We start from the raw sequence: 72,089 nt of genomic DNA, 5'->3' as shown, positions 1-72,089 counted from the left end.
GTCTAAACTAAAATCTTCTACACTTCCTGGGTCTGAATCCCTCTATTCCCATCCTATTCATGTATTTGTCAAGATGCCCCTTAAATGTCACTATCGTCCCTGCTTCCACCACCTCCTCCGGCAGCAAGTTCTAGGCACCCACTACCCTCTGTGTAAAAAACTTGCTATGTGTGGAATGCATGTGTATAGGCGTGTGTTTGTGGAGGCATGGAGCGCTTGTGTGGAGGGTGTGTGTAGGATGTGTACTGTGCTTGTCTATGTGTGCTTTGGAGGCCAAAGTGAGTGTGTAGGGTGTGTGTGTATGGTATGTATGTATGTGGGGAGGATTTCTGGGATGAATATGTGTGGGTGCATCTGTATGACACATGTATGTGTGGCATACATTTGGAATGTATTTGTATGTGGGATGTGAGGAGTACACATATAGATGAATGTGTGGGTATGTGGGGTGTATGCATGGGATGTGGGTGTGCATATGTGGGTGTGCATGGGGTACATGAGTGGTTTGGATCTGTGTGGTATGCATATGTGGGTGTGGGGGTGTGCGCGTGGCCTGCATGTGCATGTGTGGGATGTGTGTGGGGGTGCAAGTGCAAGGTGCATGTATGGGGTGCAAGTATAAGGTGCAGGTGTAGGGTGTTTTTGTGAGTGTGTGCCTGCGGTGCATATGTTTGTGTTTATGTGCGTTTACCACAGCACTTTCTTTCCTTCGAAGACACTGGCCACAATCAAACAGAATAAATTCTAAGTGTAATTTGGGAGTGATTGGTGGAGCATTGCTCGATGGTGGCATTGGCGCGATAGTGACCCCTATCTATCAGTGCCGAAAGTGAGATTCTCGCCATTCTGGGATTGCTCGCTGTCTGATTCACCAGACCTGCGCCCCAGTTGCTTGCCGCTAACAAGAGGGAGCTGCTTTTAAACACCCCCTCACCACAATCAACACAGAAGAAAGAATAATGGAAGCACACAGACCACCCCTAGTTTCAGTGATACCGACGTGGACAGGCTATTGGATGCGGTGGATGCTTGATGGGCCATCCGGTTCCCTGAGGGGGTCGAAGGCCCAGCAGCATGACCAGCCAGGCTGTCTGGGAGGCAGTAGCAGCTGCAGTGAGGGCGGGCAGCTTGTACTGGAGAACCGCCATCCAGTGTTGGAAGAAAACCAATGACCTCCAACGAGCTGCAAGGCTAATTCACCACCTCGCTCCTGGCATCTGTTCCGCCTGCCACCCCTCAAATTTATCCACATTAACTCTGATCAACTTTTACAGATGCACCATAGAAAGCATCCTATCTGGCTGCATCACAACCTGGTATGGCAACTGCTTGGTCCAAGACTGCAAGAAACTTCAGAGAGTCGTGAACACCGCCCAGTCCATCACACGAACCTGCCTCCCATCCATTGATTCCATTTACACCTCCTGCTGCCTGGGGAAAGCAGGCAGCATAATCAAGGATCCCTCCCACCCGGCTTACTCACTCTTCCAACTTCTTCCATCGGGCAGGAAATACAAAAGTCTGAGAACACGCACGAGCAGACTCAAAAAGAGCTTCTTCCCCACTGACACCAGACTCCTAAATGACCCTCTTATGGACTGACCTCATTAACACTACACCCTGTATGCTTCATCCGATGCCAGTACTTTTGTAGTTACATTGTATACCTTGTGTTGCCCTATTATGTATTTTCTTTTATTCACTTTTCTTCCCATGTACTTAATGATCTGTTTGAGCTGCTCGCAGAAAAATACTTTTCACTGTACCTCGGTACACGTGACAATAAACAAATCCAATCCAATCTAATTTACAACCCCCACCACAAATCTCTGGCTGACACCTTGCACCCTCCACACACTAATCTTTGTCCTTCTTCCTCAGGACAACCTGGTGCCCACAAGCAATGCCCTTCACATGCCACCTTGATCTCAGTGACCGCATGTCCACCTGACTGGGGCCGAGTCATCCACGGTAGCCCAACCCCGACCCCCACCACCCAAGAAACCACCTTGGAGGAGAGCTCCGAAGAGATCCCCATCACAGCTTTGATCCACACCTTCCACCAGCGGAGACACAGACCTCGGTGGGCAACATCAGTGAACAAGGGGCTGGTTTAGCACAGGGCTAAATCACTGGCTTTGAAAGCAGATCAAGGCAGGCCAGCAGTTCAATTCCCGTACCAGCCTCCCTGAACAGGCGCCGGAATGTGGCGACTAGGGGCTTTTCACAGTAACTTCATTTGAAGCCTACTTGTGACAATACGCTATTTTCATTTCACAAGCTTCTGGGGCACAATCTGGTGAGTATTATACAGATGCTGATGCACATCACGTGGAGGCAGGAATTCCAGGGGAATCAGCAGTCGGAGGTCTGCAGGAGCCCAGGAGGTATCTGAGTCCCAGTCAGATGCCGAGCCTCTGGACCAGGTTATCCTGAAGCACATACAGTTGTCAGGGTGTGGTCGTGGAATTCAGAGGGGGTGTCAGTGACACGCCAATGAGTCCATAGCCGATTGGAGGGGTCCCAAAAGCCTATGGGTGCAGTTGATAGTACCGGCTCTATGTGGCACCAAGACCAACAATGCGGTGGTGACCGCAGTGGAGAGAGTGGTGCACAAGGTACACACCATAAGTGGTGGTGTCCAAGGCCTGTCTCAGTAAGTGATGACAGCATGTCCAGTCACTGAGAGACATGTCCCAAACCTGGGTGGGAATTGCCTAGGCATTGCAGAGCATGTCCCTATCACTGAGGAGCATCGCTGAGGATGTCGATACCATGGTGCAGATAATGGGAGCCTCCAGGACTGACTCCACCTCGAATATGCATCCTGTGGGCAGAATGCACAATGGGCAGTGTCGTAGTACAGTGGCTAGCACTGCTTCCTCACAGCTCCAGGGATCCAGGTTCAATTCCGGCCTCGGGAGACTGTCTGTATCACAGCGGGCGTACCTGCACTTTCTTCCCATGTCTGTGTGGGTTTCCTCCAGGTACTCTGATATCCTCCCACAATCCAAACATGGGCAGGTTAGGTGGATTGGCCATGATGAATTGCTCCTTAGCATCCAAAAGGTTAGCTGTTGTTACCGGGGTACAGGGATAGTGCGGAGCCGTGGATTTAAGTCGGGTGCTCCTTCCAAGGGCTGGTGCAGACTCAATGGGCTGAATGGCCTCCTTCTGCACTGTAGGGATTCTATGATTACACATGGAATCATTCCCATATAGATTCTATTATTACACCTGGACGTAGCACTGGGCCATTTAAGACCAAGTTTGAGGAGCACTGGGGGGCACTGAGGGGGTGTCTATCTGTAGCTCGGGGAAATGTCTATTGTGTGCACTACTGAAACATGTTGGGCGCGATTCTCCGCAAATGCGGTGAGTCGTAAAGGCTGCCGTGAAACTGGCCGTGTTTCACAGCAGCCTCCACGCCCCCTCCCAGGACCCGATTCTCCCCCCCGGCATCGCGGGCTTAGCAGCTGTCGCTAAGTCCGCGCGGCAAGCGTCACGCCGGCTGACGCGCACGATGACCTCAGCCGCGCATGCGCGGGTTGGACGGCTCCAACCCGCTCATGCGCGAATGACGTCATCACGCAGACACGTCAAACCTGCGCATGCGCGGGCCGTCATGCCCCTCAGCCGCCCCACGGACTGATCCTGCGGTCCGGCGGAAGAACAAATAGTGCGACAACGAATGAAAGGGCACCGTGAGACAATCGCCAGGCAGGAATGTTCCCTTCCAGTCGTGGAACACTTCAGCAGTCAAGGACATTCAGCCTCTGATCTCCGGGTAAGCGTTCTTCAAGGCAGCCTTCAGGAAACGCGACAACGCAGAATTGCCGAGCAAAAACTTATAGCTAAGTTCCGCACGTATGAGTGCGGCCTCAACCGGGATCTTGGATTCATATCGCATTACATCCACCCCCCACCATCTGGTCTGGACTTGCAAAATTCCACCAACTGATCTGGCTTGAGACAAATCACACCTGTGATTATCCCTCTCTCTGGATCTGTAATGATTTGATTACCTGCAAATGCTCGCATTCCAAGCATTGTCCGGCATCTCTGACTTTGTCTATATAAATGTTTCTGGATCATACCTCTCCATTCACCTGAGGAAGGAGCTGCGCTCCGAAAGCTTGTGTTTGAAACAAACCTGTTGGACTTGAACCTGGTGTTGTAAGACTTCTTACTGTGCTCACCCCAGTCCAACGCCGGAATCTCCACATCATGTTAGATCATGGTCACTGAATGAAGAATACTTTGCACGAGAGTTGAATGTGAAAATCTCTTGTTAATAAGATATATTATTAGTAAGCTCTACAGAATACTAAAAATACATCAGTTCAAATATAGTAACTTGTTGTACAATCACATTAGTTTGGATGAAAATATTACCAGTAAACACATTTCTATTTTAATTACCACGCTTAATATTCAGTTTAGCAACTTAGATTCATCAGTAACACTGTTATCTTGAAATTTATTTAAAGGAAGTACAATCCACCTATTCATAAGAGCTGTGAAATTGTAACCATATTCAGTGTAGTTAGTGCTCATCAACTATATTGTACGTTAGATGTAATTGAATATAATTATAACATTGCCAAATGACCAATTTAGGAACACATGGAATGAGTAATATGATTATCTATAGAGGCTCATTGATCAGTTGAAGAACTCACTCATTATTTTCTAATCAAATAATCCTTACCCATTTATTTAACCTTCTACTCTATATTTTTGCCTTTTTTAAAAATCGAGTGGTTTATCAATATTGCCAAGGTCAAAAAAAAACGCTGCGGCATTATATTGTCAGCAGCAGACAAGTCTGATATTTAATAATTCGAACATAGCAACATTTCCATAGCCACTGAAGGAAGCTGCTTGTGAAATAGTAATTTTTTAAAACAGCTTGGATATTGCTACCTTCAAAGACATCCGCTCTACAGCAATTGCCCAACAAGATGTGACGAATATTTCATCCCTGGACATTTATTCAGCTATTCTTTAGCAGAATCACCACATTTGATTTTCAGGGCAAAAATCCTGGCGTCTCCTTTACTACAGTTGTTGATTTTGGAAAGATAGACAAAAAAATGCTAGTAGCTGGTGATAGTGGTTGGCCAAAATAAAGGCATAAAGAAGGGCTGCTAAGGTTACAGAAACTTAAAAATGTATTCACCTTTGGACAAAGTTGCCTGTCAGAGAAAGATTTAAACCACTGTACAAGGAGGTCTCTGCTAAAACATCCACTGGTCCGTGACAGTCTAAAATAACTGCCATTGTTGCTGGTCCTGTATTAAATTTACTGATCTCACTGCATCTTTGTTAACACAAAACCCTGCACTGCTGTAGAACGAATTGCAAATCATGAAGCAGAAAACACTGGGAATACTCAGCAGGTAGGGAGAATCTGCAGAGAAAGAAAGAGTTAGCGGGCGCGATTTAATGGAAACGGTTTGAAGTGTGGCAATGAGCAGGAACAGCTGCGAGCTTCCCACCGTTCGGACAGGCGAGGCCGTCACCGTTATAAAACATTAATTGGTCCACTTAACAAGGCCCCAAGAGATTTGTGCTGCAAATAAATGTCCCGCTGGCTGATTCGCTGGGACCACGCTCGCCAGTCCCCTGCTAACAAGGGAGAGCAGCACTTAAACTGATCCTGCGCAGCCAACCCCAGTCAGCTTGCAGCCATGCCTCTGAGAAGGCCAGCCCTGCGATTCGTGGATACCGACCTGGGCAGATTGTTGGAGGCGGTTGAGGCCAGACGGGATTCTCTGTTCCCCTGAGGGTCAGTCACAGAGCAATTAGTGCCGCATGGGAAGAAGTAGCAGCGGCAGTCAGCTCGGGGACCGGCACCCAGTGGCAGAAGAAGATCAATAAGAATAAGAAGTGGTTAGCACAATTGCTTCACAGCTCGAGGATCCCAGGTTCGATTCCGGCTTGGGTCACTGTCTATGTGGAGTGTGCACATTCTCCCCGTGTCTGCGTGGGTTTCCTCCGGGTGCTCCGGTTTCCTCCCACAGTCCAAAGATGTGAAGGTTAGGTGGATTGGCGATGCTAAATTGCCCTTAGTGTCCAAAATTGTGTTGGGCAGGGTTACTGGGTTATGGGGATAGGGTGGAGGTGTGGGCTTGGGTTGGGTGCTCTTTCCAAGAACCGGTGCAGGCTCGATGGGCCGAATGGCCTCCTTCTGCAATGTAAATTCTATGAAAATCAATGCAATCCACCAGGCCGCATGGGTGGGTTGACACAGGACCCCCGATGAGCCTGGCATCGCCCCTGCCCAGCATGTTCCGTGCCACAGCCCACCCAGTGCCGCAGAGGGCACCCCACCCCATACCCTCAACCCCTATATTCCCCATCCCCCCACACTCCAAACTCTCCATCTCCTCATCACCCCAGAACCCCAATCCACCTCATCCCTCATACTCCCCACACAAGATACTGCCCAACCCCCTTCTCACCATCCCCTATCCCCCCAGTCTCCCATACTCCTTGTCCCCCCACACTGCCCAAACCCCCTTCTCCCCATCCCCCATTTGCCTTTCCACCCCTTCCCCCCCAATCTCCCATTCCCCGATACTCCCCATCAACCCCCGCATACCCCCAATCTCCCTCCCACCCAAATCCGCTCTCCCCACAGCCCCGACATGAACGACACAAGCGGCTCATGGTGCCTCATCTGTATCTTGGCAGGACAAGTTGCCCACAACAGATGGGAAAGAGCCCAGATGGGTGGCAGATATCGGAGTCCTCAACTCCTATGAGGAATGGGCACTGGAGGTCAGTGGCCAAGGACAAATCTGTCACCGATGTAGAGGTTGGCATGCAGCGCAGAGGTGAGGTTACAGCAGCCCCCAACCAGATGAACTGTCACACATAAGTTGTTAATGCCATGCAGACTAAACCATCTCTCCAACTGACCACATGTGCATTCTCCCACAGCATCCTCATCCAGCGGTACTGGCCCATCTGCGTAGTTCGCCCCCTCCCCACCTCACATGAGAACACCTGGGAGGGGAACTCTGAGGACACCACCGTATTCATGGCAGCTTTCCACCAGCGCAGAGACAGGAACACTCAGGCAAGACAGCAGTCGGAGGTCTGCTGGATCCCAAGGACTGGGCTGGGTCCCAGTCAGATGCTAAACCATGAGACCAGGTTTACCTGGAGCGGATGCGGTCGATAGGGTGCAGCCATAATATTCAGAGGGGAATGTCAGTGACATTTGAACAGGTTCATCGCTGAGTTCCAGAGGCCACGGGTGAAGGAGAAGGTGCTGGCAATGCTTCCACCCTATCCCCGTAACCCAATAATCCTGACCTTATTGGACACTAAGGCCAATCCACCCAACCTGCACGTCTTTGGACTGTGGGAGGAAACCGGAGCACTGGAGGAAACCCACGCAGACACGGGGAGAACGTGCAGACTCCGCACAGACAGTGACCCAAGCCGGGAATCGAACCTGGGACCCAGGCGCTATGAAGCCACAGCGTTAACCACTGTGCTACCATGCTGGCCATACACATTCTCCTTCAAATTTTTTGTAAAAATACTTTTATTCTCCTTTTTCACATTTTCTCCCAAATTTACACCCACCAACAATAAAGAATAATCAGTAACAAATATGTCAATCCCCATATCAATAACAACGATCCCATCCTCCCACCAAACCCCAAACATTAGCCTGCATGTTCGCATAAACAAATGACAAAAAGAAATCAGGAATGACCCATAGTTACCATTAACACACACAGTCCCCCTTCGCCCAACCCTCCCAACACCCCCACCAACTAATGTTCGATGTTATCCAGTTCTTGAAAGCGCATAATGATTAATGCCCATGAATTGTAGAACCCCTCCATCCTCCCCCTCAGTTCAAACTTAACCTTCTCAAGAGTCAAGAATTCCAACAGATCCCCCCCCCCCCTCCCATCCCCCATCCCCACACACACGCCAGGGCACAGTGTGGAGAGGTTGCCCTCCAACCCATCAGGATCCGCCTTCGGGCGATCAACAAGGCGAAGGCGACAACATCTGCCTCCGGATCCGTTTCCAACCCTGGCTGGTCCGACACCCTGAATATGGCGTCCCGGGGGCCCGGGTCCAGTTTCAAGTGCATCACTTTAGAGATTACCCTAAAAACCTCCTTCCAGTAATCCTCCAGCTTTGTACAGGGCCAAAACATATGAATGTGATGAGCACCCCCCCCCCCCCCCCCCACAACATTCACACACATCTTCTACTCCTTCAAAGAATTGGCTCATCCTCGCCCTCGTGAGGTGTGCTCTGTATACCACCTTCTGCTGTATCAGCCCCAACCTCGCGCGCAAGGTGGAGGCATTTACTCTCCGGAGCACCTCACACCAGAACCCCTCCTCTATATCCTCTCCCAACTCTTCCTCCCACTTTGCTTTGATCCCTTCCAGTGGTGCTTCTCCTCTTCCAAAATTGCTCTGTAAACCGCTGTCACTACCCCCTTCTCCAGTTCCCCCGTGGTCAACAGCTCCTCCAGCAATGTGGAGGCCGGCTCCACCGGGAAGCTCTGTATCTCCTTTCTGGTAAAACCTCAAACTTGCATGTATCTAAACATTTTCCCCTGCTGCAGCCCATACTTCACTTTCAGCTCCTTCAATCCTGCAAACCGACCCCAAAAAAACAAATCTTTTAGTGTCTTAATCCCCTTCCCCTCCCACTTCCGAAAATTTCCATCCCACTTCCCTGACTCAAATCTGTGGTTCCCCCGAATTGGCATTTCCCTTGACCCTGCCCCCAACCCGAAATGTTGGCGAAACTGCCTCCAAATTCTCAATGAAGCTATTATTCCCGGACTCCCTGAGTATTTCCCTGGGGCCATCGGGAACGGTGCTGTTGCTAATGCTTTCAATCCCAACCCCCTGCACAAACTCTGCTCCATTCTGACTGACTGGGAATCAACCGCTCTTACCCAGCTCCGCACCTTCTCCACATTCGCCTCCCAGTAATAATACATCAGGTTCAGAAGACCCAAACCCCCTGCTTGCCTTCCCCTCTGTAGCAGCACCTTTCTAACTCTGGCCACCTTCCCTCCCCATACGAATGAAGTAATCCTTCACTCAATCTCTCTGAAAAATGCCTTTGACAGGAAAATCGGCGGGTATTGGAAAATAAACAGAAATTGCGGCAACAGTTCATTTTTACCGCCTGTACCCGACCCGCCAGTGACAGAGACCATCCCACCTTGCCAGATCAGCTTTCACTCTCCCCACCAAACTAGAAATGTTGTACCTGCGGAGCACCCCCCTACACCCGGGCAACCTGCACCCCCAGGTATCTGAAGTGAGTCCCTGCCTTACGGAAATCAGCCCCCCACTCCTGCCCCCACCCCCGCCGAGACACCACAAAATACTCACTCTTATCTAGATTTAGTTTTTACCCCGAGAAAGACCCAAACACCCGAAGCAGCTCCAATATTCCTCCCATCGACACAATCGGTTCTGACACGTAAAACAGCAAGTCATCGGCATATAAGGACATGCTCTGTCCCCCCCCCTGCACTATTCCTTTCCATACCCCCGAACTTCTTAATCCGATGGCCAAAGGCTCAATCGTGAGTGCAAACAGTAGGGGGGACTTAGGGCATCCCTGCCTAGCCCCACAGAGAGAGCAAAGTATCTCGAGCTGATATTATTTGTGCGGACACTCGCTCTCAGCTATTTATATAATAGCTTTACCCAGTCCACAAATCTTGGTCCAATCCCAAACTGCTCCAGAACTGCCATCAAGTACCCCCATTGTACCCGGTCAAACGCCTTCTCAGCGTCCAATGCCACAACCACCTCTGTTTCCTTCCCCTCCTCCTGTGCCATAACCACATTCAATACCCTTCTAACGTTTGAAAAGAGCTGCTTCCCTCTCACGAACCCCGTCTGATCTTCAACTATCACCTTTGGGAGGTAGTCCTCCAGTCTACCCGCTAGTACCTTCGCCAATACTTTTGCGTCCACATTCGCGAATCCCACATCGTCCCAATTGGGACCGTATACACTTAACAGCGCCACTAACCTCCCCTCCAGCTCCCCTGTCACAATCGCATATCTACCCCCCTGATCTGCAACCACATTCTCCATCTGGTAACGTACTCTTCTGCTGACCATTACCATTAGCCCCCGGGTCTTCCATCAAATCCAGAGTGAAACACCTGACTAACCCAGCCCTTTTTAAGTCTCCCCTGGCCCTTCAACCTCAGGTGAGTCTCCTGCAGCATTGCTACATCTGCTTTCAAACTTTTAAGATGCGCAAGCACCCTTGACCTCTTGACTGGGCCTCCTAACCCCCTCATGTCTCACGTTCAACGTGACTATCCTAACTGGTGGTCTCTCATCGCCCCCCCCCCCCTTCTTATCCACCATCATCATATCACCGGGCCCTGCCCCATGAGCCTGACCCACCCCTATCCAATTTTAACATCGAACCCCTTCCCCCTCCCAGAATCCCCCCCTACATTTCCTCTCAAAACAACTTCTCCCAGCATCAATCCCTTCCCCCACATTGCTCGCCTTGTAGGCCCATGAAAACCTGCCAACCAGGCTCTATTGTCCACAGCCCCCCTCTCATCTCACCTCCGTTCACTAGCTGACTTTAGTTAGCTATCGCGGGTGGCTCCCCCCCCCCCCAAAGGTATACCGTCCCCTTCCACCCAGTCCCAGAGAAATAAAAACAACAATCCTGTGGTGATCCACTGTGTAATTGTGTGTGTGCCTAAATTAGAGGATGTACAGTAGTACTTATACTACAGGTTCGTCGGTAGCCCCTGCCGGCTAGATACGCCCACAAGGAGCCGTATAAGTATGCATGCCTTCTCCTGAGCAGCCATTCTACCAGCTGCAGTCGGAGGATAAGCATCTAACTGTAATAAAGCCTCTATTGTACCCATTCGAGCCTTTAGTACGATTGATAGCGCATCAATTTATTGCAGTTAGATTTTCCGCATCATGGACATCAGGATCAAATCAGATCGCTTGCAGCTGGATCTGCACTCGCCAAACATTAGAAAGGATTTTAATCACTGGCCGGCTTGCTTTGAGGCCTACATCAACTCAGCGACCCCCGAGCCGAAGGAAGCTCAGAAAATCCAGGGTCTCTACTCAAGGTTGAGCTCCAGCGTGTTCCCGCTGATACAGGATGCACCGAATTACGCAGGCGCCATGGAACTCCTTAAAGAAAACTATGTCCAGAAGACAAACACTCTATTTGGAAGGCATATACTCGCCACTCGCGGACAACTACCTGGTGAGTCGATTGAAGACTTCTGGCAGGCCCTTATCCATCTCATACGGGACTGCGGCTGCCAGGCTGTCACGGAAATGGAACATTCCAATCTCCTCATGCATGATGCATTCGCGACGGGAATTGAATCGGACCCCATCCGGCAACGACTGCTGGAAGGGGCCACGCTTGACCTAACGGAGATGAAAGCTTTAGCACTCTCCATGATGGTCGCTTCTCATAATGTCCAGTCCTACCCCGCTCGCCACACGGCCCACCCATCCTACCGCTCGTGGACCCCGCAACCGACCCCCCCGACTGGGGCCACTCCTGCGCAATATGCCTGCACTGCCCACCACACCGCACACTCTGGGGGTCCCCCCTGCTACTTCTGCGGCCAACAGCAGCACCCCTGCCAGCGCTGCTGCCACCTGCAAATCCTGCGGCAAGAAGGGCCACTTTGCAGCGGTGTGCCAGGCCCGCGCAGTTGCCGCTATCGCGCCCGATTTCGTTCCCTTCCCCCAGCCGATCGCACAATTGGCGCCGCCATCCTCTGCTCCCGGGGCCACGTGCGACCAATGGGTGCATCTTCTATCCCCAGGTCCACAAGCGGCCCGTGGGCGCCGCCATCTTGCACCGCCCCCACAATGTGCGCACCAGGGGTGCCGCCATCTTCCCTCCACCAGGTCCACGTGCGGCCAGTGGGAGCCGCCATCTTGCCCCGCGCCCACAACGTGCGCTGCATGGGCGCCGCCATCTTCCCTCCTACAGGTCCTTTAGACGTCGCCATCGCCGCCATTTTGTCTCCCCCTCGGGACTGGACCACTGGACCCGGGTTGCTGCCGCTCCTCATCGGACTCCTCGGACGACTACCAGCTGCTTGCCTTCATGACGCTGGACGAGACCGTCCTCACAACCTGGCCACCGCTTCGACGACGGTGCTAATCAACGGCCATGCGACCTCCTGCCTACTAGACTCCGGGAGCACCGATAGCTTCATCCACCTGGACACGGTAAGGCGCTGCTCCCTCGTGGTCCATCCCACCAACCAGCAGATCTCCCTGGCCTCTGGATCCCACTCTGTCCCGAACCGGGGTTTCTGTGTGGTCAACCTCACCATGCAAGGCGTTGAATTCAGCGGTTTCCGCCTGTACGTTCTCCCCAATCTCTGTGCTACACTTTTACTGGGCCTGGATTTCCAATGTAACCTCCAGAGTCTCACCTTCAGCGGGCCCCTATCCCCACTCACCATTTGCAGCCTCACGACCCTCAAGGTTGACCCTCCCTCCCTCTTTGCCAATCTGACTGGATTGCAAGCCCGTCGCCACCAGGAGCAGACGGTACAGCTCCCAGGACAAGGCCTTCATCAGGTCCGTGGTCCAGCGGCTGCTTCGGGAGGGTATTATCAAGGCCAGCAATAGCCCCTGGAGAGCCCAAGTGATAGTGGTTAAAACTGGGGAGAAACACAGGATGGTCGTGGACTACAGCCAGACCATCAATCGGTACACGCAGCTCGACGCGTACCCCCTCCCTCACATATCTGATATGGTCAATCAGATTGCGCAGTACCAGGTCTTCCCAACGATTGACCTTACATCTGCATACCATCAGCTCCCCATCCGTAAATCGGACCATCCCTACACTGTCTTCCAGGCGGACAGTCGCCTCTATCAATTTCTTAGGGTTCCCTTCGGCGTCACTAACGGGGTCTCAGTATTCCAAAGAGAAATGGACCGAATGGTTGACCGGTACGGACTGCGGGCCATATTTCCGTGCTTAAATAATGTCACCATCTGCGGCCATGACCAGTAGGACCACGACGTCAACCTTGCCAAATTTCTCCACACCGCCTCTCTCTTCAACCTCACTTACAGCAAGGAGAAGTGCGTGTTCAGCACTAACCGCTTGGCCATCCTCGGCTACGTAGTCCAAAACAGACTCCTGGGGTCCGATCCCGACCGCATGCGCCCCCTCATGGAGCTCCCCCTTCCCCACTGCCCCAAGGCCCTCAAACGCTGCCTGGGGTTCTTCTCCTACTACGCCCAGTGGGTCCCACAATACGCGGACAAGGCCTGCCCGCTGATACAGTCCACTCAATTTCTCCTCACGGCTGAGGCACATCATGCCTTCGCCCATATTAGAGCAGACATAGCCAAGGCCGGGATGCATGCAGTAGATGAGACACTGTTCTTTCAAGTAGAGAGCGACGCTTCAGATGTCGTCCTTGCCGCCACTCTAAACCAGGCAGGCAGACCCATGGCATTCTTTTCCCACACCCTCCATGCCTCCGAAATTCGACATTCGTCTGTTGAAAAGGAGGCCCAGGCAATCGTTGAAGCGGTGCGGCACTGGAGGCATTAACTGGCTGGCAGGAGATTCAGTCTCCTCACTGACCAACGGTCGGTAGCCTTCATGTTCAACAACACGCAGCGGGGTAAGATCAAAAATGATAAAATCTTGAGGTGGAGAATCGAGCTCTCCACCTATAATTATGAGATCTTGTATCGCCCCGGCAAGCTCAACGAGCCCCCAGACGCCCTCTCCCGAGGTAAATGTGCTAGCGCACAAGTAGACTAGCTCCGTGCCCTGCACGACAGTCTTTGCCATCCGGGGGTCACACGGTTGTACCACCACGTCAAAGCCCGCAATCTGCCCTACTCCGTCGAGGAAGTACGGACAGTCACCAGAGACTGCCAGGTCTGTGCGGAGTGCAAGCCGCGCTTCTACCGGCCAGACCGCGCGCGCCTGGTGAAAGCTTCGTGTCCCTTTGAATGCCTCAGTGCGGATTTCAAAGGGCCCCTCCCATCACCGACCACAACACATATATCCTTAGTGTGGTCGATGAATTCTCCAGGTTCCCATTCGCCATCCCATGCCCGGATATGATGTCTGCCACCGTCATCAAGGCCCTCGACTCCATATTCGCTCTGTTCGGTTTCCCCGACTACATCCACAGCGACAGGGGAGCCTCATTCATGAGCGATGAGCTGCGTCAGTTCCTGCTTAGCAGGGGTATCGCCTCCAGCAGGACGACCAGCTACAACCCCCAGTGAAACGGGCAGGTAGAGAGGGAGAACGGGACGGTATGGAGGGCCGTCCAGCTGGCCTTACGGTCCAGGAACCTCCCAGCACTCGCTGACAGCAGGTCCTCCCGGATGCACTGCACTCTATCCGGTCGCTACTGTGCACTGCCACAAATAACACACCCCATGAACGTGTCGTTACCTTCCCTAGGAAGTCCACATCCGGGGTGTCACTCCTGACTTGGCTCGCAGCTCCAGGACCGGTTCTCTGCGTAGGCATGTCCGACTCCACAAGGCGGACCCTTTGGTGGACAGGGTACGCCTGCTCCACGCCAACCTCCAGTATGCCTATGTGGAGTTCCCCGACGGCCGCCAGGATACGGTCTCGCTCGGGGACCTGGCTCCCCACCCACGTGCCACTCGCGCTCCCAGCACCAGCCTCTCCAGGTCCATCCCTCCTTCCCCTGCCCACGCTAGAGGACGAGGAAGATTTCGGCACGCTCCCGGAGTCATCCAGCTACTGGCCAGCACCAACACCGCCAGCAACACCGCCAGCACTGACGCCGTCGACGCCGACACCGCCTGTACAGACCTCGCCACCACTGTTACGTCGCTCCCAGCGAACCGTCAGACCACCGGACAGACTTGACCTCTGACGGACACCGGGTCACAAGATGGGCACATATTTTTTTTCCCTCCCCTCTGTAAATAATTCACAATTCTGTATATAGTTCCACGCCACCCCTGCCGGACTCATTTTTAACAGGGGGTGAATGTGGTGATCCACTGTGTAATTGTGTGTGTGCCTATATTAGGGGATGTACAGTGGTACCTATACTACAGGTTTGCCGGTAGACCCTGCCGGCTAGCTCCGCCCACAAGGAGCCGTATAAATACGCATGACTTCTCCTGGGCAGCCATTCTACCAGCTGCAGTCGGGAGATAAACATCCAACTGCAATAAAGCCTCAATTGTACCCATTCGAGTCTTTAGTACGATTGATAGCGCATCAAATCCAACCCATACAATTCACTAAAATAAGATAGAACCGTCGCAACACAGAATGCCATTCAACCCAACCAATAATTTGAACTCTGTAACAATGTGAAGTGAAGTAAATTAAAATACACATCAATGAAAAGAAATTTATAGCATTTATACATTTTGCAGCTCCCCAATCACAGTCCACAGTCTCACTTCCAGCTCCACTCCTCACGTCTGTCCCAAGCCTTCTGCCCTCACGAGCGACTCAGCCACCTCCACTGTCTCGAAATAAAAGTCTTTGGCATTATACGTCACCCTCAGCTTCGCTGGGTAAACCATACCAAATCGCACCCCCCTTGTTGTATAGTGCCGCCTTCACTCGCCCGAACGCCGCTCGTCTTTTTGCCAACTCCACCGTCAAGTCCTGGTAAATCCGATACCTTCTCCTTCATGCCGTACTTATGGAAGCAGATAATTACTGCTCTTGGCGGTTCATTCACTTTGGGCTTCGGCCTTAATGACCGATGAGCTCGGTCCAGCTCATACGGGGAGATGTTCTCACCCTCCCCCATCAACTCCGCCAACCTCTTAGCGAAGTACTCTGTTGGCCTTGGGCCCCCTGCCCCTTCGGGCAAGCCCGCAATTCTCAGATTGTCCAGAAAATGGTCAGGTTTTATTTTTGCGGCCCAGGAGAAGCAGGGCTGCCCCTCAAGGGCTACCCCAAGATCACCTCTCCTCCCCCACCAACTGATCACTCAGCCTGCCAGTTCATTCCCGTCTCCCCAGCGGGGTTACAAGTGGCTTTTAAGTGAGCCCAAATCAGGTCTCAGGTTGACATGGACCAGCATGCAGTGCAGTAGCTCTATTGACAACAAGTCAAGTTCCTCCTACATTGTTACCTGTGAGGAAGTAACTGATGTAAGATTATCTCTCATGGAACTTACTCTCTTCCCCAAGGTCCATGCATGACATTGTTGTGGAACTTGCTGCTGTTGTTGTTTGGGCAACAGGCGCCTACCGAGCAAAGTCTGAATACCAACTCACTGATTCTTCCTCCTACCTCCTGCTGAACATTGACCCTGCCAGCTAACATCATCCACTATGGCTATTCACCTGATCAAAGATCAACTTCCCTCTGCTGTCAGTGTTAAATACCATCTGGATGGAAAGCTCTTCAACCCGAGTTGCCTTCATCCAAAACTAAACTGTCCACTTCAGACATAAGTGATCTACGGTTTCTGGATGTTTGCAGTGTCATTGCCCATTCTGCACTAGATTGGCAAACCACTCTCGATCTCTTCAATTCTGCATACAAGAAACTTTTTTGAGTGACCGTCAGCAGCCACTTTAAGGTAAAACGTGTCAACCTGTACCACGCTCTGGATACCCAATCCAATATGGCAGCCAGTGCACTTCCAGAATAGCTCAGGCATATAGGTGGAGGTCTAACAGTAATTTTATGCCAAAAAGATTTGAATTGATTTTATCTCCAAGAGGTTGTTAAGAGCTGAGTAGGATTTAATAAAAAGTAATGACCTGGATTATTTGTAACATTTCATCTAAAAATTAATTAAAGTTGTGCATTGTAAATCATGTATTTCTGATGGTTTTATAAAGCTCTGCTGTGCCTACCATTGCGATTGTATATTTTTGCTCCTATTGTTTCATTTGAATTGCCTGTAAAGCATCTATTGTGTGCGTAGAGATATAGTGAATAGATCTGTTGTGTCGGTAGAGACATACAGTATGAACAGAAACAACTGAATACAAGAGAACACTTTTCAAGCTGCAGTTTTGTCATGAGGTTGCCTAAATTCAGAAGAATATTCAGCTGTCTGTCCTTCTAGTCAAAAACCTTGATTGAACAAAGCAGAAAACATATCAAATGAAAGCTGCATTGCAATCTGCATGATCAGATTAAGTTAGAAATATGTGATGTGACCTAATCTTTGATTGTTATTTTAAGAATCTTGGTGAAGTTGAAGGCACGAGAAGGTAGGACCGTCCAAGTTAGTCCATCCACTTGCATAAAGGCGTCATGTCAGTGAGGTGTTCACTTAACAAAATATCCGATTACTTGAAATTGATTGTAGGTCCACACAGGTTCAAAGGGAGACCCGGGCCAAGCCTCCAATGCTCACGCAGAGTACAATCATTTTAACTGTAAATTTCTCTCCACTGTGACCTAGAAACTGTGATTCTTTGATATGAATGTCATTATCATCTACTCTCTGCACTTTCTGTTGCAAAACCATTGATTTTGTACTTATAACATTGCCATCAATCTTTCTGAGGAGGATGAAAGAGACAGGCTGCATCCTTTCTTATTTCTGGTTCTGCTATTATGTCTGAACTATAGCAATGGGCTAACATAATTCTAATGTATCTGCAATCACAGTGCATTGGCAAGAAAACATTTGCATGTTTTCCATTTGATCTGTCTAACATAATTGGCCAATCTGCCCCAATCTAGCAAAAAATATAGACATCTGCCTTTACTCCATTTTTCAACAGCAAAACTAATAATAAAGGGGAGACAGTTTCTCTTGTGTGTTATGATTTCAAAATGATAGTTATTTCCAACAGACAATATTTATGATTTCACCAAGTTCAGTAGAGGAAAGAAGCTTCTTATTCGACCATTCTGAAAGTAATTCAGAGCAATTAATGGGCCGCACACTAAATTCTATCCTCATTCCCACTCCAGCCGGTTCCCCCAACGGTGACCTCCCACCACGGATCCCCAACAACGGAGGTTGCGAAAAAGGGGAAATCCATTGACAGCAACAGGACTGGCAGATCCAGCCTCTGGCCATTCAAAAAATCCCATGCCAAACCTCTAAACCACATTCAGATGTTAAAATTGCAATATTTACGAGAGATCAGGACTTGTAAACACTCAATTACATTTACAGGTACCAGTAAGATTTTGAATTCTGATACCAGAATTGTCAGTCCTACTTTCATGTTTCATATGAATGAGGGAATCACCACACTGTATACTGGATTTGATGCAGCCCCCTAGAGGGGGCACAAAGGGCAGCGGGCAGGGGAAATTGGGTGGCTGAACATGCATTCCAGTCCTGGAGGCAAGGAAACGGTTCCACTGGTGGCAGGCTATCAATAAGGCTCATTACAGAGCCACTTGAAAGAAATTATCCCTGAGCCCACTGGGATAAAATGGTGGCTCAGGCGTTTAATGGGACTCACTGGTCTCACTTGGCTCTCAAAGGCTCCTCAGCAAATCCTATTGCGTTTGCCTCTGGTCCTGCAGGAAGGTTCCTCGTTGACAGGCACTCAATGCCCTGTTGTGCGACCTGGCATCAGGAAGTGTCACAATATACACCAGTATAACATGGTGCAGACACACACTGATGGACACATGCAGGGACCAATCAACATGTACAAACACCGCAGCCAATCACCAGTTAGAATACACACACTATAAAGGCAGAGGGCACCACGGTTCCCGTGCATTCTGGGTGCTGCCTCTCAGTGTAACAAGAACTCATCCAGCGCAGCACAGACTCACACCACGTGCTGAGAGAATCAACTGGTTCGGACAAGGCTTAGTTCTCTAGTTTAAGTTACCATCATTTAGACCCATAGTCATCGTGTGTTAGTTAGTTAGAAGTTAGTTAATAAAATTGAGTTGAACCTTCATCAGTGTTGGAAGTGTCTGTTCATCTGTCAAGTCTATACTAGCCAACACTTCAGGAAGTGGTGGTGATGGTGGTAGTGGTAGGGGGAGGGCGTTGGGATGAGGTGGAACTAAAAGCCAACGCTGTCCATCGCACCTGACCCCCTCACCACCCCTTCACCATTGACCCTCTTCCCATGATCCATGACCTGCCGACACTCACATGTCTACAGGGATCCAGTAACAATCAACAATCCCTCGTGAAAGCCTCAAGTCAAGAATGGCAGTGACCACTGTTCCTGGAGGCACTGCCAATAATGGAGAGCTGCCTCTCTAATTGGCCAGCAGCTCTGAGGGCGGGGGTTGGGATTGCCACCCGACTGAGTGGGAGGCTCGATGCTGTTCGCCTATGTCTGACCACACTGAAAATGCATTGGGCCTGCCGTTGAAAAGTGATAAACTGCTCTCAACTGTTGTCCAGCCGATGTATGGGGACTCCATTGCCTGAACTAAATTTCACCCCAAATAAATATTCTCACTGGATGATGATCAGTATATTACTTTTAAAGTTATAATGGACACAGTTGTGTGGTGATGTGGTCCTGGATTAGTAACCTAGAAACTGTAACCAATAATCCTGAGTAATTAGAATTTGACAATAATAATTCCGTTTTAAAAGAATTCCGGAAATGAAAATCTAGTGTCAGCAAAAGTGAACATGAAGTTGTTGGATTGTTGTAAAAACTCAATGGGCTCACCAAAGGAACCAGTCCTCCATACCGGGTCCAATTTATATATGGGCCGGGATTCTCCCCTACCCGGCGGGGCGGGGGGACCCGGCGTGATGGAGTGGCATGAATCACTCCGGCGTCGGGCCGCCCCAAAGGTGCGGAAGTCTCCACACCTTTAGGGGCCAAGCCCTAACATTGAGGGGCTAAGCCCGCGCCGGAGTGGTTGGCGCTCCGCTGGCTGGCGTGGATGGCCTTTGGCGCTACGCCAGCCGGGGCCGAAGGGACTTCACCGGCCGGCGGAATTCCGCGCATGCGCCAGAGCACCAGCGGCTGCTTACATCATCCCCGTGCATGCGCAAGGGAGGGGGTTACTTCCGCCTCTGCCATCATGAAGACCATGGTGAAGGTGGAAGGAAAAGAGTGCCCCCATGGCACAGGCCCGCCCGCCGATCGGTGGGCCCCGATTGCGGGCCAGGCCACTGTGGGGGCACCCCCTGGGGCCAGATCGCCCCGCGCGCCCCCCAGGACCCCGGAGCCCGCTAGCGCCGCCTGGTCCTGCCGGTAAGGTAGGTGGTTTGATCCACGCCAGCGGGACCAGCATGACAGCGGCGGGACTTCGGCCCATCACGGGGCCTGCCGACCGGCGCGGTGCAATCCCCGCCCCCGCCGAATCTCCGGTGCCGGAGACTTCGGGACACAGCAGGGGCGGGATTTGCGTCGACCAGCCGCTGGAGCGCCAACCACTCCGGCGTGGGCCTAGCCTCTCAATGTTAGGTCTTGGCCCCTAAAGGTGTGGAGACTTTCGCACCTTTGGGGCGGCCCGACGCCGGAGTGGTTCACGCTACTCCATCACGCCGCGTCCCCCCGCCCCGCCGGGTAGGGGAGAATCCCGGCCATGGTTTCAGTCCCCACCAAGGTTGCTGTCTCTTTCCTGTTCTGTGAAAAGGCTCGGGGTTGACAATAAGTGTGGTCTTCTCAGAAGACATATGCAAAGACAATGTAATATTGAGACTTAAGGACCTGGAAATTTCTCCCCTATCTTGTCCAAAAATAGAGTGGTAAATAATAAAAAGAATTTGCATGAGCACATTTAAGTTAATAAAACATCCAAAGGTACTTAGAACATAGAACATAGAACATTACAGCGCAGTACGGGCCCTTCGGCCCTCGATGTTGCGCTGACCTGTGAAACCATCTGAAGCCTATCTGACCTACACTATTCCATTTTCATCCATATGTCTATCCAGTGACCACTTAAATGCCCTTAAAGTTGGCGAGTCTACTACTGTTGCAGGCAGGGCGTTCCACACCCCTACTACTCTCTGAGTAAAGAAGCATGATACCAATAAGAATATTTTTGGCATTATTTTTTACACTGAATGAGAAGGGGAAATAAAGACAGACAACCAAGGAGATAGACTTGAAGGAGAATTTTAAAATAGGAGAGAGATGTAGAGTGGCAGAGAGGTTTACAAGGCATTCCATAACTTAGCACCAAGTGCTGTGCTGCCCCCCCTGGTTAAACAATTCAAAACCAGGGATTGACACAAGAGGCCAGAATTGGAGTTGTGCCGAGATCTCAAAGTATTCCAGGAGTGGAGGAGGCTGCACAGTTAATGAGGGGCAAGGCCATGAACAGGTTCAAAGCAAGAATTGGGAATTTGAAGTTGAGGCATTGTCAGCTGGGAACCAATGATCGGTGAATGAAATTTGGAGTGAACTAAGCTGCAGGCAGTCGGGTTTTGCTTGAACACAACGTTATGAAGGGTGGGGATGGGTGGCCAGCATTCAGACCATTTGAATAGTCAAACCTAGTGCTAACAAAGTCAAGGATGAGAGTTTCAGCAGTAGGTGAGTTGAAGCGGGATCGGAAGAAATGCTATCGAGGTGGAATTGGCAGTTTGGTGATGGTGCAGAAGAATTGGAAACTCATCTGAGGTTAACAACAGCAACAGTCGGAAGATGAGACAGTGTAACCTGCCAGTGACTTTTCACCCAACCCAGATTTTTTTTTTTTAAATTTAGAGTGCCCAATTCATTTTTTTTTCCAATTAAGGGGCAATTTAATGTGGCCAATCCACCTACCCTGCACATCTTTGGGTTGTGGGGGTGAAACCCATGCAAAGACGGGGAGAATGTGCAAACTCCACACGAACAGTGACCCAGAGCCGGGATCGAACCTGGGACCTCAGCGTCATGAGGCAGCAATGCTAACCCACTGCGCCACCGTGCTGCCCTCCAACCTAGATTTTCTTTCCTCCATTCCCATGGGAAAGTCAACGGCCCCTACCATCCAACCACATATAAATGACAGTGAAGTGAGGACCAGGAAGACATCCCTTTTATCTTCCAATGTCATTGAGAGTGAGGAAGCAATAATGCCTGGGATAGTGGTGGAAGGCCCAATGCCCCTTATCCATTAATTTCCAGGAAACTAAATGCCTGAGGTCAAGGTCTAAAAGCTGCCTTCCCCTCCTTCAGCTTGGGAGTCCCGCCTGCTCTTTTAGTTTAAAGTGCCCAGCCCTTTAGGTAATGCAGCAACAATCACTCTGCAGCACTCTCCGGAGGTTATACTTGGCAGTACAGTGGGAAGCTCCTCTTGCTGGCGGAGAGCCTACAGGAGCCCAGCTGAGGCACAGAATGATCGTCGACCCAGGAAAGTGGGTTGGGTTGAGGTCATGTCAAAGTCGGAACAGCAAGTGGAAGTGTCCCTCCCTTGCCCCCCACCCCGCCCCCAAACACAGCTCCAAGGGTCCTGGCTTTACCATGTATCCATACATTTTCCAGAGGACAAGGAAAGGAAAGTCCAGGCCAAGGCCACGAATATCTAAAATCTAATAATTTCCATCAGCAAGATGGAATAATGCTAAACACTGTTTTTAAAAATTGCTCCAAATCTAAATGTAATTCTGTACATTTGACCCTTTTCACTTGAGGCTCCAGCAGGTATAAAATTATAATGGGGTATACATAAAAGTCAAGTTTGGAAGTTTGATATTTCATGTGAAAAGCTGCTGACAGGTAGAAACATGTCAATATATAAATCTATAAAATGAAATAATGTAAAAGATTGTAGCTTAGATATATATACTTACAAATATACACAGATTGTACATACAGACATATTTAATATACATGCCACAACTATACAAACACACTTACGCAGTCACACACACTGGCATCTGTGTACGCCGATGTATCTCCCATTGCAACTTGTTGAGCAATGCATTTGTTCCACATTATCTTATTCTCCAGTTCATTTACCCGACCATTTTTGACTCACTTTTCCTAAAATATATTTTCAAACACAAATTTCCAAAATATTCTTTGAATATCCCTCAGCAATGAGCATTTTTTTTGTCCCTGAAACTATCATCGACTCTCAAGATTCCCATGTCTTTGTAACAGATGGTGCTCACGAGAATATTTAACACATAGGCTGCTTTAGTAGATCCCTATACATCAGAAAATAATTTGCTGACAACCACGGAGGCACCACATACATCATCATCTTCATAGAAATGGCACATAGCTAATAGTTATAATACACATCCTAAGTGAGATAAAGGATCACATTAATCAGACTGAGAAACTATAGTTTAGTATAATTCAGGAAAAAGGGGTAAGTCAGCTGCAGCACTGCTTGTTTTTTTTCCTCAAATAGTAATTTGTTCCTCAAATCATAGAATTCCGACAGTGCAGAAGGGGGTTGTTCGGCCCATTGAGTCTGTACCAACCTTCTGAACGAGCACTCCACCTATGCCCACTTTCCTACTCTATCCTCGTAACCTCACCTAACCATTGGACGCTAATAGGCAATTTAGTATGGCCAATCAACCTAACCTGTACATTTTTGGACTCTGGGAAGAAATCGGAGCACCCGGAAGAAACTCACGCAGCTATGGGGAGAACGTGCAGACAGTGACCCAAGCTAGGAATGAACCCAGGTCCCTGGCGCTGTGAAGCAACAGTGCTAACCACCATGCTACCGTGCCACCCTAAGCAGCGTGGCTTGTGTTTCCCAGGCCATGTTAGTCCAGCATATCTCTTAGTACTTGGTAATAGATGAGTGCCTCAAGTTAATCCTCTTTCAAAGGGTACACTATTGTAAATTCTGTTGTGATGACGATCCATCGTTTTCAGGTTTCAGTTTGGAAAGAGTCACTCTAATTCAGTCTGCTCTATGGGAATGGAGTAGCAGCAGATTGCTGCACATAAGCTGCCTTGTTGGTGTTTCGAACACCCCTGTCATCATTTTGTCCAGGGAAGGGGATAATTCCAGGTATCTGAATAAATCAGAGGAGATTTTCCTTATAGTATTTCAAATCGGCTCCTATGAGACATATAAAACTTCAATGCAACGTCACGGTATAAATTGGAAGAGTGTGCAAACTCTACTGAGTAGTTATGGGCAGTGAGTGATCTGCAATGGTCCTCAAAGGGGTTGCTGTCTACTGCTTCAAAACAGCCCAGAAATATTATACTTTTGTGCAACCAGGAGGTGTAGATACGCAGGCTGGAATTTTCTGCCAGCGTTTGCCGTCAGAAAATCTTGCGAGGCCATTGAAAGAAGAATCTTGGCAGCGGAATCTCATTCTCTGATTTTCTCCACACCTCGCTGGGTGGGAATCTCATTTCAATACATTTTAATAAATTTAAATATGCTTAATGGGCTTCCCAACCTAAGTTCCTCCACATTTATTTCTTGCCTTTTCCTCTGAGGGGTGTATACTCGCTCTGTATCTCAACACGGTAGCATAATGGTTAGCACTGTTTCTGCACAGCGCCAGGGTCCTAAGTTCGATTCCCGGCTTGGGTCACTGTCTGTGTGGAGTCTGCATGTTCTTCCTGTGTCTGCGTGGGTTTCCTCTGGGTGCTCCAGTTTCCTCCCACAAGTCCCGAAAGACATGCTGTTAAGTAATTTGGGCATTCTGAAGTCTTCCTCTGTGTATCCAAACAGGTGCCGGGATGTGGCGACTAGGGGCCTTTCACAGTAACTTCATTGCAATGTTAATGTAAGCCTACTTGTGACAATAATAAAAATTATTGTTATTATTATGAAGAATTCCACAGTTTACAACTGTTTTTGCAAAATTTGAAGCAGTCAAGGGAACCTTCCAGGGTGGCACTTTGAGGCAGTGCCTGGGGAGGGCCCTCTGGAGAGCTCCATTGGGGCAGGATGATTCCCCATATGTGTTTGGGGTGGTTGCATTCCCACAGTGCTTGTAGGAGGAGGGTTCCCCTTATCCATGATGGGGAGGCGGTGGTAGGGGGGAGGGGGAGGCAGTGGGGATTGGATGAGGGTATTCTTTTCACCACAGATCGGACTGTCTTTGAAAATTGGAGCCTGATCTCTGTGGAGCTCGCATTGCCAGTTCCATTGTGCACCACCTTGCCAGCGTTACCACTAAACCCCCCCCCCCCCCTAGGTTTTCTGTGCACACTGTGCCAGGGAATCTGGAAAGAAAAGTCAGCTGCACAGCTGGAGAGCTGCACACCGATTTTCTTGCCTCAGTCAGAATTCTATGTACCGAATTTAAGATTCCACACACAGAGTTATACATTCATACACACAGACACACATATGTAAATATGCAAACACACACACATCATAGAATCATAGAATTTATAGTGCAGAAGGAGGCCATTCGGCCCATCGAGTCTGCACCAACCTTGTCCTTAAGAGTACTGCACTTAAACCCACGCCTCCACCCTATCGCTGTAACCCCACCTAATCTTTTGAACACTAAGAGGCAATCGATCATGGCCAATACACTTAACTTGCACATCTTTAGACTGTGGGAGGAAACTGGCGCAACCGGAGGAAACCCACGCAGACATAGGGAGGAAGTGTAAACTCCAGTCACCCAAGGCCAGAATTGAACCTGGGTCCCTGGAGCTGTGAGGCAGCAGTGCTAACCACTGTGCCACCATACTGCCCAAAAAACACTGTGCCTTTAAAAAACTCTATTAATAACCATTGAGAATTTTAAGAAAGAAAATTAATTGCTTTGCTCCTCACATCCAGAGACCATTCTTTTTCTCCATTTCCAATTTTAGTAATTCTAATTTTAATATTTCTGTCTTAATTCTGTTTCTATTACTTTGGTCCCTTCATTCTGAAATAAAGGAATTTTATCATTTCCAGATGTAAAAAAATCATAGAACTCTGAAGAAAAAACTAACTCACCAATTAAGGTTACTTTGGCATTCGTTCATCTAGTGAGAGGATGGACTACTCCCAGCGTATATGTCACTTCTGGTTTCAACATTATATCTTATGGCTGTGGAGGCAGACTCATGAGTGGCAATCCCTTCCGCCGCTGGCCATCCAGTCATTTATTTTGTCCTCTGCTTTTCCACCCCATTCCTGACTGCTTGTGTGTAGACGCCCCAGTCAACAGTAAGGATCTTCAATGCATCGTCTCAGATGTTGATTGACCTGAGGTCATACTTGTCAACATCCTTGTATTGCAGACATGGGCAATCCTGTTGGTCTCATGCTGGCAGCAACCTCGCCATAGCTCAAGGGAAGGAGTCTCCATTTGTGAGGCTATGTCCTGTCAGGAACTGGAATGTGGTGATTAAGGACTTTTCACAGTAACTTCACTGCAGCGTTAATGTGAGCCGACTTGTGACGATAAACGTTATTTATTTTTATGCTCTTCCACTGGAGTTGAATTGCACTGATTTTACCATCCCCCTGCGGTTGTAAAGCGGGATGCAATTCAACGTTCCACACCATGCAAATTTATACATGGCATGGAATACTATCATGAGTGGGCGGCCCAATAGCAGAGTCCCGTGATAGGCCAACCCCTCCCCGCCCCCACACTGCAAATCAGTCCTGACCACCCCCCCATACCGCACGTCAGCCTCAACCTTATTGCATTTGTTTCCATACTCCTGCTGGTGTGCGGCGTCGAACCCGTTCACACCGCCAGGGAGGGGTTGCAGCATGGCGTCCGTGTCAGCGCCCAGCAAGTCGGACAATCTACCAAGCCCCTCAGCCATGGCTGTGACCGACTGTGACATTTGACACTTTCACTCATGTTGCTGACGTCGCCCACCAGGCTCTCCACTGCGGCCGCCACCTGGCAGTGTTGTCCTCGGTGCCATGCACTGACGATGACATCTCCTGCGCCCGTAGCCTTTGGGACTTTTCGAGTCGGCTCTGGACCGGGACTGTCGCTGACATCTTACTCTGAATGCTCCAGCCGCTCCCCAACGTCTCCATCAGCTCCGGGATGGAATGTTCCATCGGCTCAGCATCAGGCTGGGACCCTGCTGTCTTGCCTGGGCGTTACTGCCTTCACCTGATGTACATCGGCAACGATGTGGTGCTCACCAGATTGTGCCCCAGAAGCCTGACCACTAACAATGCCTACCGAGGTGCGTGTATCTGTGCTAGTGGAGGGTGGGGATGACAGCTGTGACATGTCGATTGTGGCATCCTCGGAACTCTCCTCCGAGGTGTTCTCATGGGAGGCACGGGAGGGACCCACACCGGATGGATCGGCACGTCGGCTGGAGGACCTACGGTAGAATCAACACTTGGTCATTGGGAGGGATGGGTCAGTGTGCATGGCAATAACAACTTATAGAGTGACAGGTCCTCTGGGTGGTGCCCAATGGATCATCACCTCTGTGACTTGCACCAACCTCCGCATTGGTGACCAGTCTGACCTTGGCCACCCCTGTCACTCCCAGGCCCTTTTTTTGAAGGTGAGGATTCATATTTCCTGCACGCCTCCGCCAGTCTGGACCCTCTCCCAGCGATTGTGGGGGAGCTTCCCCTATGGGGATATAGAGAGAGCATCATTAGCACACGCGTGATTCACAGTGACGGGGGGAGGTGAAGGAAAAGTTGGGGGAGTGTGAAGGGAGAGGGGGCCGCATGGAGGGTTGCGGGTGGTGGATGCTTGCATTCGGGCGAAAGATCTCGGGGGCAGGGGAGGGGTGTCAACTCACCCATGCTGCCTGGTGTGGGTCATTGACCTTCTTGCGGCACTGGAGGCCAGTCCTCCTGGTCACGTTTCTCAAGCTAACTGTCGCTGTCACTTCATCCCAGGCAGCAATGGCTGCCCAGTGTCTCACTCTGAGACCCTTGAGGGAACAGGATATTTCTTCCGCCCTCAACTGCATCTAGGAGCCTCCCTAGGTCCACTTCGCAAAATCTTGGGGTCGGTTGTCTCGGTGCCATGGCTTCGAGCTGAGTGGGGCTGGCTGTGCAAGTGCTGTATAAGTGCTGCTTGACCTTGTTAGGTGGGGGGGGGGGGGGGAGAAGCAGCATGCGAGCGTGGTCCTAGCAAACCAGCTGGAATATGAAACAGATGCTGGACAATCTCAGCAGGTCTGACAGCGTCAGTGGAGAGATCCACAGCATCTGTGCATGTTCTTTCATGGCTTCGACGAAGAATCATCCACAATCGACACCTCAGCTCCGTTCTCTTTCCACAGATGCGGCCAAACCTGCTGAGATTGTCCAGCAGTTTCTATTTTTGCTTGTGTTATATCGAATAGAGGCGAGTTTAAATCTTCATTCATTGGCTTGATAAATTTGATGATGCGTTCTCTGCTGGATCCTTGATTAGACGACCAGCTGGTGTTTAGTTGACAACCTTAGGCCAGGGATTTTTGTTCAGCACAGAACACACTGTAGCCACCTGGGTTGGCCACTGCCCAACACAAAATGGAAGATTGCAAGGAATGCAGGGAAAATGGACATGTTGGAAAGCAAGCAGCTTGCAAGGCAAATGTGTATTGGGACGACTGCAGAAACCGGTTTTGACTGCTGCAGAGACCAGACAGCACTGTGAAAGAAAACCCGTTAACATACTAATGAGGCAATACTGGGCGAGTCCCAGATACAATGGACACAAGTTAAGCACAAATCGATACATTCTATGGAAGGCCAGACCCAGTGACGCCAAAGAATCCCAAAACAATAGATCCCAAGAACCGCCCCAGCAACCAAGGAACTGCCCTATGATTGGGGGGTTCAAACATATCGATTGGGAAGAGACCCAATCGATTCCAAGCAGGTAAGGGAGTCCGCCCAAAGGGGCGCGGACCCCCTGGGACCTATAAAAGAAAGGTCCCACACATGGTTCAGTCTCCTGTCTCCGGGCTCCTGTCTTCTACTCCAGCCGTCGAGCAGCAGCCACCAACAAGTAAGTGCCTAACGACGACCACTACCAGAAATAGGCACTCCTGACACCCTTTGCAATTGATAACAATCCGAAGTCTGCAGACCAGAGCAGAGCAAGAGGCCTTGTTCCCTGACCCAGCAGTTCCTTCGAGATAAGTATTAGTTATTTAGCGGTAGGAGTAAGTTTAATCCTTTAGCGTGTGCATGGGTAGTTATTATAATTGTATTATAATAAACTCTAGTTGTTTGGACTTACTAATTGGTGTACAGTTTTATTGCTTTGAACTTCATCTTGAAGCTTGTGGCGGTGTCTTAACGACACCTGGCGACTCCAGAGCTTAGAACAAGAAACAGAGCCAAGGTGAGTGTTAAGCACACTCACCCAGAATGAGCAACAACACGCGTTTATTTTCAGAAATCAAACTGAGTGTCTTGACCTTTGTTTAATATTTTTTGATACGTCAGAAATCAAACTGCTCTAATATGGGGCGAAAAGGTAAGTCGAGTAATTGCAATACACCGAAGTAAAGAGTGAAGCTTGAAGTAGAGAATCATGAATAGGGTGCTATCAAAATTCATCTAAATGTCATGGGGGTCATAAAGGATAGTCAACACCTTTTTAGAAACAGTGACCACTATCTCAAGAATAGACAGAGGTTCTCAAGTTAGGCAATGAGATGATAAGAAGATGGCTATGTTGAAAATATAATTGAATTTTCACGAGGTTCCACAACTGAATCTATGAAAGAAAATAAAAGTACATAAAATTAGCGAACTAGATTGAAAATTAACCTTGGTGATAGAAAGTAAAATGTGATGATAGATGAGAAAGAGTTCTGTCTGAGGTTTTCCGGGACAGCTCTTCTGAAATTTGCACCATTTTTAATTTGCATTAGGAGGGCTAAACTGGTAATACTGTGAACTTTGTTATTGATCTCCAGCTATATAGTCAGGTGGCTAACTACTTCAGTTCTCTGCCCAAAGGCAGGTCCTTGCCAATTAGTCATCAAACCACAGAGAAGTGCCGTGATTTTTTACGATGATGTGGAGATGCCGGCGTTGGACTGGGGTGAGCACAGTAAGAAGTCTTACAACACCAGGTTCTCCGAAAGCTCGTGTTTGAAACAAACCTGTTGGACTTTAACCTGGTGTTGTAAGACTTCTTACTGTGATTTTTTACTACAGCGAAAGTGAGGAGGTCAGCCACATCCAGAACAGGGACTGAACCCCGTGCTGTTGGCATTAATCTTATCCACACACTAGCTGTCTAGCCAATTGTGCTAACTAGCCCCATACTAAGGGAGATTAATAACGTTTTGAAGTTAAATTCGATGAATACTTTAAGCTGCTAAAATATAAACACATGAATTAGGAGCAGTGGGAGGACACTCCGGCCCCTGAGCCGTCATTCAAGAAGAACACGCTGATCTGATTTTAACATTCACATTCTTGCCTACCTCTGATAACCTTTCACCCTCTTGCTTATCAAAAATCTATCGACTCCCGTCTTAAAGATATTCAATGGCTCTGCTTCAACTACCTATTGAGGAAGAGAATTTCAAAGTCTCACAACCTCTGATAGATAAAAAAAATTCCCCATCTGTGTCCTAATGAGCAACCCCTTATTTGAAACAGTAATCCCTAGTTCAAGATTCTCCCACAAAAGAAAACACCCTTTCCTCATCCACCATGTCAAGTCCCCTCAGGATCTTATAAGTTTCTATCAAGTCGCCTCTTACTCTTCTAAACTCCAGCTGATAGAAGCTTAGCTTGTCCAGTCAATCCTCATAAGACAGTCTGCCCATTCCAGGTATTAATCAAGTAAATATTCTCTGAACTGCTTCCAATGCGTTTATATCTTTCCGTAAATAAGGAGACCAGTACGCAGGACAAGTGATTATTATTATTACTCCAGACTTGGTCTCACCAATGCCATAACCTTCCTGCTGCTGCACTCAATTCCCCTTGCAATAAACAATAACGTTCTATTAGCTTTGCTAATTACTTTCTGTACCTCGATACTAACTTTTTGTGATTCATGCACTGGGACACCCAGCCCTCTCTGCATCTCAGAGCTTTGCAATCTTTTACCATTTAGACAATACCTCTTCTTTATCCTTCCTTCCAAAATGGACAGCCTCACATTTTCCCACATTATACTCCATTTGTCAGATCTTTGCCCACTCACCTAACCTATCTCTATCCTTTGGTAGTCTCTTTATGTTCTCGTCACTTTCTTACCTATTTTAATGTTATTAGCAAATTAAGCAACAGTGCTGTTGATCCCTTCATGCAAATCATTTAGGTAAATAGTTAAGAGTTGAGGCCCCAGCACGCACGAAGCGTGACACACTACTTGTTACATCTTGCCAACCAGAAAATTGACCCATTTATACCTACTCTCTGTATCCTGTTTGTTAGCCAACCTTCGATGCTAATATATTATTCCGTACACCACAAGCTTTTATTTTCCACAATAACCTTTGCTGTTCTCATCAAATGTCTTCTGAAAATTTAAGTACCGTACATCCACTGGTTCCCCTTCATCTACAACACGCATTACCTCTTCAAGGAACTCCAGTAAATTGGTTAAACATGACAAAACCATATTTACTTTGCCTGATTACCTTGTTTTACCTAAGTGCCTTGATATGGTGGGTGATATTTCTTTTTCAAAATGTTGGCTCAGGCGAGAAAAGCAGTACCAAAACTGGCAGCTCTTCCCGCCATGTTATAAACACTGTGAAAGAAAAAAAAGCTGGAGGTGTGGCTCATGGCGTCACACTAGTGGGGTAGTGCCGGAAAAAGCCAGCAGCTGAGTACCCTGAAATTGGGGTGCCATTTCCAAAGGGCACCTCGATCTCTGATATAAAGAAAGGAAATTGCCTCACATACAAGGGGAGCCACCCCCACATTCCCCCCCCCACCCCACATGGAGCCCCCGAAGGACCTTCCCCTGGTACTACCTCCTGGCAGTGCCACCCAGAAGTGCCAACCACGTAGTTCCGGGGTCAGTTCCATGGTGCCAATTCCAGTGCCAAGACCAGGCTGTACGCAACTGCTTCACGTTAATGAAAAGCAGTTACAAACCCCACAGACGTCACGTCACATCAGCGAGGGATTTTACAAAGGCGTTGGGGTGGGGGGGGTGGTGCAAATGCAAGGCAGGGAAGCCGGCTAATCATATCATAACTTGTTGAAATATATGCAGGTTAGATTCCCGGCCTCCCTGGGTTGAAAACTTATTTCATCACCGGTGAAGGCCGGGGAAAATCAGAAAAAGAGACATGGCGGGCGAGATTCTCGTTTTCTGACTCTCGCGTTATTTTGCGCCCATGTCGCGTTTGAGCTCGCGGCAAATGTTGGCACAAAATCGTATGGCACAATGGCATAATGTCTTTAATAATAGTTCCTAACATTTACCCTGTGACAGATGTTAAGTGAGCTGACCTGTAATTTTATGCTTTCTGTCTCCCTCCTTTTCTTAATAAGTGTAAACGCTTCAATAAGCATTCCCTAGTTTCCAATCTCATGGAACCTTCCATGATAGTGATTTTTGGAAAATTAGAACCACCCCATCAATTATCTCACTGACCACTTATTTTAAGACTCCAGGAGAAAGCCATTGGGACCTGGAGACTTGTCAACCCATAATTCCAATAATTTGTTCAGTACTACTTCCCTGGTAATTGTAATCTTTTTAAGATCCTCCCGCCCTTCCATTTTCTGAGTTACTGTTATTTCTGGGATGTTACCTGTATCTTTTATAGTGAAAACCGATGCCAAATACCTGATCAATTGATCTGCCATCTCCTTTTTTCCCATTATTCATTCCCATGACACACATTCTATCGGATCAATGCTCACTCTGATAACTCTTTTCTTCTTTAAAAAGCTGTAGAAATGTTACTACTCATTTTTATATTTCAAGTTAACTTTCTCTCATACTCTAATTTTTCCCTCCTAATTAATCTTTTAGTCAGTTTACATTTGATGCCGATAATTGTAAACCAATGTAGGCTAGTGATATGAAAAGGGCAGCAGAGTAGCACAGTGGTTAGCACAGTTTATTGACAGCTCCATGGTCCCAGGTTCGATTCCCGCTTGGGTCTCTGTCTGTGCAGAGTCTGCATGTTCTCCCTGGGTCTACGTGTTTTTCCTTCGGGTGCTCCGGCTTCCTCTCACAAGTACCAAAAGACATGCTGTTAGGTGATTTGGACATTCTGAATTGTCCCTTATTGTACCCGAACAGGCACTGGAATGCGGCGACTAGAGGGTTTTCACAGTAACTTCATTGCAGTGTTAATGTAAGCCTACTTGTGACAATACTAAAGATTATTATTAGGGCAGTTCCTGGGATGCTTCTCTACGGCAGTTGACAATAAGCCAAAACAATTTACTTCAGCCCTGTAAAACTCTATTTATAAGATTATATTTGGAATCTAGCTGACAGTTCTAGTCAGTTTACCTTCAAAAGAACAGAATTGAACTTATCTTTATCTTAAAAATTGGATCAGGTGGGAAATCTCTAACCCAGAGATGGAATAATGTATACTTGGCCAATTTACGATGGCAGTTATCGAGGATGCAGGAATAGAAGTTCGGAAACATAAAATAAGCAGTGGATCATAAAAGTTTTAATGTGTGGAATGGATTCCCATCAAAAGCATTCAAGGCTAAGCCAATTAGTATTCCAGAAATAACTGGATGAACACCTAATTAAGTACAGGATTGCAAGCCATAAGGATAAGTACATGAGTGAACATTATAGATGATCAAATACTACAAGGAACCTTATGGCTGCAGGCAACTGGGAGGCTGTGGGAACATCGGTTAAGGCTTAATAAAATAAATGTCAGACTGAAATACTGAAGCTTTAGCTAAGGAGAATCTAGGAGAATTTTCACAGCATTCTTGACAGTATTATCTTCGAGAATTTGCCCCCCAGGTTTGGAAGATGCCCGGCAGTCCAAATCGCATGGATTTATAGGAGGAGACTTGATGGGTCAAATGACCTGCCCTTAGTCCAACTATTCTTAATGCTCTACGTGGGGTAATGAAGTGCAGCAGATGAATCTCAATTGACTTTTCAATAGCCTATCTCTCTATTGCAGTTGTATCTCAGCCTAACCTATCCCGTAACTAATAAATTTAAAGAACAATCATCAGTTACAACAGACAATCTCACCTCACTGAATTCTTCTCTTTAAATGTTGTTTCTAGCATCAATTGGGCATTGATTTCAAAATTGATCAACTCTTTTCAGCGGCTTTAAAATTACAAATCGGCCTACACTTGTGATTGAGGTATCAAATTCCATTCCTATTGGCTTCACTTGCAATCCTTTTCTATGGATGTACTAATTTCTAATGCCTCAAGTTGCTGGCATTTACTTCCCCTCCTTGCACACCCAACCTGAGGACAAGGTAAATTTGATATCTTCTCTTCGAGACAATTCCATGCTTAGTTAGATAAATAATATTGGTGGCAATTTGTTTTTAAATGCATGTTCAATGTATCTCACTTATTCTGAACTTTTATTGAACAGGCCAAATGTATTTAGATATGCTGCTCCTTGTTCCAAACTTCCCCAACAGTTTGAAACCTCCAAAAATAATACATAGGTTATTTTGCAAAGAAAGATTATAATAATTTTGTAAATTATAGTCAGCCAGAAAATTTCCTGAAACCTAGGATTAATGCAATTGTAAAAGTTTGATCTCACTCCTCTCTTACTCTTCTGTTTAAAACAGGCATAGTTTTTTCTAGATCCTCATTTCTGATCTTCAATTGTTTTTAATTGAAAATGTTTTCTTCAATCTTGATGTGCTGTTTTCACTGTCCCCCATTTATTTGTTTCCAAACCTTCATCCTCTGAGTTACCTGTGTGATCAGTCAAAGTTGATCTGTATTGTTTGGTTGCTGGCCATTATAAGAACATAAGAACTAGGAGCAAGAGTAGGCCATCTGGCCCCTCGAGCCTGCTCCGCCATTCAATTAGATCATGGCTGATCTTTTGTGGACTCAGGTCCACTTTCCGGCCCGAAGACCATAACCCTTCCTTTATTCTTCAAAAAACTATCTATCTTTATCTTAAAAATATTTAATGAAGGAACCTCAACTGCTTCACTGGGCAAGGAATTCCATAGATTCACAATCCTTTGGGTGAAGACGTTCATCCTTAGCTCAGTCCTAAATCTACTTCCCCTTATTTTGAGGCTGTGCCCCCTAGTTCTGCTTTTACCCACCAGTGGAAACAACCTGCCCTCATCTATCCTCTCTATTCCCTGCATAATTTTATATGTTTCGATAAGATCCCCCTGCATCCTTCTAAATTCCGAGTACAGTCCCAGTCTACTCAACCTCTCTTCATAATCCAACCCATTCAGCTCTGGGATTAACCTGGTGAATCTCCTCTGCACACCCTCCAGTGCCAGTTTATGGCTATCATATGTGCAGAGATTTAATTTTTCTTTAGATACACATCAACTATGACATTGAGTATTCACTAATTGATATTGCAGTACTAGATCAATGACAGTTTTTAACTTTAGTTGTTGTATTCTTAGATAAGGAACAGCATTCCGGTCATCCCAAGGTTTTAACATTGTCATCCCAGAACTTTAAAATATCTGTTAGGTTAAGCTAAGTCCTGAAAACCTAGACCTATGTGAAAGTTTCCAAGGGAAGTTAAATGTGGCCACTAGGATAAGACATGCACTTCAGTTACTCTTGCTTAACCAAACTACCAGTGAATGTGCATATTTTACTTCTGCAGGAGCATCTTTGAGAAGTTGAGCCAAGGTTAAAGGATGGCTGATCATCCCCATCTCTCTTCTGCTGCTCCCCACGACTGTCAGTATCTAAATTGCCAGAAAAGACAACAACCACCAAAGCATCCCCCAATTATTACATGGTAGGATCACCAAAGATTAGGCAGACTTACAATCTTGAGAAACATCTATCTTCAGTAATCAACCTTTCGATGTGGCTGCCATCTGGTGCTGCACTCGAGGCTTACATTAATGAAAACAAATGCTGCAAATGGTTGCCAGAACAAAGTGGCTGCAGAAACATGTGACAAAATTCTATTAAAATTGCAGCATCTTATAATTAAATAATTTCTATATATAGATTCAGGCTGAAGACATTCACCTGTGAAAAATTGTTGTTCCTCATTCCATCCGCTTTGACGATAATTAACTTTTTGCAGCAACGATCAATAACAATAGCGTATGGTTTGTATACTTACACCATTGACCTCTTTCCAATTATTGAGGCAGATCCCCGGGGGTGTGTGTTGGTAATATTGATCGACACAGTAAAAAGTTAAGCATTTTCAAATGTATTTATCACAGATATACTTCCTTCGCTTCTTATTGTATTATTTAATTATTTGGCCTTGAAGAAACTTTATTCCACATGTTTCCTGGATCATTCTGAAATGTTCTGCAACATTTTAAGATGCTTTAAGGTGATTGAACAAACCTATCTTACTAATTAAACCCATTATCCTCTCTTCATTTCCTCTGTTGTTTTCCTGTCTTTCTTTGTTGTGCTATTAATTCTTTTATCTTCCTCTCAAATTCAAAGCTTTCACACTGAATAAAGCAAGAACTTCCATCAGAATGTTCTGGAAATGATTCATTATCTTTTCTTAATTATCGTCAGAAAGGTGCGGACATGTATGGAATATTTTTGTGGAAATTTTGTAACATTCAGGCAAGTACAATATATATGTAAAAAAAAATGGAATTCCAGCAGAATCTTCTTAGAGTCGTGCACCAGTCAGGAAATGATGAGAGATTTTATTTCTGCACTTTCAAAATCTTTCTTGAGAAAATTGTAATTTATTTCTGATAAATTCCTTACTCTCAATGAGATTTTCTCTAAACTATAAAAAGTAAAGAGAATCCTCAATGAGATTTTCTTTAAAATATAAAATGCAAAGAGAAATGGTCTGATGCAGCTAGCCAAAGGTATTTTGCTCAGTCTTATGTGTCTAATGAATGTGATCCGACACAATCATGGGCATGGCTGCTTGTGCTGTAAGCTTTGAATTTAAACCTTACCATTAGAGACCAAACAGGGATGGAGAAAATGTCAGAGTATCACTCACCGTGGCTGACTACTGTAGACTTTTAATAGATAGATTAAAAAAGATTGTCTGCCCACCTTCAATTTGTGTTTGCAGTAGGGGAGAGGGGAAATTACATATACCTTGTTACGATACCCTGGGCAAGTGTGCAGTCAGTTCCAGCACCACTCATCCCGGAGTCACAACACAATTGAATTAACTAATAATTCTTATAAAATTACCTGAAGTCTTTAGCCCTTAGCTGACGAATAATTACAGTAACCGGGTTTGTAAACTGAAACACAATTACTGTTTATTTATAACAGAAATAATTATGTAATCATGTAGTAAATATAACTGAATAACCAGAAGCTAACCTACTACCCATTTTAACTGTCCCACTCTCTACCCATACACACAGGATAGGCAAACACAAAGGGGGGGGGGGGGAAATAATAAGGATGAAGGTCAGAAGGTCTTTTCTTCAAATTGTGGTTCCTTAGCACACCTTTCTCACAGTATGCTGGTTGATCATTGGCTTGCAGCCTGTAATGATCTTCACTGTGGTTTAGAAATGTATTACTCAAATTTTCTCCTAGAGAGTCCTCTTTGCTTCACATCAAACTCTGCTTTCAGTTTGTAGTTTATTTCCAGGCCTCTGCCTTTCTAGAGAGAGAGTTGGTCAGTTTACATCACCCTTTTCTATAGAGTTGGTCAGTTCTCCCTTGCTTGCACAACCAGTAATGGTTTTCCTGTACATGGAGTCATCCAAACTCCCTACCAGTTTAGAAACACAGCCTTCTGGAGAAAAGCGGCAAGGGGAGATGACAGCAGTCGTTCCTCTGAGCAGCAGGAGTCAAACTGAAACCAAAATTCACCCATGAAGCCCTGAAACATTTCAGGGGGAACAGATCCAATCACCATCTATTACTGGGCAGAGCATAGCCGTTCGGGCCAAATCATTGGCCAGCAGCCAAGTCAATCAAACCGAATCAGCACTGATGTCAACCAATCTGCAATCGCCAGCCTAAAACAGCACAGCATTCTGGATCCATCTGTTTGAATTAAAGACACAGACTGCTTTGCCGTCAAGTTACAGGTCCATTAAACGTCCATGGATCAAAAATGTCACAGCAAAATAAAAGAAAAAGCAAATAGAGGAATAAACAGTGAATAAACAAGAATCAACAGAAAGGACCCTTACAAGCTAGAAATGATTTTATGCAAATATCTCTGCATAAACATGGATCATGGCTGCAGATGTTCAGAAAAGCAAATGGAGAGGCGGGCATCACCATGTCTTCTTCTTTATTTGGCATCAGTGGTCCTCCCATCACTGCGGACAAAATGAGTCCCACTAACCCTGTTCTTTTCATAACGCTGTCAGAAAATCAATTAATTCCTATCGCCCTCACTCCCACCATCATTATAACGCGTTCGGGCAGTCATGGAGCGGGTAATTAATGTTCCTGGTTGGAAGAAGGGAACAATTGATATAGGGAGGAAATTCAACAGTAGGCCTCCTCATACAAATTTATTTATTGGACTGCTACTATACTTTCTGAAGGCCTGGCCTACAATGGTGAAAAATCCAACCTTTCCTCATTCACAAACAGATGTGTTTAGGGTATAACATAGCAGCAATATTATGTGGAGAGATGAACATTAACAAAACAAGAAGGTATAAATGGTTCAGAATATGAAAGGTTATATGCAATTGTTATCTTCCTTTTTACAACGACAAGTCTCAAAGTGTAGTTGGGCAGTAAGAAACTAGCTTGCTAAGTAGGCCATGTGGTAGGAAAGGTATCCTGGACATAACCTCAGCACCTTGGAAGTTTTGCTGTAATTAGTCATTAGATTGGACTAGAGTCCACAGTGAAATAAGTTGTACATGGTTATGGAATGTCCATTTTCATTTAACTCAGGGCCAGGATCTAATGTCGGAATAGGGTTAGGGGGTCTCACCCACCAGCTGGAGAACCTCTGGTAGATCCTGTGCCTTTTCATTCCAATCAGGCCTCCCATTCAAATAAACCCTCATTATGGCAGACGTGCTGCCTCGAAGAACTGCTGGCTAATCAGAGGCTGGAGGCTCTGCAGTAAAGGCAGTGCCACTGGGAGCGGTGGCCACTGTCAGTACTACAGTCAGACCTGCAGGACGAATCAATGATGTATCCCTAGATTGGGTGAGGGGAGGGGGGGGGGGGGCTGCGTTCTCAGAGTGGCCAGTAAGGTGGAGAAGGGAGGGGAGAAGCAAGGGCAGGCAGCTGGCTATCTTCCGAAATCCACCCCATCCGTCCTGATGTTGGGTTCCTCAATCAGGCACAAGTGCCAGTGAATGAGGGACCACCTCGTAGGCGTCTCGTAAACCCAATAAGGTTTACTGGGTGGCCTCTCTGTGGAGATGTGTTAAAAGCCCTTTAGTGGCTATTTGAGGGCCTCAATTGGCCTCAATTGACCTGAAAGCCTTTCTGCCCGGACTTGATTGGAGGGAGGCAGGAAGGTGGCAGGAAGGGGGTTGGATCTCCACCCAACACCCTCCCATCCGATCACACAGTCTCCCTGCCTCCATACTCACCCCGAGAGTGGAGATTCGTTTCTGGTGGGGGTGTCTACTTATTCTTCAGAACTCTAAATAACAAACAGACTTTGTTGCAATTTGTTTCTCCGTTTTCCCTTTTACAAGGGACCTTTACTATCTTTCAATATTTTGACATGAAATATGAGATTGCAGTTACTGAAACAAGTTCCACAATTTCATGCTAAACTACTTTGTGAACTTGTCCCCATCCCTGGGAATTCTGATTGTCATGAGCTGATCAAAATAAAGTGAGCATGTGAAGCACTGCCTTCGATTTGAGCATGCTGGTTGAATATCTATAAATAGCAGCTGCCGAAATACAGAGCTGCTCACAGTTTGTGGGCCAGAAATTTCCAAATATTTTATCCTTCATTTCTTCAATCCTTCAGTCTATAGTCTAGCTGCTTTGCTTATTGAAAATAGGTTTCCTTCGTAATGCGTTAAAAACAAAACGAGGAAGCCAGGAGCCGCCACTCTGCCAGCGTGAAAGATGATGGGCAGGACAGCATGCTGTGAGCCACAGTTTACTCCAAGGCCATCACGAATGCTCAGTCTTGTGCGTTAGTTCTCCGTAACTAGCTGAAGATGTGGTTCTGCACTGAGATCCATTCTGCTGCCGGTGGTTGCAATTTGAAAGTTATTCGTCGCTTAAAAGGTCCTTTTTCTGAAAAATAAATCTACACCAAGGGATAACTTAGAGAAATTAATGACATGGGGGCGGAGGGGGGAGGCTAGAGAGAGAAAATTGGCAGTGAATCAGTTCTGCAGGTTTGGTGTGTAGGGGGTAGGTGTGGGCAGTGTGCCTTTGCTTCACCGCTGTGTCTCTTGATCTCTCCCCAAGGTGATCAATGGACAGGTTTTTGTGACAGACATCAGCAAGCTTCTTTCAAGCCAATCATGAATGGCCCTTTCCATCATTTTAAATGAAGCACAATACTCTCGCGCAAGATTGAGCTGCATGAAAATACACCGATCACACGGCAGTTTAGCACAATTAAGATTATAAATTGTAATTAACGGTTATTTGTGTGCCTTTCATTATTCTCGCAATCACTAAACAAATGTCCCCTGCAGTCTGTGAATAATAAAACCTTCGGCAGTAATTTCATTTGCATGTGGAAGCTAGCTTCCTGCAGTGTACTGGAACTCACCCCGACATTCAGGAAAACATCAGACTTCCTGCAAGCTTGCCTGGTATAAACATATTGATTAGATGTATTGTCAGTTGGTCACAAATCACAAATCCATTGATTATGCAGTAATCTGACAATTAAGCTTGACACAGATCCGCAGAGCTCGCTGAGTCAAACATTTATCCTTCCTTTTTTTGAAAAAAATTCAGAGTTAAGTGACCTGTTATGATTTTTTGAAATTATTATTATAATGCATGAGATTTCCCCAGAAATTGGCAAAGGCCAATGGCGGGTGAGAAAAGAGGCCTTGAGCCCGCCGGCGGCAATGGCGGCCTTTCCCGGTCTATCGTGCGAGTCAAAACCTTTCTGCCTGCGGGGCTGCTCTGCCGTCACCTCAGCGCTTCAATCAACAGGGCGCTACAGTTAAAGGCCGCCCCAGCCTCACTTCGTAGGCCGCCAGGAATCGACTACTGCCAAGAAGTTCTACCCAACTCCCCAAGTTTTCAGACCCCCTCCCTGCAGAGACTCCTCAATGCTACAGAGGCCCGGCCAGATGTGCTGTACCCGGCGCACAGGAAGAAAACCCAGCAGCAAGGTCACAAACCCAGCCTGGGAGGTGGTGGCACAGCGGTCCTGAGTGCTAATGCCCAGTAGAAGAGGACAGCCTTCCAGTGGCACAGGAGGATGAATGATGTCCTCCGTCCTAAGTAGGGAATATACAGTGAATGGTAGAACCATCAAGAGTATTGACAGTCAGAGAGATCTAGGTGTACAGGTCCACAGGTCACTGAAACGGGAAACACAGGTGGGGCAGGTAGTCAAGAAGGCATACGGCATGCATTGGTCGGGGCATTGAGTACAAAAATTGGCAAGCCATGTTGCAGCTGTATAGAACCTTAGTTAGGCCACACTTGGAGTATACTGTTCAATTCTGGTCGCCACACTACCAGAAGGATGTGGAGACTTTGGAGAGGGTTCAGAAGAGATTTACCAGGATGTTGCCTGGTGTGGAAGGCATTAGCTATGAGGAGTGGTTGAATAAACTCGGTTTGTTCTCACTGGAACGACAGAGGTAGAGGGATGACCTGATAGATGTCTACACAATGATGAGGGGCACAGTCAGAGTGGATAGTCAGAGGCTTTTTCCCAGGATAGAGGGGTCAATTACTAGGGGGCATAGGTTTAAGGTGTGAGGGCAAGGTATAGAGGAGAGGTACAAGGCAATTTTTTACAGAGGGCAGTGGGTGCCTGGAACTCGCTGCCGGAGGAGGTGGTGCTGGGAGGATAGTGACGTTTAAGGGGCATCTTGACAAATACATGAATAGGATGGGAATAGAAGGATACGGACCCTGGAAGTGTCCCTGGAAGTAGAAGTGTACTGATGAGACCGTCAATTCACGAGACACGTGCTTTAAGATATGAACAGTGGTTTAATCTACTTACAACAGAGCCAGCCGGGAACACGATGAACCCTGGATGAACTGGTCGGCTGGCTCTGGGCATCGATCTTTATACAGCAGTCCAGGGGGAGGAGCCGTGGGCGGAGCCACAGGTGGAGCCCTGTACAAACCCCTATGCATTCCCAGTGCTACTCCCCCTAGAGGCCGGGCAACGCAACTGCGCTTAAAATAATATGGTATCATTTATATTACAGTGTGAATTACATTCACCACATTCACCCCCTACAAAAAATCAAGTCCGGCGGGGGTGGTGGTTCACAAATTGAGTCTGTCCGGTGGTCAAGTCGTCCGCTGCGATCTGCAGAGCACCAGGGTTGCAGCCTCTTGTGGTGGCTGGATGGGTGTTGTGGGTTGGGGTACGATGGCGGACTCCGGGGGCGATTACGTCCGAGTTCCATACCCGTCTGGTTCGACTGGGGACTGGGGGCGCTGGGAGCTAGCCGGTGTGGATGCGCCAAACAATTGTAGCGAGCTAGTGGGCTCAGGAGCGCGAAGGGGCGGGTGTGTGGGATGTAGAGTGAGGGGTACCTCTGCAGTGATAGTGGGGGTTCTGGATCCCGGAGGGATACGGTGTCCTGACAGCCGTCAGGGAATTCTACGAAGGCGTACTGGGGGCTTGAGTGAAGCAGGCGCACCTTCTCTACAAGGGAGTCAGTTTTTTGCGCCCTGACGTGCTTCCTGAGGAGTACAGGGCCCGGTGTCTTCAGCCATGCCGGGAGTGAGACCCCCATGGTAGTGGCCCTGGAAAAACTAAAGAGCCGCTCGTGATGGGTCTGATTGGTAGCGGCGCATAAGAGGGACCTAATAGCGTGGAGCGCGTCTGGGAGGACATCCTGCCAATGAGAGTCTGGGAGAGTCCTGGACTGGAGGGTCAATAGGACGGTCTTCCAGACCGTCGCATTCTCCCTCTCCACCTGCCCGTTCCCCCTGGGGTTGTAGCTGGTAGTCCTGCTCGAGGCGATGCCCTTGTCGAGCAGGTACTGATGCAGCTCGTCGCTCATGAAGGACGAACCCCGGTCGCTGTGTACGTAGCTGGGGAAACCAAACAGTGTGAAGATACTATGCAGGGCCCTAATGACTGTGTGGGAGGTCATATCGGGGCACGGGATAGCAAAGGGGAAGCGGGAGAACCCGTCTATAACGTTTAGGAAGTAAACGTTCCTGTTAGTTGAGGGGAGTGGCCCTTTGAAAGCGATCGCGAGGCGTTCAAAGGGCCTAGAAGCCTTGACCAGGTGGGCCTTGTCTGGTATATGGAAGTGCGGTTTGACATCCGCACAGATCGGGCAGTCCCTGGTGACAGCTTTTACCTCCTCAGTGGAGATAGGCAGATTTCGGGCTTTGATGTAATGGGTGAGTCGGGTGACCCCCGGGTGGCTGTGGTTGTTGTGGATGACTTTTAGGCGGTCGCTCTGTACGCTGGCGCACGTCCTGCGGGATAGGGCAACTGGGGGCTCGTTGAGCTTCCACGGTCAATACTTAATATCATAGCTATAGGTGGAGAGTTTGATCCTCCACCGCAGAATTTTATCGTTTTTAATTTTGCCCCTTTGCGAGTTGTCGAACATGAAGGCAACCGATCTTTGGTCGGTGATGAGGGTGAACCTCCTACCTGCGAGGTAGTGCCTCCAGTGACAAATAGCCTCCACAATGGCTTGTGCTTCTTTTTCGACTGCCGAGTGTCGGAGTTCCGAAGCAGAGAGGGTTCGGGAGAAAAATGCGACTGGTCTCCCTGCCTGATTTAATGTGGCTGCTAGAGCTACCTCTGAGGCGTCGCTCTCAACCTGAAAGGGGGTGGATTCATCCACCGCCTGCATGGCCGCTTTGGCGATGTCCTCCTTGATGCAGTTCAAGGCCTGGCGCGCCTCAGCTGACAGGGGAAATAGTGTGGCCTTAAAGAGTGGGCGGGCTTTCTCTGCATATTGAGGGACCCACTGGGCGTAATAGGAAAAAAAATCCCAAGCACCGTTTGAGGGCCTTGGGACAATGAGGGAGAGGGAGTTCTAAGAGGGGGCACATACGGTCCGGGTCGGGGCCCAGGACTCTGTTTTCCATGACATAGCCGAGGATGGCTAGTCTGGTCGTGCGGAAAACGCATTTCTCCTTGTTATATGTTAGATTTAATTTCTGAGCTGTCTGGAGAAAATGGTAGAGGTTGGCGTCGTAGTCCTGCTGGTCATAGCCGCAGATGGTAACGTTATCCAAGTACGGGAACGTGGCCCGCAGCCCATACTGGTCCACCATTCGGTCCATTGCTCGTTGGAACACCGAAACCCCATTAGTGACGCCGAAGGGAACCCGGAGGAAATGGAAGAGGTGGCCATCGGCCTCGAATGCCGTGTAGTGGCGGTCCTCCGGGCGGATTGGGAGCTGGTGGTATGCAGACTTCAGATCCACCGTAGAAAAAATCCGATACTGGGCGATCTGGTTAACCATGTCTGCAATCCTAGGGAGGGGTTACGCGTCGAGGAGCGTAAACCTATTAATGGTCTGACTATAGTCTACGACCATGCGGAATTTTTCCCCGGTCTTGATGACCACCACCTGAGCTCTCCAGGGGCTGTTGCTGGCCTCTATGATCCCCTCACTGAGGAGCCTTTGGACCACCGATCGGTTGAACACCCTATCCTGCAGGCTGTATCGCCTGCTGCGAGTGGCTATGGGTTTACAGTCCGGGGTGAGGTTGGCAAAGAGAGGTGGGGGGGGGGGGGGAGATTCGCAACGTGGCTAGACTGCAGATAGTGAGTGGGGGTAGGAGTCCGCCGAAACTGAGGGTGAGGCTCTTGAGATTACATTGAAAATCGAGTCCCAATAAGAGTGGGGCGCAGAGTTCGGGCAGTACGTAGAGTTGGAAGTTAGAATAGCTAGCGCCTTGGATTGTGAGAGTCGCGGCGGTGCGCCCTTGTATCTGAACAGAGTGGGAGCCCGAAGCGAGGGAGATAGTTTGCCGCGCAGGGAAAACGGGGAGCGAACAGCGTCTTACCAGATCTGGGTGTACGAATCTCTCAGTGCTCCCGGAGTCGAAATAGCACAGCGTGCTGTACCCGTTGATTTGGACCGTCGCCATCGAGTTGTGGAGGTGCTTTGGGCGCGATTGGTCCAGTGTGACTGCGCTGAGTTGCGGGTAGTCGGCTGCTCGATCAGCTGTGCTGGAGTGGCCCCGTGATGACTGCCCTCTGAGTTCGTAGTTGTCGAGGTAAGTTTCAGAGTTTGGAGGGGGTGGATCCCAAGATGGCCACCCCCATGAGTCGCACATGGCCGGCTGCATGGAGGAGGATGGGCAAGATGGTCGCCCCCATGAGTCGCACATGGCCGGCCGCATGGAGGAGGATTGGCAAGATGGTCGCCCCCATGAGCCGCACGTGGCTGGCCGCATGGAGTAGGATTGCCAAGATGGCCGCCCCCATGAATCGCACATGTTGGGTGGGGGAGGAGTCGGCATACAGGCTGTAGCATTTCAGGGCCTGCGGGCCAGTGAATTCGGGGAACGAGTGCTTTGAGCCGTGGGAGGGTTAGAGGCTGGGGCTTTCTTCGCCAGACACACTCTGGCATAGTGTACTTTTCGCCCGCAGCTGCTGCACGTCGCATTGCGGGCCGGGCAGTGCTGCCGCAGGTGCTGGGGATGGCCACAAAAGTGGCAGGCTGGGGCAGCATTGTGGCTGGGCGGCCGCACGGTGCAGGCCTGGGAGAGTCACTGGTCGGGGGCCCATGACGGGGTCGCGGGGTCCGAGGTGAGGTTGCAAAATGAGACCTCCATAGTCGTAGCAAGTTCAACAGTATCTTCAAGATTTTGGGCCCCCTTTTCCAGCAGTCGCTGGCGCACGTAATTTGATCTCAGGCCTGCAACAAAGACATCGCGGACAGCAAGTTCTCTATGTTCTGCAGCAGTTACAGCCTGATAGTTACAGTCCCGAGATAGAGTTTTTAGTTTTCTGAGGAATTCTTCGAGTGATTCCGTAGGCCGCTGGCAGCGAGTAGTAAACACGTGTCGCACGTAAACCTAACTTACAGGCCTCACATACATTTTGTCGAGTAGCGCTGGGGCTTCAGTATATGAGCCGGTGCAGTTTAGTTGAGTGGAAATTCTGTGGCTTACCCTCGCGTGCAGTAGGCTAAGTTTCTGCTCCTCCGTCATTTCAGCTGTGCTTGCTTCAGCCAGGTAGGCTTTAAAACATCGGAGCCAATGCAAAAAGATTTATTTTCCCTCTGCATCCTGTGGGTCGAGTTCCAATCGCCCAGGCTTGAGGGCTGATTCCATGATTGTTCCTTACAGTGGTTTTAATCTACTTACAACAGAGCCAGCCTGTAACATGATGAACCCTGGATGAACTGGTCGGCTGGCTCTGGGCATCGATCTTTATACAGCAGTCCAGGGGAAGGAGCCGTGGGCGGAGCCAAGGGTGGAGCCCTGTACAAACTCCTATGCATTCCCAGTGCTACTCCCCCTAATGGTTGGGCAATGCAACTTACAATAATATGGTATAAGAACATGAGAACATAAGAACTAGGAGCAGGAGTAGGCCATCTGGCCCCTCAAGCCTGCTCCGCCTTTCAATGAGATCGTGGATGATCTTTTGTGGACTCAGCTCCACTTTCCGGCCCGAACACCATAACCCTTAATCCTTTTATTCTTCAAAAAACTACCGTATATACTCGCGTATCCTTCGATCTCGCGTATCATGCGACCCCTAAATTTTTGGCCCAAAAACATGCTTTTATAGTATACCTCATGTATCATGCGAGTCACTTTTTTGACATGACAGCTGACACTCAGGTAAGCTTTCCGCCTAAAACTGCCGAATGAGAAACAGCTGTTCTGCTGTTTCTATCACGGAACTAAACCCGATAATAAACAGTCACGGTACCTAACAGGTGACACAATCGACCCTTAGCAAAAATGGAGAAAAGATCAGCGAAGAAATATACAGCCAAACGGAAACTGCAAGTTGTTGCCGAAGCGGAACAAAGCAACAATGTTAAAGCTGGAAACCTGTTTGGTGTCGGAGAAAGCCGTGTCCGAAACTGGAGAAAGCAAAAAGAACAATTGATGGAAAGTCCTTCCTATAAATGTGCAAATCGCGGGTCGAAATGTCATTGGCCGCAGTTAGAAGATGAAGTCTCAAAGTGGGTGTCCGAAAATCGGGCAAATGTTTACATAATAACACGATCTAAAGTAAGACTTTATGCTTTACGAGAAGCTAGAAACATGGGCATTCGTGAGTTTACTGCAAGTCCCGGATGGTGTACGCGGTTCATGAAAAGACATGACTTTGTGTTAAGAAGAAAAACAAAAATTGCACAGAGACTCCCAAAAGAATTAGAAGAAAAAGTGTTAAGTTTTCATAGATTTGTTATCAAACATCGCAAAGCTAACAGCTATAATTTATCGTGCATTGGAAACATGGATGAGACACCCGTGAATTTTGATATGCCATCCATCTCAACCGTTAATAAAGTCGGCGAAAAAAATATCTTTATCAAAACTACAGGGCATGAAAAGACACATTTTACGGTTGTACTAACGTGTATGGCAGATGGGACGAAACTGCAGATGGGACAAAAGTCGCATGTTACGCGAGTATATACGGTATTTATTTTTACCTTAAAAACATTTAATGAAGGAGCCTCAACTGCTTCACTGGCAAGGAATTCCATAGATTCACAACCCTTTGGGTGAAGAAGTTCCTCCTAAACTCAGTCCTAAATCTACTTCCCCTTATTTTGAGGCTATGCCCCCTAGTTCTGCTTTCACCCACCAGTGGAAACAACCTGCCCGCATCTATCCTATCTATTCCCTTCATAATTTTAAATGTTTCTATAAGATCCCCCCTCGTCCTTCTAAATTCCAATGAGTACAGTCCCAATCTACTCAACCTCTCCTCATATTCCAACCCCTTCAACTCTGGGATTAACCTAGTGAATCTCCTCTGCACACCCTCCAGTGCCAGTACCTCCTTTCTCAAGTAAGGAGATCAAAACTGAACACAATACTCCAGGTGTGGCCTCACTAACACCTTATACAATTGCAACATAACCTCCCTAGTCTTAAACTCCATCCCTCTAGCAATGAAGGACAAAATTCCATTTGCCTTCTTAATCACCTGTTGCACCTGTAAACCAACTTTCTGTGATTCATGCACTAGCACACCCAGGTCTCTCTGCACAGCGGCATGCTTTAATATTTTATCGTTTAAATAATAATCCCGTTTGCTGTTATTCCTACCAAAATGGATAACCTCACATTTGTCAACATTGTATTCCATCTGCCAGACGCTAGCCCATTCACTTAACCTATCCAAATCCCTCTGCAGACTTCCAGTATCCTCTGCACTTTTCGCTTTACCACTCATCTTAGTGTCATCTGCAAACTTGGACACATTGCCCTTGGTCCCCAACTCCAAATCATCTATGTAAATTGTGAACAATTGTGGGCCCAACACGGATCCCTGAGGGACACCACTAGCTACTGATTGCCAACCAGAGAAACACCCATTAAACCCCACTCTTTGCTTTCTATTAATTAACCAATCCTCTATCCATGCTACTACTTTACCCTTAATGCCATGCATCTTTATCTTATGCAGCAACCTTTTGTGTGGCACCTTGTCAAAGGCTTTCTCGAAATCCAGATATACCACATCCATTGGCTCCCCGTTATCTACTGCACTGGTAATGTCCTCAAAAAATTCCACTAAATTAGTTAGGCACGACCTGCCCTTTATGAACCCATGCTGCATCTGCCCAATGGGACAATTTCTATCCAGATGCCTCGCTATTTCTTCCTTGATGATAGATTCCAGCATCTTCCCTACGACCAAAGTTAAGCTCACTGGCCTATAATTTCCTGCTCTCTGCCTACCTTCTTTTTTAAACAGCGGTGTCACGTTTGCTAATTTCCAATCCACCGGGACCACCCCAGAGTCTAGTGAATATTGGTAAATCATCATTAGTGCATCTGTAATTTCCCTAGCCATCTCTTTTAGCACTCTGGGATGCATTCCATCAGGGCCAGGAGACTTGTCTACCTTTAGCCCCATTAGCTTGCCCATCACTACCTCCTTTGTGATAACAATCCTCTCAAGGTCTTCACCTGTCATAGCCTCATTTCTATCAGTTGCTGGCATGTTATTTGTGTCTTCCACTGTGAAGACCGACCCAAAAAACCTGTTCAGTTCCTCAGCCATTTCCTCATCTCCCATTATTAAAACTCCCTTCTCATCCTCTAAAGGACCAATATTTACCTTAGCCACTCTTTTTTGGTTTATATATCTGTAAAAACATTTACTGTCTGTTTTTATATTCTGAGCAAGTTTACTCTCATTCTCTATCTTACTCTTCTTTATAGCTTTTTTAGTAGCTTTCTGTTGCCCCCTAAAGATTTCCCAGTCCTCTAGTCTCCCACCAATCTTTGCCACTTTATATGCTTTTTCCTTCAATTTGATACTCTCCCTTATTTCCTTAGATATCCACGGTCGATTTTCCCTCTTTCTACCGTCCTTCCTTTTTGTTGGTATAAATCTTTCCTGAGCACTGTGAAAAATCGCTTGGAAGGTTCTCCACTGTTCCTCAACTGTTCCACCATAAAGTCTTTGCTCCCAGTCTACCTTAGCTCGTTCTTCTCTCATCCCATTGTAATCTCCTTGTTTAAACACAAAACACTAGTATTTGATTTTACTTTCTCACCCTCCATCTGTATTTTAAATTCCACCATATTGTGATCGCTCCTTCCGAGAGGATCCCTAACTATGAGATCATGAATCAATCCTTTCTCATTACACAGGACAAGATCTAGCACCGCTTGTTCCCTCGTAGGTTCCATTACATACTGTTCTAGGAAACTATCGCGGATACATTCTATAAACTCCTCCTCAAGGTTGCCTTGACCGACCTGGTTAAACCAATTGACATGTAGATTAAAATCCCCCATGATAACTGCTGTACCATTTCTACATGCATCAGTTATTTCTTTGTTTATTGCCTGCCCCACCATAACGTTACTATTTGGTGGCCGATAGACTACTCCTATCAGTGACTTTTTCACCTTACTATTCCTGATTTCCACCCAAATGGATTCAACCTTATCCTCCATAGCACCGATGTCATCGCTTACTATTGCCCGGATGTCATCCTGAAATAACAGAGCAACACCACCTCCCTTACCATCCACTCTGTCCTTCCGAATAGTTTGATACCCTTGGATATTTAACTCCGAGTCATGACCATCCTTTAACCATGTTTCAGTAATGGCCACTAAATCATAGTTATTCACGATGATTTGCGCCATCAACTCATTTACTTTATTCCGAATACTACGAGCATTCAAGTAAAGTACACTTATGTTGGTTTTTTTACCTGTTTTGAATCTTAACATCTCCAGTTTTATTCCTTTTAGTATTACTGGGCCTATTCACTGAACTCCCCTCAGTCACTGTACCTTGTACCGTCGCCCTTTTTGATTTTTGACTATGTCTTCTCTGCCTTGCACTTTTCTCCTTACTTCCTTTTGCTTCTTCCCCTGTTTTACTACCTTCCAACTTCCTGCATCGGTTCCCATCCCCCTGCCACATTAGTTTAAACCCTCACCAACAGCTCTAGCTGTATATATTACGGTGTGAATTGCATTCACCACATGTACACAGCATGGTCGGTGCAGGCTTGGAGGGCCGAAGGGCCTGTTCCTGTGCTGTACTTGTCTTTGTTCTTTGTTCTGCCAGGGTAAGCCACTCTTCTCATCACTCTCAACTCACACACCCATTACACTTCCACAGGGGTGCCTCTCGCTTCCTGCTTCGAGGGACACCACCACCCAGTCTTCCACTCACATCTTCATCTCCCCTGCGGGTCGTGTCCTCATCAACTCACCTCTCTCATTCTCCATCCGCACATGTCAGGCGTCATCATCATCTGCCCTGGCATGCATCCTGCTTACACATTCTCCATCTGTTTTCATGCAGGACAAGTTGGCACACAATAAGAGGGAGAGATCACAGATGGGCAGAATGATGCCCGAGGTCAAGACGCTCATGGGCTTCGAGGACAGAGCCAACCAGCTGTCAGGCGAGAATGTGGCCCGCCCCTATGCTGATGGTGAGGTCAGCGGCGATAAACCAAGTGATAATACAGCACTGCATCATCCATCAGAGAATAATGCTTCTCAGCCTCCTGCCATGCACTAAAGAATTCTCCTTCCTTTCGTAGGCACATCAGGGGAGCAACCCAGGGGGCCCACAGCCTGATCCTCCACTCCTCTTTGCCAGACCTTTGTCCTGTACTGCATCAGTGTCAAATCCAGAAGACAGGGGGGGCTTCTGAAGTTCATTCCAGCTGCCCCTCTATCCCAGGGAGGAAGAAAGGGGCCCTCGGGCACACATCAGGCGGAGGAGCAGCTGATGCATTTCCTGGGGCCATTCACCCAGATAATTCTGGGAGTGTGCAGCCCATCCAAATCTCCTCTTTCTGTAACCACTTCAGCTCCACAGGCCGAGGAGGGTGGCACGCATGCCACACAACAAGACCCTGAAAGCAGACGTGAACCCTCCATCTCTGAGCCTTCCAGAAGATGCCTGCCAAGGGTACCACACACATTAGGGCTTGGCAGACAGCAGGCTGCCTCCATCTCCACTATGGATCCACTATTGATGTTAGAGATACAACAAGATGTAGCGGCAGGATTAGAAAGTTTAAGAAGCACTAATTGCAGTGTGGACATGGGTATTAAGTATTTGCATATAACATTCATCTCCAAATAAACTCTCACTAATTACACATTTCTGTGGCTCCTTGTTCTGATGAGCTGTGTTCCTGTAATCCTGACCTGAAAATCTGATTCCTGCACAAGGTAAAGGGAGGGTTCCCAATCCCGGGCTTCCTCCATGCGCTTTGTGCAAGGTTCCCAGTACATTGGTGGCCAGGGTTTAGAAAACCCCAAAGTATATCATGGAGTTCACCTGACCTAAAACTGTTTATTGATTTTGGTTACGATGAGAACAAAGGCCTGCCCTTTCAGGTGTTATTCAACAGAGGCCTTAAGCATTTTTAATCAACAACAAAGTTTATTGTACAAATTTAGTTAACATTTTTATAAACACACAGTAAGCATTTTTATCTACTACCAACATGAATACCCCACACAACTGAAGTACTCTATGTATAACCCTCAATAAATTCCCCCTTTAGCTGTTCCAATTTAATAACAAGATCCCATAAACCAGAAAACTCTTTTCAAAGATGTGGCCCAGCACAAAGCATTCAAGAGCTGGTATGGATGCTCTTGTTTCCTTTCCAAAACAGCAGATTTGAATTTCTTACAGAAAACAGTTAATTCTTTTCAAGGTATCAAGCAGTCTGGAAACAGCTTTTAAAATGCAGATAGAGAAAAAAAACCTTCTTTCAACCTTTGCAGAACAAAACCAGTTCAAACTCAAAGCGAAAGTAAAACCAACTCCCAGAGCAACAGCCCAGCTCCACCCACACAGTGACATCATTGAAGACATGTGATGAGATAAAAACATTTCTTAAAGGGACATGCCCATGACACATCCATTCACAGTGTCCGAACAAGTCATTCATGCCAGTACCTCTGAGGGAATGAGGATGTCTCCCACAATGTACAAGGCTAATATCACTCAATCCAGTTATTGTCCATGTGTGCTCTCTGTACCTTTGAAGTTGGCCCCCCTATCCCATTTGCTCCAGCCTCCAGTGACACTGAACCTCAAGGGTAAAGCTGACAAAGGATGCCATCAGATCAGGAGAGGTGACATTTTCCCCACTGCATCGCCATGATATGTCCCAGTCATTGCGAACAAGTGAGCTGCCATCAGCCAGACAGGAGTCAGACATTCACAGAGGATCTGTAAGGATCTATGCACTGTCCTCACTGCAAGCCAGCATTATCCTCCTGGAATACAGGGGCTATGAGCATCCACTGCATCCCGATGACAGAAGCCTTCTGTCAGAGGGTATGTGCTGCCATCAGTCAGACGGGAGAGCAATGCTCACTGACATCACATCAAGATAATGGGATTTTCATAGAACCTCTACAGTGCAGAAGGAGGTCATTCGGCCCATCGAGTCGACATCAGCCCTCTGAAAGAGCACCCTAACTTAGGCCCATTCTACCATTTATGTCCCCCGTAACCCCACCTAGCTTTTGGACCCCAAGGGCAATTTAGCATGGCCAATCCAGCTAACCTGCACATCTTTGGACTGTGGGAGGAAGTCAGAGCTCCCGGAAGAAACCCAAGCAGACACGGGGATAATGTGCAAATGCCACACATGCAGTCACTATTGGATTTAACAATTATTTAACGGGTTCTTTAAGAGAATTAGCTAAAATGTACTGGAAAATAAAATGATTCTTGAAAAATTATTGAATCTGCAGAAATATGATCAAGTTATAAAAAATTAAATGAACTATTGAACCCTGACCATGACTGTCTATAGATGCAGACAAATGTTGCAAAATATGTATTGTACAAATATATCTAGAGAAGCGATACAAGGGTACATTCAACAAATTTGCAACAATCTCGTAACAATGACATGACTGGACCAGACGTGATGCAAGGATTTTGACCATGGGATAGAACACATGGGAACCACGCTATATCAGGGGGAAGGATAATTAATTTGGTGTAATTGATTAATGTTTAATTAACCAATTACCTGTTAAGTAACTGACACTTTCCTGAACAAATCAGGGCGGTCTCAGCTGAGAGTTAGAACCAATGAGTGTAAATGAGGGCTAAACCATAGATAAAATTTTCCTTAAGAATGTGATCCGTGAGACTGATTATTAGAAGAATTTTAGCCTTCCGAGATTCTCGAAGCATCTGTGAAAATTATTTTTGGAGACTTTGTTGAAATTACTTTTATTCTGTAGCTTTTTCTGGAACTACTTTTATTATGTAGCCTTTTCTCTTACTCTCCTGCATCTCAAGGGCTTTTAGCTGTGCTCTAAAAGGTTTTTCGATTTAATTTTGAGCAAATGTATGAAGTTTTGAAAAATAAAGAGTGCTTGGATACCTCTTCAACCGGACTGAGTACCTTATCCCGAGTAGAGATAAGAAGATCTTTCAGTCACCCAAGGTCCCTGGCGCTGAGAGGCAGCAGTAGTAACTACTGTGCCTCCATGCCGCCCTAACCGAATGTCCTCATCACCCTCCCGCCCACCATGAATCTAGTGGCAATGTGCTCATCCTGAGCTCATCTGCCTCATCTGGACATTGCCATTACCTCATAGCCAATACCCTCACTATCCAAGAGTTTCTCAACCTCATCCCCTTTGGTGTCCTACTCATCAAAGGAAACATTCCACTCCTCCATCTCCTCCTCAGACAGTTCCTCCCTCCATTGCAGCGCCAGGTAATGCAGGGTGGAGCAAGCAACGGCAATGCTTGACATCCTCTGCAGATGCAGGGGTCCACCAGACCGGTCGAGGCACCTGAACCTCATCTTAAGCATCCCAATGATCTGCTCCACCAAAGTATGAATTCCAGATGAGCCTCATTGTATCTTATCTTATCTCAGCTGCACTCTGTGGTCTCTGCGCAGGAATCATCAGCGTGAATGTCAGGGGCCTGAGAGCAGCTTAGAATGGAGGTGTCAGGCACACCTCCGAGGACATGAGCACATACCTGCAGGATATAGTTCACTGCTTGATGACCCAGTGAACTGTGTGCCATGTGAATGCAGTAGATGGCACCCTGCACCTGTGGAAAGCCAGAGGTCTGCACAAAGTCCATGGGCAGGATTCTCCAATAATGGGGCTATGTCCCCATGCCCGCGGGAAAACTGGCACGAATCACTCTGCACAACAAAGCGTTGGCTCAGGCAAGCAAAATGGTTAGCAATACTGCTGGCTTTTCTCGCCATATTCTCCAGTGCATTCTTTTAAATACGCTGTCGGTGGGTCCCATGCCATCATGTTGGTGGGACAGAATCTTTGGTAATGACAGCGTTCCAAGCCAACGGAACAAAAATTTAAATCAATGATTCCAACCCCTCCCAGGGCCATGGAGACCCACTGCCACCATACATTGGGGGGGGGGGGGGGGGGGGGGGGGGGGGGGGGGTAAGTCTCCCTTTAAACGGATCTGGGCCGGGATTCACCGAACATCCACACCGCAATCACGCTCGGCTCGGGAGCAGAGAATGAGAATCTGACGCCGCTCCCGCAGTTGTCCAGGGACTGGAAGATTGCTGCCAATCACGTGCATGTGGTCGATGCGGCGCCGGTTGGGGGCCATTGAAAGAGGCCCCATGGCGATTCTTCCCCGACATCTGGCCGAGTTCCCGCTGGCGTGGTTCACTCATGGTTCCACCTGGCGGGAGCTCGGAGTGATGGCTGCGGATTCCGTCCGCAGCCATCCTAGTGAGGGGCGGGGGAATCCGTCATCGGCGGGGTGCCTCCAGGACTGCCAGGCCCACGTTCGGGAGCCACCGGTTGGCGGGCATGTGTGATTTGGAGGGGGCCTATATTGTCGGGGCCGGTCCGCGGTGTGTGTCCGCTATGTTGCCGGACCTGCTGCCGTAAGTGCTGGGCTCCGTATCGGCAGCCGCAGCTTCGAGGAGCATTCCGGGGCCCTGCTCACTCCCTTCAAAAAGGAGAATCACTCTGTACTTGCTCCAGGAAAGTGCAGAGTTATTCGCACCCATTTCCCCGGGGGCGTGGGGACATAGCCCCATTATCAGAGAATTCCGCACCTGGTGTAGGGGCGGGAAGTGGATGAATTTAATAGCTTTTTCAAAGAGCTGGAACAGGCTTCATGGTCCAAATAGCCTAATTATTAGCTGCATCATTCAATGATTCAATGAAGTATTCCACTGACTGACTCTGCTATAATCAATTGACCAGAATTGTGATTAAAATTAATTATAAATTCCAAATTTTAAAAATATATTTTTTCACAGATGGGCAAGAAGATTTGACCATATTAAATGTCACCCTTGACCTGAACAGTAAAATTTTAAAAATATTTTTCCTGACTCTTTAGTGAGATGAGAAACAAACAATATCCCCTTCAAATTAAAAAAAATAGTTGGTTCGCAGCAACTGGATGCCTCTACATTTATGAATATTTTATGTTAACATATTTGTGCACAGCTAATACTTTATGAAATAACTCAGCCTTCTTGTATCCATATTTCTGTCTTGTCTCCAGCTTGCCTTGCAAGTTTGTCTATTAAGCCGCCCCAGCCTGTCTGTCTGTCTATCACTCATTCCTCATTGTGCTGAAGAACAACCACAGAAATTCAGCTCCAGAAATGTGAGTCAGTAAAATATCATACTGTTAAAAACAAATGTGCTGCAGGTTTCCCAATATGTGAAGCTGGTTGATCTCAGACAGGACAGCAGGAGGGAATTGGATGGAATATGGTTCACAAGAGGGGCAATTGGCGGGGGAGGGATGGGTAGTCAATTTTGGAATTCAAAAAGCCCATGGGCCATGGCAACACAAATTGGCTGGACCATGTACTCCTACTTCTTTTGACACATCCCACATGTTCTACCCCTACCTTCCGACCATCCCATTCCCCTCTTTCTCCCCCTGTAAAGATGCTCTTTCACAGAGTTCATTAGTGGACACAATAAGTATTTACTAATAAGAATTGTATAGCAGCCTCATGGCTGTAGCCAGCTCCCCAAATATCTCTGCGGCTGCCTGGAAACCTCTCTCACCATGGGCTGATTCCACAATCTGAGTCCCGATTGGACACACAGGCCATGCGACCCTTACTCTGCTGTGTTGCCCTTAAAGGTTAACCCCCACTCCCCACCATTGCCAACTCAGAGGCATACATCTTTATGCCCCCATGCCAGAAGGAACCCCACTCCTGAGTATTCTCCAGTGACATATACAGCAAAGTGTGTATCTGTGAAATGAGGTTAAGATAGGGTTAGTGATGGTTAAACTGGGTCACCTACAATGTAGACTTGCATGCAGAAATTGATGATTTGGGCGTTCCTATGTCGCACTGAAGGGTGGCTGGCACCCACTGAACTTTCATATCACTTGGAAGCGGTGCCAGACAGACAATTGAGAAAAATCAAAGAAGTTGAATCTGAGTCAAAAACGTTGAACTGGAATTCAACAGATTTTGAAATCATGATTCACCAGTACGCAGGGGGCTATCCTTGGACGTCACCATTCTCCACCCCCCCCCCCCCCCCCCCACCCCCACCCACCCACCCCATCCACCACCCTCGATTTGGCGATAATCATTGGGGTGGTCCAAAACATCATTAGAAATTGTGCCACTTAGACACCATTTTCTTTGTAAATGTACAGGCTTAACTACTAACAGCATGGTTATTCTCCTGACATGAGTCAAATACTTGACATATGCTGAACGTTTTCCCTGGGCTTTTCCTTTTTACACATGACTGCAGCAACTAATTAATGTTGAAATTAGTGACAAAAAAATTAATAAATGCTTGTCATGCCCAGTAAAGGCAAGTCATATTCATAACTTCACACATGGACTGAGCTCGTGTAGAAGCTTCTGGAGCTGCCTTTGATTTGTTTACAATGGACATTCTGGAACTGTGAAGATAACGGCCAAGGAGGTCAGGTGACCTTTGCTTATTCAACTCAGACCATCAAGCTACCGGAAAGTTTTGAAATTAATAACCATGCTTGGAATAATCCCTCTGGTAAAGAGATACCAAAACAAATTTTCTCTGTGGAATTCACATCTGCCATTGTTTGATACTTTCTCAAAACACTGAGTGAATGGACTCTGTGGGCGGAGGCAGAATTCCTTCATGTCATGTCTCATCGGTGGGTTCAATGGCAAGCGGGGTGATGTGGGTGGCGGGGGGGGGGGGGCGGGAGGTACAAAAAACTGGTTTCACACCGCATAAAATTATAGCAGGAACTTCTGATACCGACCACCATTCTGGATCACAATTCCCAACAGAGGCCTGCATGAAACTGATTTGCATTCCTCTAATGGGAAGCAGATGAAAGAACAACTGGAATCCGGACACACTATTTTCCACAATGCCAGTGGGAGAACCCTCTGGTCCAGAACACGCCTGGACCAACATGGTGTGCAAAAGCCAGGACTTACCTTAACAAAGCCTTGGCCAGCCAGCTTGCTCAGATCTGAAAAGAAGGTGGAGGCCTCAAACTACCGGAGCCTGGAGCACCACATGCAGTGGGTGGAGCTTCATCCACATGCGTCAACTCCATGAAGCAGCTTCCCGAAGCGGGGAATTCTCCACGCAGAAAACTTGCTCAGCCGCGGACCTTCTTCCACGGACCTCGCTCAACTTTCAGAACTTTTTTCAAGGACTTCACCATGGGATCAGGCTTTCTTCCAGAATGAACTTTCTTCCAGGAGATTGTCCAGGTGGAAGGCAGTAAGAGGTACTGTTGTGATTCAAACAGGCTGTTGGGAGGGAACACGTTAAAGAAGGTTAGGGGAGGGTTAAAGAGGTGGTTGGGGTGGGGATGTACATAGGGGTGCTGGAAAGGGTATCACAGGGGTGTAACACGGCCTGGAATGGAGGGGGAGGGTGGGTAGGGAAATGGTGAGTGCCGGGCGAGATTTGGAGAGTGGGCAGTTGTCTAGGTGTGAAGTGGCTCACTAGGGGCTTTTCACAGTAACTTCATTTGAAGCCTACTCGTGACAATAAACGATTTTCATTTCATTTCATTTCAGGAGGGTATGGTCGATTCAATCGGGCAGCAAACTGAGCGTAGGCGTCATATGAGTTAATATCACAGGGGACAGAAGTTGCGGTAGGCAGGGGTGGTGAAGGGATGCCGAGAGTCATTGGTGGTGATTGAGATGCACTCCGACTCGGAGGGTGAGCAGGAGGAGGGGCAGGTCAATTATTTCTGGGGTGGGATTCTTGGGAAGGAAGGGTACGTGGATGTTGACTTGGACATTGTCAAAAGAAAAGTGAGAGGTTGAAGGGTACTGGCGAGAAGGTTAAACGTAATGCAGGGCGGGGGGCGTGTCAATGTTTTTGAGGGAAAAGGCATGGGTGACTGGGGGAGGGAGAAACAGAGCCAGAGCTCATGAAGAATGTGACTGCCACCATTGCTGGTCTGGTTAGCCCTGTGGTGAAGTGAAGATCACGAGAGGCTCCATGGGAATTGGGTGGGTGGAAATGCAGGTCATCTCAACTGGACAACTGAAAGGGAACCCTAGCAGGGAGTATTGACAATGCTGGGGAACTGGGACAACATGGATAAAAGCTCAGTGTGTCCGGGGAGCCCAGGCACATACCCTTGACTCCTGCAGATTTATTCAGGGGTTCGGGTGTCCAGAGGAGAGAATGGCTGAGGTGTTCGGTAAGCCTTAAGGACCATGCTGAAACAAGACCGTAGACATTATTGAAGTGAAAGTGATATAGTTCGAATTGCAACAATCAATTGTTCACCCATGTGACAAATTGTGATTTCATATTTATTTATTTTCCTTGGCCTGCTACCTCTTCCAGGTGCTCACCCAACATCCACAGCAAGGTCGAGACAGCCTGCTGACCAGTTTGCCCTGTTGCCTTGGATGACTTTGGCCATCCTTTTGAGAGTCAAGGCCTGGAGGGCACCCGCTTCTTTTAAATGTCTTGCTGTGGGCCTCTGCTCCTTCTGTGTTGACGAGGTCAAAGGGAGTCACAGGCAGAGGGGATTCGGAAGGAGGCTGGACAATCACTGAGATTTCTGAGCGGATCTCCAAGGAGTCTTGCAACCTCCTTATAGAGATCTCAATGTGCACACAGGTCATCATCACTTCATTAGCTGCTCCAAGTGACGTGCCATCCAGTGTAGTATTAATCAGGTCAGTCCATAAGAAGGCAGTTTAGCAGTCTGGTAACAGTGGGGAAGAAGCTGTTTTTGAAACTGTTAGTGCGTGTTCTCAGTCTTTTGTATCTCCTGCCTGATGGAAGAAGTTGGAAGAGTAAGTGAGCCGGGTGGGAAGGGTCTTTGATTACGCCGCCCGCTTTCCCGCAGCAGGATGTGTAGACAGAGTCAGTGGATGGGAGGCGGGTTGGTGTGATCGACTTGGCGATGTTCACAACTCTGTAGTTTCTTACAGCCTTGGGAAAAGCAGTTGCCATACCAGGCTGTGATGCAGCCAGACAGGATGCCTTCTATGGCGCAGCTATAAAAGTTGGTAAGAGTCAATGCGGACATGCCGAATTTTCTTAGTTTCCTGAGGAAGTATAGACACTGTTGTGCTTTCTTGGTAGAAGCGTCAATGTGGGTCAACCAGGTCAGATTGTTGGTGATGTGCACACCTAGGAATTTGAAGCTGTCAACCATCTCCACCTCGGCCCCGTTGATGCAGACAGGGGTGCGTATAATACGACTGTGCTTCCTGAAGTCAGTGACCAGCTCTTTAATTTTTCTGACATTGTGAGAGTGATTATTGTCGTTACACCACATCACTAGGTTCTCAGGCTGGGATTCTCCGAGCTGGCGCATCGGAGATGACACCGAGACGTCCCGCTCGCCAGTCCTGATTGGATCTACCCAGAATAATGAGAGAGGCTAGGGAGGAAATTGCTGGGGCTTTAACAGGAATCTTTGTATCCTCACTGGCTACAGGGAAGGTCCCAGAGGATTGGGGAAATGCTAATGTTGTTCCTTTCTTTAAGAAGGGTGGCATGGATAATCCAGGAAATTACAGGCCGATGAGCCTTACGTCAGTGGTAGGCAAATTATTGGAGAGGATTCTTCAATACAGGATTTACTCCTGTCTTGGCATATTAGCGAGAGGCAGCATGGTTTTGTGAAGAGGAGGTCGTATCTCACTCATTTGATTGTGTTTTTCGAGGAAGTTGACGAAGATGATTGATGAGGGTAGGGCAGTGGATGTTTTCCACATGGACTTCAGTAAAGCCTTTGATAGGGTCCCTCATGGCAGGCTGGTACAGAAGGTGAAGTCACACTTGATCAGGGGTGAGCTGGCAAGATGGATACAAAATTGGCTCAGCATAGAAGACAGTAGGTAGCAGTGGAAGGTTGCGTTTCTGAATGGAGGACTGTGACTAGTGGTGTTCCGCAGGAATCAGTGCTGGAACCTGTGCTGTTTGTGGTATATATAAATGTTTTGGAGGAAAATGTGGCTGGTCTCATTAGTAAGTTTGCAGACAACACAAAGGTGAGCACACATTTGTTTGACCCTAGATTTTCTTCCCATCTTGGTTTAAACAGTATCCCTGGCAAGGCCAACATTTCTTACACCTCCACCACACTTCAGGAAGGGTCCAGAAGAAATTTATTACAATAGTTCTGGGGATGAGGAATTACAGTTAAAGTGGAGAAACATATAATTTAACCCTGAAATGTGTGAGTGATGCATTTTGGAAGGACTAACAAGGCAAGGGATACACAATGAATGGGAGGACACTAGGAAGTGCAAATGACCTGAGGGACCGTGGGATACATGTCCGCAGATTCCTGAAGGTAACAGGACAGGAAGACAAGGTGATTAAGAAGGCATATGCGATACTTGGCTTTATTAACCGAGGCATAGAATATAAGAGCAGGGAAGTTATGATGGAATTGTATGAAAAGCTAATTAGGCCATAACTGGAGTACTGTGTGCAGTTCTGGGCACCACACTATAGGAAGGATGTGATTTCATGAGAAAGATTGCAGAGGAGATTCACAAGCATGTTGCCTGGGCTGGAGCTTTTTACCTGTGGAGAGAGGCTGGTTAGGCTGGGGTTATTTCCTTATAGCACAGGAGGCTAAGGGGATCTGATTGGGGTGTACAAAATTATGAGGGATATTGATAGGGTAGATATGAAAAATCGTTTCCCCTGAGTAGAGGGGTCAGTAACCAGAGGGCATATATTTAAAGTAAGGGGCAAGGGATTTGAGGAAAACTTTTTTCGCCCAGAGGATGGTAGCAATCTGGAACGCATTGACTGAAAGGGTAATAGAGTCAGTGATGCGTGATCAATAACCACAGAAACGAAGGAGCAGTCTGAATTGAAGGCTTTAATCTACAAGATGTTTCCCCAGCAGCTTGAGTACAGAAAGAACGATGGCTGCTGGGAAACACGGGTTCTTGCACCCCGCCTCATTGGGCGGAGGTACCTTCGACTTGACCAATGAGAAAGCAACACTTGGGCCAATGAGCAGCGAGCCTTCTCCACCAATAGCAGCTCACACTCTCAGGTACTGTAGTACATCGAGTCATACTACCACAGTCAGATGCGATGGGATGAACCTAGTGTTGTAAAGCTCTAGGACTGTGATAAGAGGAGCCTTGCATTGTCTTCACTTCAAGTTATCATCATTCACCTGCAGGGTTTGGCCAATGACTTTAATGCACTGCCAATGAATGTTACCACCATCATAATGACCTCCCGCAGTCACCACAGTAGTGAAGTATGACAGACCTCATGTTGGGAGAGGTCTTCATACCCGAGCCCTGCACCCCGTGTGGACCATGGCCATCGCCAGAGGTCCTTGTTCTACCTCCTCCATGGGTTATCACTCACCGGCATCCTCGACATCCGAGGAGATGTGGTACTCCTGCATGCCCTCCGCATCCAGCTGATCGCCCCACTATAGTGCCATGTTGTGCAGAATGGAGCACATCATAACGGGCTGCATGGTAGCACTGCGCTGGGTTCGATTCTGCTTGGGTCACTGTCTGTGAGAAGTCTCCCCATGTCTGCGTGGGTTTTCTAAGTGTGCTCCAGTTTCCTCCCACAAGTCCCAAAAGACGTGCTTCTTAGGTGAATTGGACATTTTGAATTCTCCCTCAGTGTACCCAAGCAGGCGCAGGAATGTGGCCACTAGGGGCTTTTCACAGTAACTTTATTTCAGTGTTAATGTAAGCCTACTTGTGACAATAATAAAGATTATTATTCTGGTGCAGGGCATCCTCTGGGGACTGTATTGGAGAGCTCCCTCTGACCCGTCCAGTAAGCAGAGCTCCATCTTGAGCAGCCAATCGCCTGCTCTACTAGCATACATGTTGATGCATGAGCCTGATTGTAGCATGCCTCAGCAGGTGTTGACAGCCTCCGTACTGCATCATCAGCCACCTCCTAAGTGGGTACCCTTTGTGGATAAAGAGCAATCCCTCCAACCACTGCTCTCCCTCAAAACGGCTGGCACCTGCGAGCATCCCTAAATGTTACTGTCACAGATGCTCCCCAGGAAATGGGCACATAACTGCATGGTGTACATGGCATGGCCACACACTATCTGAACATTGTGGGAGTGGAATTCCTTGCAGTTCACAAATAGCACCCTATTCCGCTATAGGAAACTCAGAGCCACATGGGTGCAGTCGATAATACCCTGCACCTGAGGCAAGCCAGAAATGCAGGAAAACCCCATGACTAGCTCGCCTGGTCCCGGTCAGGTGATGTGCATGTGCGCCCACACAAAGCTATGCATCTGTCAGCTCCCTTATACACTTGTCTGCTGCACAGGTCACCCTTACAGCCCTGCAATGGGGCAGAAATGTTCAGGGCCACAGGCAATGGGTGACCTCTCAGTCTCAGGTTTAGCTCACCAGGCTAAATCGCTGGCTTTTAAAGCAGACCAAGCAGGCCAGCAGCATGTTTTGATTCCCGTACCAGCCTCCCCGGACAGGCGCCGGAATGTGGTGACTAGGGGCTTTTCACAGTAACGTCATTGAAGCCTACTCGTGACAATAAGCGATTTTCATTTTCATTTTCATGTGATGCCTACTCTCACATCACCTGGCATGGAAAATGGAGACACCAAACCGGACAGTCTTCACCGACACTGGACCTCTGACATTCGGAGGTAGGAAGTTCAGTGGTGGTGTACCCATGGCCAGTAGTTTCTCCTCAAAGACTCCACCATCCATGTCCCTACACACGGATGGTCAGCAGGCCCTACCTCTCCATCTCTGAAGAGCACTGTTCTTGGCCACGTACAGCGGCATGTCGCTGTCATTGCTGCTGGTCAATCGCAATCAAAAGAATTGCCAATGAGGGCAGCACAGTGGCGCAGTGGTAGCATTGCAGTCTCATGGCACCGAGTTCCCAGGTTCGATCCCGGCTCTGGGTCACTGTCCGTGTGGAGTTTGCATATTCTCCCCATGTTTGCGTGAGTTTCACCCCCACAACCCAAAGATGTGCAGGATAGGTGGATTGAACACCCTAAATTGCCCCTTAATTGAAAAAAAATGAATTGGAAAAACTCTAAATTTAAAAAAAAATGAGAAAAAAAAGAATTGCCAATGCGACTGACTCAATGATTCTCCAGAATCTCAAACTGAAGGAAAAAGAGCGTCAAAGTGAGCGTTGAGGAGTCCTGACAATGTCCTGACCCACAACCCTCTCAGGATCTGGGACATCCACCCATGCACATGGTAAGTGCCTTCCCAATGAGCCTCCATCCCTCCCCGTCACACAGTGACCACTTCCTCACTGTTACCCCTCTCAAGGGTGAAGTTCTTCGGCCCTTGAGAGCCTCAGCAGACCACATGACTCTGCCAAGGTGAGTAGTGAAGGCCGTTGAGTGCATTCAATGTGATTTAACCTCATATGGGGACGGGATGCTGCCCCCCATCATGTTCTGAATGGGATGATTGATGAACGCATTCACCAGAATGCCTTGCTTGGATGCCAATCAGATTCTCATTTTTATACAACTGTTGTAAATCACGGCACCAAGGCCTGAGAAACCTGGTTATTGAAGAGAAGCTGACGAGGCTCTTCAATAAGAAACTGTTCAAGTCAAAAAGAATGATTGTGTGTGACCTCCCCGGTCTTCACGAGCATAAAATTCCACATCCTGGGCAGTATTCTCACATCCCGTGGCAGAGTGTCCACGCCGTCATAAATGCCGTCGCGTTTTACAACGGCGTCAACGGGCCGCTGCCAGGAGTAATTCTGGCCCCTAAAGGGGGCCAGCAAGGTGCTGGAGCAGTTCGCACCGCTCAAGCTGCCGATCCCGTTAGAACGGCGCCTGTGGGACTCAGCTCTTTTCTTACAGCCGCTCGGCCCATCCAGGCCGGAGAATCAGCAGGCCGGCAGCAAAGAGCGGCCCGCGACCAGCGCCGCGCCAAGCACCAATGGCGGTGTCGGGGTGGCGTGGCCCAGTCGCGGGGATTCTCTGGCCCGGCCCAGGGCTGGCAGAATCCCGCCCTCTGTGACTGCTGAAGCCAATCTGACACGACTGTTTGAAAACAGTCCCTGTTGAAGTGATGGCTAGTGTAGACTTGAGAGATGAACAGACACTTCTACTAACTACTTCTAACTAACTAACACACGATGACTGTGAGTCTAAATGATGCGAACTTAAACTGGAGACCTAAGCCTTGTCCGAACCAGTTGATTCTCTCAGCACGTAGTGTGAGTCTGTGCTGGGCTGGATGCGTTCTTGTTACATTCAGGATCAGCACCCAGAATGAGCGGGAACCGTGGTGCCCTCTGCCTTTATTGTGTGTGTATTCTAACTGGTGATTGGCTGTGGTGTTTGTACATGTTGATTGGTCCCTGTGTGTGTCCATCAGTGTGTGTCTGCACTGGTGTGATATACTGGTGTATATTATGAAACCCCCCCCTTTTATAAAAAATGTTGATATAGGCATGTGATAATAAATAGTGTGGGTGTGTGGAGAATGTACCTAGCTACGTGTGAGATGCGAAGACATATGTACAAAGCTATATACAGGGAACAAGACTATTTACAGAGGAAGGTGCCTGGTGCAGATGACTACCATGAACTGGAACAACCAACGAATCTGTTTACAAATCGCTGGAGAATGAATGCAACAATAAAGGATATAGAAAAAAAAAACATTTCAGAAAGTCCACATGTGTACAGAGTTCAGTCTCTGAGGTGGGCGCGAACTCTGGTTGACCGCCTCAAGGGTGGGGCAATGGCTGGCGCATCAGGAGCCGGGAGGGCTGCTGCCCAGTCGGGCAGGCAGAGCGACCGGAAGCACCACACAGTCCACGGCGGGATCAGTAGAAGAGCTGGTCGGAGGATGCCGTGACGACCCTGGAACCAGGCGAAGAGCACGCCTGTTGCGGAGCCAAATGGATCCATCCAGTAAGCGGACCAGGAAGGAGCGGGGGCCACCTGCCTTTGAACGACAGCAGGTGCAGACCAGCCACCATCCGGGAGGTGGATGCGAACCTTGTCGCGTGGATGGATATCGGGAAGGTCAGCAGCCCGTGAGTCGTAGGAAATGTTCTGCTGCAGTTGAGACATGTTAATGTGGTGGAGCACAGGGACATAATTGAGGTTGGGGGTGAGAATCGATGGCACCGTCGTCCTGAGGGTGCGGTTCATTAGTAGCTGAGCAGACGACAGCCCAGTGGAGAGCGGGGCAGAGCGATAGGCTAGATGGAAATCTGAGCCGGCGGCCTTGCTGAGGAGCCGCTTAACGATGTGGACCCCCTTTTCCGCCTTCCCATTGGATTGGGGGTATAGGGGACTGGACGTAACGTGCTCGAAGTTGTAGTGTCGGGCGAAACCGGCCCACTCCTGTCTCGCGAAACAGGGGCCATTGTCTGACATGACTTTCAGCAGAATGCCATGTCGGGCAAATGTCTCCTTACACGCCCTGGTCACAGCCGAGGATGTGAGATCGTGCAGCCTGATGACCTCAGGGTAACTGGAGAAGTAGTCGATGATGATGACGTAGTCCCTGCCCAATGCATGGAACAAGTCGATGCCCACTTTGGTCCAAGGCGATGTGACAAGCTCATGGGGCATCAGGGTCTCCTGTGGTTGGGCGGGCTGAAAACGCTGGCAGTTAGAGCAGTTGAGCACCACATTGACGATGTCATCATTGATGCCCGGCCAGTAGACGGCGTCTCTGGCCTTGCGGCGGCGTTTCTCAATTCCTAAATGGCCTTCATGCAGTTGCTCCAACACTAGCTGGCGCATGCTTTGTGGTATGACGATGCGATCCAATTTCAGGAGCACCCCGTCGACAACTGCCAGGTCATCGCGGACATTGTAAAATTGCGGGCATTGGCCCTTGAGCCACCCGTCTGATATTAGACACATCATCTGCTGCAGAAGTGGATCAGCCGCTGTCTCGCGTCGAATTTGCATCAGTCGTGCATCCGATGCTGGCAAATTGGAGGCTGCAAGCTGAACTTGAGCATCTATTTGGCAGGCGAAGCCGTCGTGATCACACGGAGTTGTGATCGACCCTGAGAGAGCATCGGCAACAGCAAGGTCCTTGCCAGGGGTATAGATCAGTTGAAAATCGTACCTGCGCAGCTTGAGTAGGATACGCTGGAGGCGAGGCGTCATGTCATTCAAGTCCTTTTTGATAATATTTACAAGCTGGCGGTGGTCGGTTGCAACCGTGAACTGCGGAAGTCCATAGACATAGTCGTGGAGCTTCATGACTCCAGTGAGAAGGCCGAGACACTCTTTCTCAATTTGCGCATAGCGCTGCTCTGTGGGGGTCATCGCCCGTGACGCGTATACAACGGGGGCCCATGACGAGGTCTCGTCTCGTTGCAGGAACATGGCACCAATCCCCGACTGACTGGCATCAGTAGAGATTTTGGTCTCTTTGGTCGGGTCGGAAAAGGCCAACACTGGGGCAGTGGAAAGCTTGGCCTTCAGCTTCTGCCATTCACGCACGTGAGCAGGGAGCCATCGGAAATCTGTGGTTTTGTGAATCAGGTCTCTGAGGGCCGTGGTGTGAGGCGAGATTCGGGATGAACTTCCCGAGGAAATTCACCATACACAGGAACCGGATGACCGCTTTCTTGTCCTCTGGCGTCTTCATGGACGTGATTGCTGCAATCTTGTCCTCGTCTGGACGCAACCCCTGGTGGGAGATGTGATCCCCAGAAACTTGATACTCGACTTGCCGAAGGAGCATTTAACCCTATTGAGGCGGAGGCCGTGTTCGTGGATGCGCCTGAAAACACGCTTAAGGCGGGCAATGTGTTCCTGCGGGTTGGTTGACCAGATAATAATGTTGTCAACATATACCCGGACGCCATTGATCCCCTCCATCATCTGCTCCATGATCCGATGGAAAACCTCGGACGCATAAATGATGCCGAATGGCATCCGGTTGTAGCAGAACCTGCCAAAGGGTGTGTTGAACGTACACAGCTTCCTGCTTGACTCATCTATTTGGATCTGCCAGAAACCTTTCGAGGCATCGGGTTTTGAGAATATTTTGGTGTGGGCCATTTCGGACGTGAGCTCCTCACGTTTTGGAATCGGGTAGTGCTCCCGCATGATATTCTGATTGAGATCTTCAGGATCAATACAGATCCGCAGCTCGCCGGACGGCTTCTTGACACAGACCATGGAGCTTACCCAGTCTGTGGGTTCCGTGACCCTAGAGATGACTCCTTGGTCCTGGAGGTCCTGGAGCTGTTGCTTGAGGCTGTCCTTAAGGGGCGCTGGGATTCTGTGAGGTGCGTGAACGACAGGCGTGGCGTTGGGCTTGAGTAAGATTTTGTACGTGTACGGGAGCATGCCCATGCCTTCGAAAACATCATGGTATTGCTGGATGATGGAGTCGAGTTGCGCCCTGAACTCAGTGTCAGAGGATGCAGACACATCGCTTGAAGAGAGAGAGTGTACTCTCTGCACTAAGTGGAGCAGCTTGCATGCCTGCGCACCAAGCAAGGAGGCTTCTGAGGCAGCAACGATCTCAAACGGGAGAATGACTGTGTGAGCACGATGTGTCACCTCAAGGCGGCAGGAGCCGCTGGCGGCGATGGCATTGCCATTGTAGTCCAGCAATTTACAGGCAGATGGCAGGACAGCAGGCTGTATGCAGAGCTTGTGGAAATCAGACGACGCGATGAGATTGGCAGAAGTGCCAGTGTCCAGGCGGAACCTGACAGGGGACCGGTTGACCGTAAGGGTGGCACACCACTCATCATCCTGGCCGACGCTGTGGACGTGGACGGGTTCAGTGCCACGGTTGGGGGACATCCTGTTGGTAGTAATGGCGCCGATTTGGAACGGGACCTGTGGGTCATTGCCGGCATAGTCGGAATCAAGGTGTAGAGTAGGTTCATTGATGGCAGGCTGGATAGCCCTGATGTCTCTGTAGGGCTGGGTGGACCTTCGAAAAGCAGCAGGCAGGGAGGATCTGCACATTGCAGCGTAGTGGCCTCGTTTGTCACACTGCAGGCAGCATCGGGACTTCACGGGACATTGCCACTTTAAGTGGGCGGAGCCGCAGTTGACGCAGACCAGAGCTTTGGGACGTTCATCGCACCGCCGTGTATGCATGGGGCGATCCAGCGTGGTGCTGTAGCCACCTAAGATGGACACTGGGCTAACAAGATGGAGAACTGCTAAGACTGCAGGGAAAAAGCAGTTTAGCCAAGACAAGCAGTCTGCAAAGACTGATCAGCATTTTGCATGCAGCAAAACTAGTTTCTGGCCAGGTGGAAGATCTCAACCAAAGGTGTTAATAGCAAAACGCTTTGCATATTAATGAGGCAATCCAGATCTGGGCACACACAATGGCAACATTTGGGTTTGAATAGATACTTTAAGTGGATGTCCAGACAGAGCGGCACCAAAGGTATCCACCACAAAAGACCATAGAGACCGCCCCCTCCATCGAGGAGAGACCCTCACATTGGGGGATTCGAAAGATATCGATTGGGAGCTGATCCAATCGATACCTGAAGGTAAAAGCCCGCCCCAAAAAGGCACGGACATTGGGGGCCCTATAAAAGATAGACCCCCACACATGGTCCGGTCTGTTTTTGTGCTCCGGCTTTGACTTCGACCCAGAACTTCGACTTGTATCCTGACTCCAGCCGTTGAGCACCAGCCGCCGAACCGTAAGTGACAATACGACGCTCGCTACACGAACCAGCCCCACTAGACCCCCAGCGACCAGCACACTCTCTGAAGGTTACAGACCAAGATCGAAACGAAGGCCTCGCTCCCTGACCTTGCCTGTTCCTGTTTAGTTAAGTATTCTGATCGCTTAGTTTAGTTGTAGCTTAGTCCCTTAGCGTGTGCATGCGTATTTATTATATTTAATAAATACTAATCGTTTGGAACTTACTAATCGGTGTATAGTTTTATTACTTTGAACCTGACCTTGGAATATTTGTGAGGTGTTTATACGACACCTGGCGACTCCCGAGCTGAAAATACACATATAGAGCCTAGCAGTGTTAAGCACACGGCCTTTAAACGGAGGCGTGTTAATACACTCCAATAAACGCGAATTACACTCAAGTAAAACGTGCAACAGTGCGCACCTGCGCGAAGCGGTCCGTGACGTCAGCACGCTGGCTGCTTGTAAGCACGGGACTCCGCGAAAAGCGCGCGAAATGGCCTCCATCGTTCAGATCCAGAACCTGAAAAGGTTTAATCATTAGGACCCGTTCTGCCTCGTAAGGGGCTTGCCGCGCCGTTTCAGCAGCCTGGATGCAGGAGTAGCGCGTGGAGGCATGTTCATGAAGTGCACAGGTCTCAATGGCCGTGGAGAGAGTGAGATGCTTTACTTTTAGTAGCTGCTGACGCAGGGGCTCAGATTGAACACCAAAAACAATCTGGTCACGGAGCGTGGAGTCAGAGGTGGACCCGTAGTTGTAGGACTGCGCAAGGACGCGGAGGTGGGTAATAAAGGACTGGAAAAGCTCGTCCTTACCCTGAGTTCTCTGCTGAAACATGTATCTCTCGAAGCTCTCGTTGACCTCGACCGCGCAGTGGCTGTCGAACTTTAGAATTACGATCTTGAACTTCGATTTGTCCTCCCCCTCATCGAAGGTGAGCGAGTTGAAAATGTGCAGAGCGTGGTCCCCGGCTGTGAAGAGGAAGAGAGCAATCTTCCGTGCGTCCGAGGCAGCTTCCAGGTCCCTGGCTTCAAGGTACAGCTGGAAGCGCTGTTTGAAAAGTTTCCAGTGCGAGCCCAGATTCCCAGCAATGCGAAGAGGCGGCGGAGGGCGAACGGAGTCCATTCTGTAGGATGGCGCGAGACTGGTGGAAGGCAGATCACTGAAGGGTAGGTCTCAGAAGTGCAAGCATCCCTCAACTTCTGGTACCATGAAGTGTTGGCTAGTGTAGACCTGAGAGATGAACAGATACTTCCAACACAGATGAAGGTTCAACTCAATTTTATTAACTGCTTCTAACTAACTAACACATGATGACTGTGGGTCTAAATGATGGTAACTTAAATTAGAGACCTAAGCCTTGTCCGAACCAGTTGATTCTCTCAGCACGTGTTGTGAGTCTGTGCTGGGCTGGATGAGTTCCTGTTACACTCAGAGGCAGCACCGAGAATGAGCGGGAACCGTGGTGCCCTCTGCCTTTATAGTATGTGTATTCTAACTGGTGATTGGCTGCGGTGTTTGTGCATGTTGATTGGTCCCTGCGTGTGTCCATCAGTGTGTATCTTCACCATGATATTCCGATGTATATTATGACACCTGTGACCAATGAATATTCAATGATCGTGGGGCGGGGCGGGGGGCGGGAGTCCCGGTGGGAAGGCTCACTGATGATGTATTAAAATGAGCTTCCCAACTTTCCGTGGTGGGATTCTCGTTGTGTCACCCGTGAGGGGTGTGGAAAATCGAGTAACATGATCAGATTTTGACCCACGTTTTCATTCTCGCTGACAACTAACGTGGGCTGTAAATCATCCCTCTGCTTGACATACTGAAAATCTGAAATATGAACAGAAAACACTGGAAATACTGAGCAGTTCAGGCAGCATCTGTGGAGAGAATGGGTCATTGACTTGAAAAGTTTTGCTCTATGATGCACCATCAATTGGACAGGAGACGAAGATGTGATCCAAACAAAAGGCTTCAATGCTCAAGATGTGTGTCCGGCAGCAGACGTACAGAAGAATGGCCGACTGCCGGGGACCACGGGTTCTTATATCCTGCCTTGTAGGTGGAGATACCTACCTCTCGAGGCACATGACTTACCCGGGCCAATGGGCAGCGAGTCCTCTGCACCAATAGCAGCTCACATCTGAGGTACCGTAGTACCCCTAGTAATACTACCACATTCACCCCTTGGTGAAAAAGAAGCCGGGTGGGGCACAAAGCGGGCATGAAGGGTGGGGTGGTGTCCCATGAGTACGTGAGACTGGTAGTATGACTAGATATGTTTAGG

This window comes from Scyliorhinus canicula, chromosome 2 (assembly GCF_902713615.1).
Source record: "Scyliorhinus canicula chromosome 2, sScyCan1.1, whole genome shotgun sequence".
Classification (NCBI taxonomy): Eukaryota; Metazoa; Chordata; class Chondrichthyes; order Carcharhiniformes; family Scyliorhinidae; genus Scyliorhinus; species Scyliorhinus canicula.
The sequence above is the reverse complement of the archived record's forward strand: the minus strand, read 5'-3'. Positions refer to the sequence as shown.